This window comes from Cyrtonyx montezumae, unplaced genomic scaffold (assembly GCF_038088225.1).
Source record: "Cyrtonyx montezumae isolate F1298 unplaced genomic scaffold, pur_monq_1.0 scaffold_62, whole genome shotgun sequence".
NCBI lineage: Eukaryota > Metazoa > Chordata > Aves > Galliformes > Odontophoridae > Cyrtonyx > Cyrtonyx montezumae.
Genome location: NW_027072070.1, coordinates 538586 through 608847, shown reverse-complemented (window position 1 = coordinate 608847; position 70262 = coordinate 538586).

Genomic DNA, 70262 nt, shown 5'->3' with positions numbered 1-70262 from the left:
AGAAAGAGACATTGGAAACTCTACAAACGCAGAGACGCAAGTAGAGCTCGCCGTCAGCCCGGCCCTGTAAACGGTGCAAGAGTCAGGTTAGCGTTATTACAGAGAACTTTTAGAGCTGTCTGAGATATGACTTTGAAGGTCAGAGATGGTCACAGTGCACAACTGAGGTGTAGAGCTCTGTCACTATGCCTGTACTGCTGTACGGTTCTTAGGTTACAACTACACATGCACACACACACGCACACTCTACTTCTACACTACGGTGACCCAGATTGAAATCCAGGGCACAAAGTGATGCAGTACAACACAACGGGATAACCATCTTCTAGAAACACAGTAATTTATTCATAAATAACAATGGTGCGCACACGTTGTCCTTACCTCTTAAGGCAGCTGGGCAGCAAAGTGCCATTCCAGGAGTCGCATCTTACCGTTTCTCACCGAGTCTGTGAAGAACAATGGATCCCTCCGTGTGGTTTTTGCGGCGCAGTTCTCCGCTCCCACCTGTGGAACGCAACAAAGAGTGAGTGCGCTGTTCAGAAACACGGGGGCTGCACTGTGAGCGCTGCTAAAGACACCTGGGGCCAAGAGACATGGTGACACAAAGGAGTTCGGTGATCAGAGGCAATTGGGAGTGCGGGAATGTCTCCAATCAGAGACATTGGGAACTCCAATCAGAGTTATTGGAGGGTTGGGCATTACCATCACCGTTGGGTTGGATGGTTTTTCATGGGGTTAATACAGTAATCAATAGGAAATGGAGAGTTAGGGTTAGTGTTACAGCTACAGTATGCATTAATACAATTATCTTTAGAGCTCCCATTAAGCTTGGGGTTCAAATCAGCATTAAAACCAGAGCTGCCACCCAACCGAACCCAGTGAAGCGAAGGCAAGCAAGAACCCAGGGCAGGCAAAAGCAAGGTGAAATCCCAAGAAAAAAAAAAAAACAAAGAAAAGGAAAGGAGAAGAGGCAGGGCATGCAAAGTCAAGAACATCTCAGGAAAAGACAATGGGATAAAGGCAAAGGTGAGGAGAACAGTGCAGGGAATGCCGAGGGGAAAACAGGAGGAAACAGAACAGCACGAGGAGAAGGGCCACAGCAGCACCACTAGAACAGTGCCAGGAGAAGGGCGTGGACAGCATCGCAGGAAAAGCCAAGACAAAACAAAGGGCAAAGGCAGCAAAAACAACACAGAGCCAGAGCAACACAAAGAGAAAACAAGGGAGCAGTGCAAAAAGCAAAAAAGGGAAAGGGACGGAGGGAACGGCGCAAAAACCCAAGAAGGAGAAAGGGAGGGAGGGAACGGCGCAAAAATCCAAGAAAGAGAAAGGGAGGGAGGGAACGGCGCAAAAAAAGAAAGGACTATGGGGGTCAAGAGTACGGTGCCAAGAGAAGGCCCTGAGCTGGACCAAGAGAATGGCACAAAGACAAGGCCCCAGCAAAACTAAGGGCAAACACAAGAAGAACACTGCAGGGAAAGCCATGGCAAGGAAGGAGAATGATGCAGGAAATGCATTGAAAGGGCCAAGAGAACGATGCCAATAGAGAGCCTGGAAATGGGCCAAGAAAACGGCACAAAAAGGCCCAGGCAGAAACAAAAGCAAAGGGTGAGGAAGGGGAACGGCGCAGGGAAAGCAATGAGGGGCAGAGAACGATGCCAATAGAGAGCCTGGAAATGGGCCAAGAAAACGGCACAAAAAGGCCCAGGCAGAAACAAAAGCAAAGGGTGAGGAAGGGGAACGACGCAGGGAAAGCAATGAGGGGCAGAGAACGATGACAAGAGGAGGTCAGGGCAGAACTTAAGGCAAACACAAGGAGAACACTGCAAAGAAAGGCAAATGGCAAGGAGAAGAAACAGGGAAAGGTGGGGGGAAAAGCAAAGGGGAAAGGCAAAGAAAACACCACAGGGAAAGCTAAGAGGTAAAGACAAAGAAAACATCTAGAGCTGCCTGCCTGTTTCCTTCTGGCTACCCTACAGCACTGAAAAAAGCTCTGGGAGCACTGCACGGCACAATGGGCAATCACCAGTGGGCATGCGCAGCCCTTATCTGGTTGGGGGAACAGTTACCAGTCAGCACAGTCCGGTTCTAGAACATTCCAGGAAATGCAGCTTCCCATTCCTCTCCACTTCCACATTCCATTCCCAGGAGTGCTGCAGCTCCCCATGGCCACCTGCAGGACACAGAACAACAATGAAGGCACTGTTCCACACATACAGGACAACGTCTCTTACACAAACACGCACAGCAGTGCTCCTTGCCCAGAACAACGTGGTTGCACCCTGTGCACAATGCTGCTCACCAGGAGCAGTGCTGCAGCTGTAACAGAGCACAAAAAGTTTCAGTGCTCAGTTTTATTGCTTCTGTCCCCTCTGATGACTGCCGATCGCACAGCCCTCAGATGCTTTGGTTTGGGATATGGGGACTGGGGAAGCGATGCCACCCACCCCCCATCGTGAGCCGAGATCGGGTACCGAACTGCCTGGGGAACCGGAGCATCCCAAAGTCTATGGGTCCCGATGAGACGCATCCTGGAGTCCTGAGGAATGAGCTGATGGAGTTGCAGAGCTGCTCTCAATGGTGTTTGAAGTCAAAGCAATCAGGTGAAGTCCCTGGTGAGAAGAATAAAGGCAGCATTACACCTCTTTAGAAAATGTAGACAAAGGATGACCCCAGGAACCACCGACCCCTCGATCTCACCTCTGTGCTGGGAAAGAGGGTGCAGCGGATCCTCATAGAAGCGCTGCTGAGACGCATGGAAGGTCAGGATGCGATATGGGAGAACCTACAAGTCTGCCTGCTGACAGCTCCCAGGAAACTCACCGAGTGCTCCTGTTGGTGCGATCCCTGGGCTCTACTGCACCTAAGCTGGAACAGCTCTGTCGCAGCGTGCGGGGCTCTGAGGAATTACCTTCTGTTGGCCACCTAGTCCCACAGCTGCACAGCTCCCTTTAAAATAGGGCCTGGGAGATGGGAGGGAGAGGGGTGGGGGCAGCAGGAATACAGAGGCCCAGTAGAGTCAGGAAGTGCAGGGTCTTGATGCTGACTGCTGTAGGCTGAGGTCCGGCTGCTGGACTCTGGCTGCAGTGCTCCAGGCAATCGGTGTTATTGGAGGACCTAGATGTTGTTAAATAGGGTTAACAGAGATAAGTAGGAAAAAGACAACTAGCATTAAGTTTAGGGTTACACTGCACATGATTACAATTACCTTTAGAGCTCCCATTAAGATTACAGTTCAGGTGATGACTAAAATCAAAGCTGCCTCCAACACAACCCAGGAAGGCAAAGGTAAGCAGAACACCCAGGCAAGGAAAAGCCAAAGTGAAATCCCAGAGAGAGATGAAGCAAAAGAAAGGCAAGGAGAATGGTGCAGGGAAAGGCAAGGGGAAGAACAAAGGAGAACAGCACATGGAACGCCCTGGGGATGGAAAGGGAACGGCGCAAGGACTGCACTACGGGGCCAAGAGAGCAGTGCAAAGAAAAGGGCCAGAGCTGGGCCAAGGGAAGGAGAAGAACCAGGGAAAGACACAGCAAAGATGAGGGCAAGGAGAATGGCACAAGGAATGCACTAAAGCCCAGGGCATGGAAGGGGAACAGAGCAAGGAATGCACTACAGGGACAACAGAGCGACGCCAAATGAAGGCCCAGAGCTGGGACAAGAGAACGGCGCTAAAAAGCCCAGGGAAAGGGCAAAAGACAATGAGGAGAAACAGAGAAAGCCCAGGGAACGCACTATGGGGCAAAGAGAGCGACGCCAAAAGGCCCAGAGCTGGGATGAGAGAATGGCACTAAAATGCCCAGGGAAAAGGCAAAGGACAAGGAGAAGTAGGGAAAGCACAGGGCATGGAAGGGGAACAGTGCAAGGAATGCACTACAGGAACAACAGAGCGACGCCAAAAGGCCTAGAGCTGGGACGAGAGAATGGCACTAAAATGCACAGGGAAAGGGCAAAAGACAAGGAGGAGAAGCAGGGAAAGCACAGGGAATGGAAGGGGAACAGTGCAAGGAATGCACTCAGGGGCCAGGAGTGCGATGCCAGGAGAAAGACCAAGCAAAAGTAAGGAGACAGCACAAAGGGAAGAAGAACAAGGCAAAGAAAGACGAGGGAAAGGGCAAGGACAACACCCAGGAGGAAAATGAAAAGGACAGGCAGCTTTTGGGTACCCTAAAACACAGGGAAAAAGCTCTGGGAGGACTACATTGTGCCATGCTAGGTGATAGAAAAGCAGCAGTGAGTGTGTGCTGTCCTTACCTTTGTGGGTGACCAGTTACCAGTCAGCAAAGTCCGGTTCTGAGCCATTCCGGGAGATGCAGCTTTGTTTTACTCACTGCTTTCATGGAACACCCCACGTTCCTCAGTGCAGCTGCTGTATCCCCAGGAGTGCTGCAGTTCTCCATGGCCACCTGTTGGACACAAAACAGCAGTGAAGGCACTGCCCCGCACGTATAGAGCAGCACCTCTTACACAAATGCACTCCTCTGAGAAAGGAACACTTGTAACCCCATTTCATCTCTTACCACGGCCAGCAGAAAACCTGCCTGCATATGAGTGATGCACAAATGAGGGGCTCGTGGTGTTCCATTTCCTGCTCTGCAGATCTCACAATACTTACACCATCAATTAGAGGAGTCTCGGCAAGCCTTAAACACCACTGAGCTGTAAAAAGAGATCAGAACAAAGAAACACATAATGTAATTCATTATGTGATAACGAGTCACAAAATGCCTTTAAACAATACTCCACCTAAGCTGATGTAGAGCACCATTTACCACAGTTATAAAACAGGCTGGGATGATGCAGGAGCAAAGTTCAGGACCCCAAGGTGGAGATGATGAGATGAAAACTGTAAAAAAAGAAACAAAGGCTTAACCAGAAAAAAAAAAGAGCTTTAAAAAGAAGCACAAAAAAGATTGTGAGAATACTGAACCCCTTTATAGAAAAGGGCATAAGCCCCAGACATTCTCAGAGCTGCAGTGCTCTATCAGCTGAGCAGCGTTATCCTGGGGCGGATTGAAGCGTTCCAGAAATGAGGCAGTAGTGAAAGAACAGAATAAACAGCAGCTCCTCCATCACCAGTTCAGAGAAAAAGAAGTAACCCCAGCACCTCCCTTACAGAAAAAAGGAAGGGCATAGAGAGAACACAGAGAACAAACATAGCTCCCTTAAACCAGAATCAAATCCCCAAAACGACAAAAAGCATAACCCAAAAGCAAAACAGAAATCACTGACCTTACTCCAAAGAGCAGCATTCACCCACAGGATCCATAGAGAGCAGCTCCAGGCTGAGATGCTGCCCCTGCGGCTGCCGGCCCTTAAATGAGGGCAGGGGGGGGTGGAGCCAGGGATCTCCTCCTATCCCCTCCCACGGCTCAACTGCTCCCACCTGTGCTCCCAGGGCTGGCCACGCCCCCCTCACCAGGTGTTCCATCACAGCTAGGGCTGTGACTGACAGTTCCCATACAGGTGTAAGTAATGGCTGACAGTTCCCATACAGGTGTGAATAAACTAAAATAAACCAGGTCTGCCTGTCCAGCAGGGGGGGATGAACAACGGATGAGCTCCCCCATTACTGCCACAGTGTCCCCACATCCCCCACTGCTCCACGATGTCTCTACAACATCCGCAGTGTCTCCCCAACATCCACAGTGTCCCCGCATCCCCCTGGATCCCCACAGGGTACCTCTCCATGTCCCCATGCCCCGGTGTTGCCACACCATCAGCTTACCCACAATGTCCCCTCAATATCTCCCCACTGTCCTCAATGTCAGTGTGTCCCCAGTGTCACCCCCAGTGTCCCCAGTGTCCCCACATCCCCCAGAGGCACATCCCCGGTGTCCATCAATTGTGTGGAGGTGATGGTGACAGTTCTGGTGACAGCAGGGACAGAGGTGGGGACACTGCTGTGCCATGTGGGCCACCCCATGCTGTGTGCCAAAGCCACGGTGAGGTCATGGTGGTACATGAGGGCACAGAGGGGACACGGAGACATGGGGGGACATGGGGCGCACGTGGCAACATAGGAAACAGGGGACACAGCGCTGGACTGTCCTGAAGATGCTGGTGGAGGTGACACCGAAGGTGACACAGAACCACTCATGGGGCACTGCACTGCAGTTGGGGGTCAAAGTAAGCAGGTGGGACCAGAGGGACATGGGGGAACGGGGGGGATACAGCAGGGATGGGGGCTGAGGAGGGATGGAGGGACAGGGGTACAGCATAGGGATTGGAGGACAGGGGGACAGTGTGGGGTGACAGCAGCAGTGATGTTGGGGTAATGTTGGGGGAGTGACACCAGGGAGTGACAGTGGGGGTGAAATTGGGGTGACACCCAGGAGTGACGCTGAGATGATATTTGGGTGATGAGGAGTGACACTGGGGGGCGATGTTGGGGTGATGCTGTTGGGTGACGCTGTAGTGATGATGCTGGGGTGATGCTGTTGGGATGATGTTGGGGTGACGCTGTTGGGATGATGTTGGGGTGACACTGTAGTGGTAATGCAGTGGTGATGCTGTAGTGATGATGCTGGAGTGGCGCTGTTGGAGTGATGTTGGGGTGACACTGTATTGGTGATGTTTGGGTGACACTGTAGTGGTGATGTTGGGGTGATGCTGTTGGGGTGACGCTGTTGGGGTGATGTGGAAGTGACGCTGTAGTGGTGATGTGGGGGTGACGCTGGGGGTGCAGTGGAAATGCTGTGAGAACTTGGAGCAGAGATGGCGCATGTGGTGGGGGGCGGGGCCAAACCGGGGGAGCTCAGGTGTTTGCAATGCTGCTGATGACAGGAAGGGGAGGGGCTGGGACCACCCCTTCCTCTCCCTCATTTAAAAGCAGGAAGCGGAGATGAACGGTTCTTCCTGGACCTCTGTACATACCGGAGATCGTCCAAGGTAGGGTAGTTTTTGCTGATGGTGTTGTTTGATGCGGGGGAGATGCTGTTACTGGTGTTGGTGATGGGGGGGAGATGCTGTTGCTGGTGGTGCTGGTTGGGGAGAAGATGCTGTTGCTGGCATTGTTGAAGGGGGGGAGATGCTATTGCTGGTGTTCTTGACTGGAGGGGAGATGCTGTTGCTGGTGTTGTTGATCAGAGGGAGACGCTGTTCCTGGTGTTGGTTGGGGGGGAGATGCTGTTCCTGGTGTTGGTTGCAAGAAAGAGATGCTGTTCCTGGTGTTGGTTGTGGGGGGAGGAGACGCTGTTCCTGGTGTTGGTTGTGGGGGGAGGAGACGCTGTTCCTGGTGTTGGTTGTGGGGGGAGGAGACGCTGTTCCTGGTGTTGGTTGGGGGGGGAGGAGACGCTGTTCCTGGTGTTGGTTGTGGGGGGAGGAGACGCTGTTCCTGGTGTTGGTTGTGGGGGGAGGAGACGCTGTTCCTGGTGTTGATCAGGGGGGGAGACGCTGTTCCTGGTGTTGATCAGGGGGGGAGATGCTGTTGCTGGTGTTGTTGGGGGGGAGACGCTGTTCCTGGTGTTGATCAGGGGGGGAGACGCTGTTCCTGGTGTTGGTTGAGGAGGGGAGACGCTGTTCCTGGTGTTGGTTGCGAGGAGGAGACGCTGTTCCTGGTGTTGGTTGAGAGGGGAGGAGACGCTGTTCCTGGTGTTGGTTGAGAGGGGAGGAGACGCTGTTCCTGGTGTTGGTTGAGAGGGGAGGAGACGCTGTTCCTGGTGTTGGTTGAGAGGGGAGGAGACGCTGTTCCTGGTGTTGGTTGAGGGGGGAGGAGACGCTGTTCCTGGTGTTGGCTGAGGGGGGAGGAGACGCTGTTCCTGGTGTTGGCTGAGGGGGGAGGAGACGCTGTTCCTGGTGTTGGCTGAGGGGGGAGGAGACGCTGTTCCTGGTGTTGGCTGAAGGGGGAGGAGACGCTGTTCCTGGTGTTGGCTGAAGGGGGAGGAGACGCTGTTCCTGGTGTTGGCTGAGGGGGGAGGAGACGCTGTTCCTGGTGTTGGCTGAGGGGGGAGGAGACGCTGTTCCTGGTGTTGGCTGAGGGGGGAGGAGACGCTGTTCCTGGTGTTGGCTGAGGGGGGAGGAGACGCTGTTCCTGGTGTTGGCTGAGGGGGGAGGAGACGCTGTTCCTGGTGTTGGCTGAGGGGGGAGGAGACGCTGTTCCTGGTGTTGGCTGAGGGGGGAGGAGACGCTGTTCCTGGTGTTGGCTGAGGGGGGAGGAGACGCTGTTCCTGGTGTTGGCTGAGGGGGGAGGAGACGCTGTTCCTGGTGTTGGCTGAGGGGGGAGGAGACGCTGTTCCTGGTGTTGGCTGAGGGGGGAGGAGACGCTGTTCCTGGTGTTGGCTGAGGGGGGAGGAGACGCTGTTCCTGGTGTTGGCTGAGGGGGGAGGAGACGCTGTTCCTGGTGTTGGCTGAGGGGGGAGGAGACGCTGTTCCTGGTGTTGGCTGAGGGGGGAGGAGACGCTGTTCCTGGTGTTGGCTGAGGGGGGAGGAGACGCTGTTCCTGGTGTTGGCTGAGGGGGGAGGAGACGCTGTTCCTGGTGTTGGTTGAGGGGGGAGGAGACGCTGTTCCTGGTGTTGGTTGTGGGGGGAGGAGACGCTGTTCTTGGTGTTGGTTGCGGGGGGAGATGCTGTTCCTGGTGTTATTTTTGTGGTGGTGGCACTGATGGGTGACACTGAGGGATGGTACTGAGGTGATATTGGGGGAGTATTTGGAGAGCGAAGTGTTGCAGTGATGTTGAGGAACCACTGATGTTTAACAGCAAGGTGTGATATGGGGGTGACGCTGCTGCGGACATGCCAGAGTGACACAGTGGCATTGGTGTGATGTTGGGAAGTGACACTGGGTGGGGACTTAAAAGAGGGATGCTGGGAACATTTTTGGGGGCACTGTTTTTGGACAATGTGGGGTGTGGATGATGGGGTAATGCTGGGAGTGATGCCGGGCAGGGATGTTGGGGAGTGATGTTGGAGAACCACTGAGAGAGAAATCAGAGAGTAACACTGGGGCGACATTTTGGGGTGACACTGTTGGGGGGGGCTGCGTTGGGGACGCAAACCAAGACTTGTTGTGCGAGCAGGAGTTCCACTTGGGCTCCGTGTCCTGCGCTGGCCACGCAGATGCGGTGCAGCAATGGAACAAACCCTGCAGACCCTGGGGAGAAGCACAGCTGGACAGAGGCAGCAGTGGGGGAGAGGCACAGTGCCCTTTGGTGCAAGGGACGCCCTGCTGGCACTGCCTGTCCCACCCACCGCTGCCGTGTTCTGCTCTCTCCTTGCCGGCGCTTTGCCGTCTCTCTAGGATCTTAAAGTAATGCTGCACTGTGGGACTGCGATGGGTCACATCAAGAGAGATGCTAGGGGAGATGTGGAGTGATACTGTTGGGAGGGTGACATAGAGCAGTGACATCAGGGGGTTATGTTGGGGTATCAGTGGGGGCTGAAGTCAAGGAGTGACACTGGGATGATGCTGGAAGATGACGTAGTATGAGAGACATTGTTTGCGATGACAGGTGATGTTGAGGTATCACTGGGGGTGAGATCAGGGAGTCAAACTGAGAAAAGGCATGGAGGTGGGGGTCGGAGACCAAGAGGTTGGGGGGAAATGCTGATGGTGTTGGATGGGGGGGAGATGCTGTTGCTGGCAGTGTTGGTTGGGAGAGGAGACAGTGTTGCTGGTGTTGTTTGAGGGGGGAGGAGACGCTGTTCCTGGTATTGGTGATGAGGGGGAGATGCTGTTGCTGGCGGTGTTGGTTGGGAGGGGAGGTGCTGTTGCTGGTGTTGTTGATTTGGGGGAAGATGCTGTTGCTGGTGTTGTCAATGGGGGGAAGATGCTGTTGCTAGTGTTGATCGGGGGGAGACGCTGCTCCTGGTGTTGGTTGAGGAGGGGAGACACTGTTCCTGGTGTTGGTTGGGGGGGAGATGCTGTTCCTGGTGTTGGTTGTGAGGAGGAGATGCTGTTCCTGGTGTTGGTTGAGGGGGGAGGAGACGCTGTTCCTGGTGTTGGTTTGGGGGGGAGGAGACGCTGTTCCTGGTGTTGGTTTGGGGGGGAGGAGACGCTGTTCCTGGTGTTGGTTGGGGGGGGAGGAGATGCTGTTCCTGGTGTTGGCTGAGGAGGGAAGATGCTGTTCCTCGTGTTGGTTGGGGGGGAGATGCTGTTCCTGGTATTGGTGATGAGGGGAAGATGCTGTTGCTGGCGGTGTTGGTTGGGAGGGGAGGTGCTGTTGCTGGTATTGTTGATTGAGGGGGAGATGCTGTTGCTGGCGTTGTTGTTGGGGGGGAAATGCTGCTGCTGGTGTTGTTGATTGGGGGAGATACTATTGCTGGTGTTGTTGACTGGGGGGGAAATGCTGTTGCTGGTGTTGTTGGGGGGGAGATGCTGTTGCTGGTGTTGATCAGGGGGAGATGCTGTTCCAGATGTTGATTGGGGAGGGGAAATGCTGTTCCTGGTGTAGGTTGGGGGGGAGACGCTGTTCCTGGTGTTGGTTGAGGAGGGAGGAGACGCTGTTCCTAGTGGTGGTAGGGGGGGAGATGCTGTTCCTGGTGTTGGTTGAGGAGGGGAGACACTGTTCCTGGTGTTGGTTGGGCGATAAGACGCTGTTCCTGGTGTTGGTTGGGGGGGAGATGCTGTTCCTGGTGTTGGTTGCGAGGAGGAGACGCTGTTCCTGGTGTTGGTTGTGGGGGGAGGAGACGCTGTTCCTGGTATTGGTGATGAGGAGGAGATGCTGTTGCTGGCGGTGTTGGTTGGGAGGGGAGGTGCTGCTGCTGGTGTTGTTGATTGGGGGGGAGATGTTATTGCTTTTGTGGTTGATTAGGGGGAATATGGTGTTGTTGGCGTTAATTGGAGGGGAGATGCTGTTGCTGGTGTTGTCAATGGGGGAAAGATGCTGTTGCTGGTGTTGTTGTTGGGAGGGGAGATGCTGTTTCTGGTGTTGGTCGGGGTGAGACGCTGTTCCTGGTGTTGGTTGTGGGGGGAGGAGACGCTGTTCCTGGTGTTGGTTGAGGGGGGAGGAGACGCTGTTCCTGGTGTTGGTTGTGGGGGGAGGAGACGCTGTTCCTGGTGTTGGTTGTGGGGGGAAGAGACGCTGTTCCTGGTGTTGGTTGTGGGGGGAAGAGACGCTGTTCCTGGTGTTGGTTGTGGGGGGAGGAGACGCTGTTCCTCGTGTTGGCTGTGGGGGGAAGATGCTGTTCCTGGTGTTGGTTGGGGAGGAGATGCTATTCCCTGTATTGGTGATGAGGGGAAGATGCTGTTGCTGGCGGTGTTGGTTGAGGGGGAGATGCTGTTGCTGGCATTGTTGTTGGGGGGGAGATGCTGTTGCTGGTGTTGTTGGGGGGGAGATGCTGTTGCTGGTGTTGATCAGGGGGAGACGCTGTTCCTGATGTTGGTTGTGGGGGGAGGGGAAATGCTGTTCCTGGTGTAGGTTGGGAGGGAGACGCTGTTCCTGGTGTTGGTTGAGGAGGGAGGAGACGCTGTTCCTGGTGTTGGGTGTGGGGGGAGGAGACGCTGTTCCTGGTGTTGGTTGGGGGACGAGACGCTGTTCCTGGTGTTGGTTGTGGTGGGAAGATGCTGTTCCTGGTGTTGGTTGGGGGGGAGGGAGGAGACGCTGTTCCTGGTGTTGGTTGAGGAGGGAGGAGACGCTGTTCCTGGTGTTTGTTTGGAGGGGAGGAGACGCAGTTCCTGGTATTGGTTGCGGGGGGAGATGCTGTTCCTGCTGGTATTTTTGTGGGGGTGGCACTGATTGGTGACACTGTGGGATGGTACTGAGGTGGTATTGGGGGAGTCATTGGAGAGCGAAATGTTGCAGTGATGTTGAGGTACCACTGATGTTTAACAGCAAGGTGTGATATGGGGGTGACGCTGCTTCGGACATGCCAGAGTGACACAGTGGCATTGGTGTGATGTTGGGAAGTGACACTGGGTGGGGACTTAAAAGAGGGATGCATGGAACATTTTTGGGGGCACTGTTTTGGGACGATGTGGGGTGTGGATGATGGGGTAATGCTGGGAGTGATGCCGGGCAGGGATGTTGGGGAGTGATGTTGGAGAACCACTGAGAGAGAAATCAGAGAGTAACACTGGGGCGACATTTTGGGGTGACACTGTTGGGGGGGGCTGCGTTGGGGACGCAAACCAAGACTTGTTGTGCGAGCAGGAGTTCCACTTGGGCTCCGTGTCCTGCGCTGGCCACGCAGATGCGGTGCAGCAATGGAACAAACCCTGCAGACCCTGGGGAGAAGCACAGCTGGAGAGAGACAGCGGTGGGGGAGAGGCACAGTGCCCTTTGGTGCAGGGGACGCCCTGCTGGCACTGCCTGTCCCACCCACCGCTGCCGTGTTCTGCTCTCTCCTTGCCGGCGCTTTGCCGTCTCTCTAGGATCTTAAAGTAATGCTGCACTGTGGGACTGCGATGGGTCACATCAAGAGAGATGCTAGGGTAGATGTGGAGTGATACTGTTGGGAGGGTGACATAGAGCAGTGACATCAGGGGGTTATGTTGGGGTATCAGTGGGGGCTGAAGTCAAGGAGTGACACTGGGATGATGCTGGAAGATGACTTAGTAGGGGAGACATTGTTTGCGATGACAGGTGATGTTGAGGTATCACTGGGGGTGAGATCAGGGAGTCAAACTGAGAGAAGGCATGGAGGTGGGGGTCGGAGACCAAGAGGTTGGGGGGGAGATGCAGACGGTGTTGGATGGGGGGGAGATGCTGTTGCTGGCAGTGTTGGTTGGGAGAGGAGATGGTGTTGCTGGTGTTGTTGTTGGGGGGGAGATGCTGTTGCTGGTTTTGATCGGGGGGAGACTCTGTTCCTGGTGTTGGTTGGGGGACAAGACGCTGTTCCTGGTGTTGGTTGTGGGGGGAGGAGATGCTGTTCCTGGTGTTGGCTGTGGGGGAAGATGCTGTTCCTGGTGTTGGTTGGGGGGGGAGGTGCTGTTGCTGGTGTTGTTGATTGGGGGGGAGATGTTATTGCTTTTGTTGTTGATTAGGGGGAATATGGTGTTGTTGGCGTTAATTGGAGGGGAGATGCTGTTTCTGGTGTTGTCAATGGGGGGAAGATGCTGTTGCTGGTGTTGTTGTTGGGAGGGGAGATGCTGTTCCTGGTGTTGGTCGGGGTGAGACGCTGTTCCTGGTGTTGGTTGTGAGGAGGAGATGCTGTTCCTGGTGTTGGTTGAGGGGGGAGGAGACACTGTTCCTGGTGTTTGTTGTGGGGGGAGGAGACGCTGTTCCTGGTGTTGGTTGTGGGGGGAGCAGACGCTGTTCCTGGTGTTGGTTGTGGGGGGAGGAGACGCTGTTCCTCGTGTTGGCTGTGGGGGGAAGATGCTGTTCCTGGTGTTGGTTCGGGAGGAGATGCTATTCCCTGTATTGGTGATGAGGGGAAGATACTGTTGCTGGCGGTGTTGGTTAAAGGGGAGATGCTGTTGCTGGCATTGTTGTTGGGGGGGAGATGCTGTTGCTGGTGTTGTTGGCGGGGAGATGCTGTTGCTGGTGTTGTTGGGGGGGAGATGCTGTTGCTGGTGTTGTTGGGGGGGAGATGCTGTTGCTGGCGTTGATCAGGGGGAGACGCTGTTGCTGGCGTTGATCAGGGGGAGACGCTGTTCCTGATGTTGGTTGGGGAGCGGAAATGCTGTTCCTGGTGAAGGTTGGGAGGGAGACGCTGTTCCTGGTGTTCGTTGTGGGGGGAGGAGACGCTGTTCCTGGTATTGGTTGCGGGGGGAGATGCTGTTCCTGCTGGTATTTTTGTGGGGGTGGCACTGATGGGTGACACTGTGGGATGGTACTGAGGTGGTATTGGGGGAGTCATTGGAGAGCGAAGTGTTGCAGTGATGTTGAGGTACCACTGATGTTTAACAGCAAGGTGTGATATGGGGGTGACGCTGCTGCGGACATGCCAGAGTGACACAGTGGCATTGGTGTGATGTTGGGAAGTGACACTGGGTGGGGACTTAAAAGAGGGATGCTGGGAACATTTTTGGGGGCACTGTTTTTGGACGATGTGGGGTGTGGATGATGGGGTAATGCTGGGAGTGATGCCGGGCAGGGATGTTGGGGAGTGATGTTGGAGAACCACTGAGAGAGAAATCAGAGAGTAACACTGGGGCGACATTTTGGGGTGACACTGTTGGGGGGGGCTGCGTTGGGGACGCAAACCAAGACTTGTTGTGCGAGCAGGAGTTCCACTTGGGCTCCGTGTCCTGCACTGGCCACGCAGATGCGGTGCAGCAATGGAACAAACCCTGCAGACCCTGGGGAGAAGCACAGCTGGAGAGAGGCAGCGGTGGGGGAGAGGCACAGTGCCCTTTGGTGCAGGGGACGCCCTGCTGGTACTGCCTGTCCCACCCACCGCTGCCGTGTTCTGCTCTCTCCTTGCCGACGCTTTGCCGTCTCTCTAGGATCTTAAAGTAATGCTGCACTATGGGACTGCGATGGGTCACATCAAGAGAGATGCTAGGGGAGATGTGGAGTGATACTGTTGGGAGGGTGACATAGAGCAGTGACATCAGGGGGTTATGTTGGGGTATCAGTGGGGGCTGAAGTCAAGGAGTGACACTGGGATGATGCTGGAAGATGACTTAGTAGGGGAGACATTGTTTGCGATGACAGGTGATGTTGAGGTATCACTGGGGGTGAGATCAGGAAGTCAAACTGAGAGAAGGCATGGAGGTGGGGATCGGAGACCAAGAGGTTGGGGGGGAGATGCTGTTGCTGGCAGTGTTTGTTGGGAGAGGAGATGGTGTTGCTGATGTTGTTGTTGGGGGGGAGATGCTGTTGCTGGTTTTGATCGGGGGGAGACGCTGTTCCTGGTGTTGGTTGGAGGACGAGACGCTGTTCCTGGTGTTTGTTGAGGAGGGAGGAGACGCTGTTCCTGGTGTTGGTTGGGGGGGAAGGAGACGCTGTTCCTGGTGTTGGTTGGAAGGGAAGGAGACGCTGTTCCTGGTGTTGGTTGTGGTGGGAAGATGCTGTTCCTGGTTTTGGTTGGGGGGGAGATGCTGTTGCTGGTGTTGTTCAGGGGGCGATGCTCTTGCTGGAAATGTTGTTGGGGGGGAGATGCTGTTCCTGGCATTGTTGATTGGGGGGGAGATGCTGTTGCTGGCGGTGTTAGTTGGGAGGGGGGAGGTGCTGTTGCTTGTGTTGTTGATGGGGGGAAGATGGTGTTTCTGGCGTTGTTGTTGGGGGGGAGATGCTGTTCCTGGTGTTGGTTGAGGAGGGGAGATGCTGTTCCTGGTGTTGGTTGAGGAGGGGAGATGCTGTTGCTGGTGTTGGCTGGGGGATTAGACGCTGTTCCTGGTGGTGGCTGTGGGGGGAAGATGCTGTTCCTGGTGTTGATGATGGGGGGGGCGATGCTGTTGCTGGTGTTGGTTGCGGGGGGAGATGCTGTTGCTGGTGTTGTTGGTTGGGAGGGGAGATGCTGTTGCTGGTGTTGTTGATTGGGGGGGAGATGCTGTTGCTGGTGTTGTTGGTTGGGAGGGGAGATACTGTTGCTGGTGTTGTTGACTGGGGGGGAGATGCTGTTGCTGGCGTTGTTGTTGGGGGAGAAATGCTGTTGCTGGTGTTGTTGCTTAAGGGGAAGATGGTGTTGTTGGCGTTAATTGGGTGTAGATGCTGTTGCTGGTGTTGTTGGTTGGGAGGGGAGGTGCTGCTGCTGGTGTTGTTGATTGGGGGGGAGATGTTATTGCTTTTGTGGTTGATTAGGGGGAATATGGTGTTGTTGGCGTTAATTGGAGGGGAGATGCTGTTGCTGGTGTTGTCAATGGGGGAAAGATGCTGTTGCTGGTGTTGTTGTTGGGAGGGGAGATGCTGTTTCTGGTGTTGGTCGGGGTGAGACGCTGTTCCTGGTGTTGGTTGTGGGGGGAGGAGACGCTGTTCCTGGTGTTGGTTGAGGGGGGAGGAGACGCTGTTCCTGGTGTTGGTTGTGGGGGGAGGAGACGCTGTTCCTGGTGTTGGTTGTGGGGGGAAGAGACGCTGTTCCTGGTGTTGGTTGTGGGGGGAAGAGACGCTGTTCCTGGTGTTGGTTGTGGGGGGAGGAGACGCTGTTCCTCGTGTTGGCTGTGGGGGGAAGATGCTGTTCCTGGTGTTGGTTGGGGAGGAGATGCTATTCCCTGTATTGGTGATGAGGGGAAGATGCTGTTGCTGGCGGTGTTGGTTGAGGGGGAGATGCTGTTGCTGGCATTGTTGTTGGGGGGGAGATGCTGTTGCTGGTGTTGTTGGGGGGGAGATGCTGTTGCTGGTGTTGATCAGGGGGAGACGCTGTTCCTGATGTTGGTTGTGGGGGGAGGGGAAATGCTGTTCCTGGTGTAGGTTGGGAGGGAGACGCTGTTCCTGGTGTTGGTTGAGGAGGGAGGAGACGCTGTTCCTGGTGTTGGGTGTGGGGGGAGGAGACGCTGTTCCTGGTGTTGGTTGGGGGACGAGACGCTGTTCCTGGTGTTGGTTGTGGTGGGAAGATGCTGTTCCTGGTGTTGGTTGGGGGGGAGGGAGGAGACGCTGTTCCTGGTGTTGGTTGAGGAGGGAGGAGACGCTGTTCCTGGTGTTTGTTTGGAGGGGAGGAGACGCAGTTCCTGGTATTGGTTGCGGGGGGAGATGCTGTTCCTGCTGGTATTTTTGTGGGGGTGGCACTGATGGGTGACACTGTGGGATGGTACTGAGATGGTATTGGGGGAGTCATTGGAGAGCGAAATGTTGCAGTGATGTTGAGGTACCACTGATGTTTAACAGCAAGGTGTGATATGGGGGTGACGCTGCTTCGGACATGCCAGAGTGACACAGTGGCATTGGTGTGATGTTGGGAAGTGACACTGGGTGGGGACTTAAAAGAGGGATGCTGGGAACATTTTTGGGGGCACTGTTTTGGGACGATGTGGGGTGTGGATGATGGGGTAATGCTGGGAGTGATGCCGGGCAGGGATGTTGGGGAGTGATGTTGGAGAACCACTGAGAGAGAAATCAGAGAGTAACACTGGGGCGACATTTTGGGGTGACACTGTTGGGGGGGGCTGCGTTGGGGACGCAAACCAAGACTTGTTGTGCGAGCAGGAGTTCCACTTGGGCTCCGTGTCCTGCGCTGGCCACGCAGATGCGGTGCAGCAATGGAACAAACCCTGCAGACCCTGGGGAGAAGCACAGCTGGAGAGAGACAGCGGTGGGGGAGAGGCACAGTGCCCTTTGGTGCAGGGGACGCCCTGCTGGCACTGCCTGTCCCACCCACCGCTGCCGTGTTCTGCTCTCTCCTTGCCGACGCTTTGCCGTCTCTCTAGGATCTTAAAGTAATGCTGCACTGTGGGACTGCGATGGGTCACATCAAGAGAGATGCTAGGGTAGATGTGGAGTGATACTGTTGGGAGGGTGACATAGAGCAGTGACATCAGGGGGTTATGTTGGGGTATCAGTGGGGGCTGAAGTCAAGGAGTGACACTGGGATGATGCTGGAAGATGACTTAGTAGGGGAGACATTGTTTGCGATGACAGGTGATGTTGAGGTATCACTGGGGGTGAGATCAGGGAGTCAAACTGAGAGAAGGCATGGAGGTGGGGGTCGGAGACCAAGAGGTTGGGGGGGAGATGCAGACGGTGTTGGATGGGGGGGAGATGCTGTTGCTGGCAGTGTTGGTTGGGAGAGGAGATGGTGTTGCTGGTGTTGTTGTTGGGGGGGAGATGCTGTTGCTGGTTTTGATCGGGGGGAGACTCTGTTCCTGGTGTTGGTTGGGGGACAAGACGCTGTTCCTGGTGTTGGTTGTGGGGGGAGGAGATGCTGTTCCTGGTGTTGGCTGTGGGGGAAGATGCTGTTCCTGGTGTTGGTTGGGGGGGAGATGCTGATCCTGGTATTGGTGAGGAGGGGAAGATGCTGTTGCTGGCGGTGTTGGTTGGGAGGGGAGGTGCTGTTGCTGGCATTGTTGATTGAGGGGGAGATGCTGTTGCTGGCGTTGTTGTTGGGGGGGAAATGCTGTTGCTGGTGTTGTTGATTGGGGGGAGATACTGTTGCTGGTGTTGTTGACTGGGGGGGAAATGCTGTTGCTGGTGTTGATCAGGGGGAGACGCTGTTCCAGATGTTGTTTGAGGAGGGGAAATGCTGTTCCTGGTGTTGGTTGGGGGGGAGACGCTGTTCCTGGTGTTGGTTGAGGAGGGAGGAGATGCTGTTCCTGGTGGTGGTGGGGGGGGGAGACACTGTTCCTGGTGCTGGATGAAAGGAAGAGATGCTGTTCCTGGTGTTGGTTGCGAAGAGGAGACACTGTTCCTGGTGTTGTTTGTGGGGGGAGGAGATGCTATTCCTGGTGTTGGTTGGGGGGGAGGAGATGCTATTCCTGGTGTTGTTTGGGGGGGAAGATGCTGTTCCTGGTGTTGGTTGAGGGGGAGACGCTGTTCCTGGTATTGGTGATGAGGAGGAGATGCTGTTGCTGGCGGTGTTGGTTGGGAGGGGAGGTGCTGTTGCTGGTGTTGTTGATTGGGGGGGAGATGTTATTGCTTTTGTTGTTGATTAGGGGGAATATGGTGTTGTTGGCGTTAATTGGAGGGGAGATGCTGTTTCTGGTGTTGTCAATGGGGGGAAGATGCTGTTGCTGGTGTTGTTGTTGGGAGGGGAGATGCTGTTCCTGGTGTTGGTCGGGGTGAGACGCTGTTCCTGGTGTTGGTTGTGAGGAGGAGATGCTGTTCCTGGTGTTGGTTGAGGGGGGAGGAGACACTGTTCCTGGTGTTTGTTGTGGGGGGAGGAGACGCTGTTCCTGGTGTTGGTTGTGGGGGGAGCAGACGCTGTTCCTGGTGTTGGTTGTGGGGGGAGGAGACGCTGTTCCTCGTGTTGGCTGTGGGGGGAAGATGCTGTTCCTGGTGTTGGTTCGGGAGGAGATGCTATTCCCTGTATTGGTGATGAGGGGAAGATACTGTTGCTGGCGGTGTTGGTTAAAGGGGAGATGCTGTTGCTGGCATTGTTGTTGGGGGGGAGATGCTGTTGCTGGTGTTGTTGGCGGGGAGATGCTGTTGCTGGTGTTGTTGGGGGGGAGATGCTGTTGCTGGTGTTGTTGGGGGGGAGATGCTGTTGCTGGCGTTGATCAGGGGGAGACGCTGTTGCTGGCGTTGATCAGGGGGAGACGCTGTTCCTGATGTTGGTTGGGGAGCGGAAATGCTGTTCCTGGTGAAGGTTGGGAGGGAGACGCTGTTCCTGGTGTTCGTTGTGGGGGGAGGAGACGCTGTTCCTGGTATTGGTTGCGGGGGGAGATGCTGTTCCTGCTGGTATTTTTGTGGGGGTGGCACTGATGGGTGACACTGTGGGATGGTACTGAGGTGGTATTGGGGGAGTCATTGGAGAGCGAAATGTTGCAGTGATGTTGAGGTACCACTGATGTTTAACAGCAAGGTGTGATATGGGGGTGACGCTGCTGCGGACATGCCAGAGTGACACAGTGGCATTGGTGTGATGTTGGGAAGTGACACTGGGTGGGGACTTAAAAGAGGGATGCTGGGAACATTTTTGGGGGCACTGTTTTTGGACGATGTGGGGTGTGGATGATGGGGTAATGCTGGGAGTGATGCCGGGCAGGGATGTTGGGGAGTGATGTTGGAGAACCACTGAGAGAGAAATCAGAGAGTAACACTGGGGCGACATTTTGGGGTGACACTGTTGGGGGGGGCTGCGTTGGGGACGCAAACCAAGACTTGTTGTGCGAGCAGGAGTTCCACTTGGGCTCCGTGTCCTGCGCTGGCCACGCAGATGCGGTGCAGCAATGGAACAAACCCTGCAGACCCTGGGGAGAAGCACAGCTGGAGAGAGGCAGCGGTGGGGGAGAGGCACAGTGCCCTTTGGTGCAGGGGACGCCCTGCTGGTACTGCCTGTCCCACCCACCGCTGCCGTGTTCTGCTCTCTCCTTGCCGACGCTTTGCCGTCTCTCTAGGATCTTAAAGTAATGCTGCACTATGGGACTGCGATGGGTCACATCAAGAGAGATGCTAGGGGAGATGTGGAGTGATACTGTTGGGAGGGTGACATAGAGCAGTGACATCAGGGGGTTATGTTGGGGTATCAGTGGGGGCTGAAGTCAAGGAGTGACACTGGGATGATGCTGGAAGATGACTTAGTAGGGGAGACATTGTTTGCGATGACAGGTGATGTTGAGGTATCACTGGGGGTGAGATCAGGAAGTCAAACTGAGAGAAGGCATGGAGGTGGGGATCGGAGACCAAGAGGTTGGGGGGGAGATGCTGTTGCTGGCAGTGTTTGTTGGGAGAGGAGATGGTGTTGCTGATGTTGTTGTTGGGGGGGAGATGCTGTTGCTGGTTTTGATCGGGGGGAGATGCTGTTCCTGGTGTTGGTTGGAGGACGAGACGCTGTTCCTGGTGTTTGTTGAGGAGGGAGGAGACGCTGTTCCTGGTGTTGGTTGGGGGGGAAGGAGACGCTGTTCCTGGTGTTGGTTGGAAGGGAAGGAGACGCTGTTCCTGGTGTTGGTTGTGGTGGGAAGATGCTGTTCCTGGTTTTGGTTGGGGGGGAGATGCTGTTGCTGGTGTTGTTCAGGGGGCGATGCTCTTGCTGGAAATGTTGTTGGGGGGGAGATGCTGTTCCTGGCATTGTTGATTGGGGGGGAGATGCTGTTGCTGGCGGTGTTAGTTGGGAGGGGGGAGGTGCTGTTGCTTGTGTTGTTGATGGGGGGAAGATGGTGTTTCTGGCGTTGTTGTTGGGGGGGAGATGCTGTTCCTGGTGTTGGTTGAGGAGGGGAGATGCTGTTCCTGGTGTTGGCTGGGGGATTAGACGCTGTTCCTGGTGGTGGCTGTGGGGGGAAGATGCTGTTCCTGGTGTTGATGATGGGGGGGGCGATGCTGTTGCTGGTGTTGGTTGCGGGGGGAGATGCTGTTGCTGGTGTTGTTGGTTGGGAGGGGAGATGCTGTTGCTGGTGTTGTTGATTGGGGGGGAGATGCTGTTGCTGGTGTTGTTGGTTGGGAGGGGAGATACTGTTGCTGGTGTTGTTGACTGGGGGGGAGATGCTGTTGCTGGCGTTGTTGTTGGGGGAGAAATGCTGTTGCTGGTGTTGTTGCTTAAGGGGAAGATGGTGTTGTTGGCGTTAATTGGGTGTAGATGCTGTTGCTGGTGTTGTTGATTGGGGGGGAGAGGCTGTTGCTGGTGTTGTTGATTGGGGGGGAGATGCTGTTGCTGGTGTTGATCAAGGGGAGACGCTGTTCCTGATGTTGGTTGGGGAGGGGAAATGCTGTTCCTGGTGTAGGTTGGGGGGGAGACGCTGTTCCTGGTGTTGGTTGAGGTGGGAGGAGACGCTGTTCCTGGTGGTGGTAGGTGGGGGAGGCGCTGTTCCTGGTGTTGGTTGAGGAGGGAGGAGATGCTGTTCCTGGTGTTGGTTGAGGAGGGAGGAGACGCTGTTCCTGGTGTTGGTTGAGGGGGGAGGAGACGCTGTTCCTGGTGTTGGTTGTGGGGGGAGGAGATGCTGTTCCTGTTGTTGGTTGTGGGGTAAGATGCTGTTCCTGGTGTTGGTTGTGGGGGGAGGAGACGCTGTTCCTGGTGTTGGCTGAGGGGGGAGGAGACGCTGTTCCTGGTATTGGTTGTGGGGGGAGGAGACGCTGTTCCTGGTGTTGGCTGAGGGGGGAGGAGACGCTGTTCCTGGTGTTGGTTGTGGGGGGAGGAGACGCTGTTCCTGGTGTTGGCTGAGGGGTGAGGAGACGCTGTTCCTGGTGTTTGTTTGGAGGGGAGTAGATGCTGTTCCTGGTGGTATTTTTGTGGGGGTGGCACTGATGGGTGACACTGAGGGATGGTACTGAGGTGGTATTGGGGGAGTCATTGGAGAGCGAAGTGTTGCAGTGATGTTGAGGTACCACTGATGTTTAACAGCCAGTTGTGATATGGGGGTGACGCTGCTGCGGACATGCCAGAGTGACACAGTGGCATTGGTGTGATGTTGGGAAGTGACACTGGGTGGGGACTTAAAAGAGGGATGCTGGGAACATTTTTGGGGGCACTGTTTTTGGACGATGTGGGGTGTGGATGATGGGGTAATGCTGGGATTGATGCCGGGCAGGGATGTTGGGGAGTGATGTTGGAGAACCACTGAGAGAGAAATCAGAGAGTAACACTGGGGCGACATTTTGGGGTGACACTGTTGGGGGGGGCAGCGTTGGGGACGCAAACCAAGACTTGTTGTGCGAGCAGGAGTTCCACTTGGGCTCCGTGTCCTGCGCTGGCCGGTTAGGGTTAGGGTTAGGGTTAGGGTTAGGGTTAGGGTTAGGGTTAGGGTTAGGGTTAGGGTTAGGGTCAGGTTTAGGGTCAGGGTTAGGGTTAGGGTCAGGGTCAGGGTTAGGCTTAGGGTCAGGGTCAGGGTTAGGGTTAGGGTTAGGCTCAGGGTCAGGGTCAGGGTTAGGGTTAGGGTTAGGGTTAGGGTCAGGGTTAGGGTCAGGGTCAGGGTCAGGGTTAGTGTCAGGGTCAGGGTCAGGGTTAGTGTCAGTGTCAGGGTCAGGGTTAGTGTCAGGGTCAGGGTCAGGGTTAGTGTTAGTGTTTGTTTTAGGGTTAGTGTTATGTTCAGGGTTAATGTTAGGGTTAGGTTTAGGGTTAGATTTAATTTTAGGGTTAGTGTTCATGTTAGGGTAAGGTTAGTTTTAGGGTTAGAGTTAATGTTAGGGTTTGGGTAAGGTTATGGTTAGGGTTCGGGTTAGGGTTAGAGTGAAGTTTGGAGTTAGGTTTGGAGTTGGGTTTGGGATTAGGGTTGTTCGGATTAGGGTTAGGGTTAGAGTTAGGGTTAGTGTAAGTTTAGGGTTAGGGTTATGACGGGTTTGGGTTAGGCTTAGGCTTAGGGTTATGTTTCGGTTTACGGTTAGGGTTAGGATAGGAGTTGGGGTTGGGATTAAGGTTGGGTTTAGGGTTAGGGTTTGGGTTAGGGTTAGGGTTAGGGTTAGGTTTTAGATGTTATTGTTTGGGTTGGGGTTGTTGTTGGTGTTAGGGATAGGGTTAGGGTTAGGGTTAGGTTTTAGATGTTATTGTTTGGGTTGGGGTGGTTGGTGTTAGGGATAGGGTTAGGGTTAGGGTTAGGGTTAGGGTTAGGGTTAGGGTTAGGGTTAGGGTTAGGGTTAGGGTTAGGTTTTAGATGTTATGGTTTGGTTTGGGGTTGTTGTTGGTGTTAGGGATAGGGTTAGGGTTAGGGTTAGGTTTTAGATGTTATTGTTTGGGTTGGGGTTGTTGGTGTTAGGGATAGGGTTAGAGTTAGGGTTCGTGTTAGGTTTAGGGTTAGGTTTAGGGTTAGGTTTAGGCTTAGGGTTAGAGTAGGGTTAGGGTTAGGGTTAGGGTTAGGTTTTAGATGTTATTGTTCTGGTTGGGGTTGTTGTTGGTGTTAGGGATAGGGTTAGGGTTAGGGTTAGGTTTTAGATGTTATTGTTTGGGTTGGGGTTGTTGGTGTTAGGGATAGGGTTAGGGTTAGGGTTAGTGTTAGGGTATGGGTTAGGGTTAGGGTTAGGTTAGGGTAGGGTTAGGGTTAGGGGTAGGTTTAGGGTTAGGTTTAGCGTTAGGTTTCGGCTTAGGGTTAGAGTAGGGTTAGGGTTAGGGTTAGGGTTAGGGATAGGTTTAGGGTTAGGTTAAGTGTTGTTTGGATTAGGGTTTGGTTTAGGTTTAGCATTAGTGTTTGGGTCTGCATTAGGGTCAGGGTAGAGTTAGTGTTAAATTCAGGGTTAATGTTAGGGTTAGGTTTAGGGTTAGGTTAGGGTTAGGTTTTAGATGTTATTGTTTGGGTTGGGGTTGTTGTTGGTGTTAGGTATAGGGTTAGGCTTAGGGTTAGGTTTAGGGTTAGGTTTAGGCTTAGTGTTAGAGTAGGGTTAGGGTTAGGGTTAGGGTTAGGGTTAGGGTTAGGGTTAGGGTTAGGGTTAGGGTTAGGGTTAGGGTTAGGTTTAGGGTTAGGTTGAGGTTTAGGGCTAGGGTTAGGGTTAGGGTTATGGTAGGGTTAGGGTTAGGGTAAGGTTTAGGGATCGGATTAGGGTTAGATTTAGGGTTAGGGTTAGGGTTAGGATTAGGGTTAGGGTTATGGTTTGGGTTAGGGTTAGGGTTAGGGTTAGGGTAAGTGTAAGGCTTAGGGTTTAGGGTTAAGTTGCAGACCACTGTTGGGGTTTGCGTTAGTGTTAAGGTTAAGGTATAGGTTTAGGGTCAGTGTTGGTTTAGGTTTAGGGTTTGATTTAGGGTTAGGGTTAGTGTTGTTTGGATTAGGGTTTGGTTTATGATTAGCATTGTTGTTTGGGTCTGGGTTAGGGTCAGGGTAGAGTTAGTGTTAAATTCTGGGTTAATGTTAGGGTTAGGGTAGGAATAGGGGTAGTTTTAGGGTTTGGTGTAGTGTTAGGGTAGGAATAGGGGTAGGTTTAGGGTTAGGGTATAGGTTAGGGTTAAGTTTAGGGTGTGGGTTTGGTTTATGTTTAGGGGTTAGGTGTTGTTGGTGTTGGGTTTCGGGATGGGTTTGCAGTTTGAGTTGGGTTAGGTGTAGGGTGGTGTTTGGGTTAGTCTTACTTTTTGAGTTAGGGTCAGGGTATGGGTTAGTCTTAGGGTTAGGTTTACAGTTATGGTTTAGAGTTAGGGTTAGGGTTAGGGTAAGTGTAAGGCTTAGGGTTTAGGGTTAGGGTGCAGACCACTGTTGGGGTTAGCGTTAGTGTTAATGTATAGGGTTAGGGTCAGTGTTGGGTTAGGGTTAGGGTTTGATTTAGGGTTAGGGTTAGTGTTGTTTGGATTAGGGTTTGGTTTAGGATTAGCATTAATGTTTGGGTCTGGGTTATGGTCAGGTTTAGGGTTTTGGTTAGTGTTAGTTTTAGGGTTAGTGTTAGGTTCAGGGTAAATTTTACGGTTAGGTTTAGGATTAGGTGTAGGTGTAGGCTGATTCGCGTCTTTCTTCAGCGGCTCAAGCAGCAGAAACCGCGGTTGAAGCGTTTCAAGCGGAATCTGCGGATAAGAGCGATTCGAGTGTGACTTTCGTTGCCGACTCGGCTCAGTTTCGTACGGGCTCATCTGAGATGCTCCGGTGATGAAGTTTGTGCGAAAATATTCGATCCGGTTCGACAGACGCCAGAATCTGCGAGAGGAGCCAGCTTACTCAAACTTCGCATCTACATTGCTAAGATCGGAAGAGCATACAGTTTCGGGAAAGGAATCAGTAACGTCCGTGTGATTGAAAAATAAACGGGGAGATACGATGAATCGGGGGTAAGAAGTATGAAAAAGTAGACTTAAAGGAATGTCTGATGCAGTCATACATTGCAGACGTGAACTATGCCTGGGCAGGGCGAAGCCAGAGGAAAACTCTGGTGGAGATCCGTAACGGTCCTGACGTGCAAATCGGTCGTCCGACCCGGGTATAGGGGCGAAAGACTAATCGTACCATCTAGTAGCTTGTTTCCTCCGAAGTTTCCCTCAGGGTAGCTGGCGTTCTCGGTGCGAGGGCATTTTTACCCGGTAAAGAGAATGATTAGAGCGAGGTCTTGGGGCCGAAACGATCTCAACCTATTCTCAAACTTTCAATGGGTAAGACGCCCGTCTCGCTGGCGTGGAGCCGGGCCGTGGAATGCGAGTGCACAGTGGGCCACTTTTGGTAAGCAGAACTGGAGCTGAAGGATATATTTTAAAATGAAATATTTTTTTTATATATATATATATATTTATATTTTTATTTTTATATATAAAGCGCCTATCACCTGATTGATAAGCATTCTTTGGAACCATTCTGATGACAGGGGAAAGAACAGGAGTCAGCCTGTCAGTTCCTCAGCATTTCTATTTCCAACCATTTGAAAAAAATAAAAAACAATAAAAATAAAAAGCCACCAGACTATGCTACAAACCCGGCACACTGACCTTCAATACTGCTACTTCGTCAGGGCTGGAGGGAGACTTATTGTGAATGGCAACAGTTTGCACTGTGACACAACTACGCCCAGGCATAGTTCACCTTTCATAGCAGAAAGGGAACAGAATCTTTCCCCCAGATTTGGAATTTCAAGATTTGAAAGGTTTTATAACCAGTATAAAAATTTCTAGAAAGTTCTAGGATTATGGTTAGGGTCAGGGTTATAGATTAGGGTTAGCGTGAAGGTTAGTATTAAGTTTAGGGTTAGGGTTACCTTGAGGGTTTAGGGTTAGGGTTGGGTTTAGGGGTATGGTTAGGGTTCGGTTTAGGGTTAGGGTTAGTGCTTGTGGTTGCTTTTGGGGTAGGGTTAGGGGTACGTCAATATTTAGGGATAGGATTAGTGTTAGCGCTTGTGACTGGTTTTGGGGTAGGGGTAGGCTAAGGTTTAGGGATAGGATTATGGTTAGGGTTTGTAGTTGGGTTTGGTGTAGGCATAGTGCCAGTGTTAGGTGTTATGGTTTAGGGTATGTGATTAAGGTTAGGGTTATTGTTGGGGTAAGGGTTAGGGTTAGGGTTTGTGCTTGTGGTTGCTTTTGGGGAAGGGTTAGGGTTAGGGTTAAGGTTAGGGTTAGGGGTTACGGGTTAGGGTTAGTCCTTGTGGTTGGTTTTGGGGTAGGGTTAGGGTTAGCGTTAGGGTTAGGGTTAGGGGTTAAAGGTATGGGTTTGAGTTGGGGTTACGGTTGGGATTGGTGTTAGTGTTAAGGATAGGGTTAGGTTTAGTGTTAGGGTTAGGATTTGGTTTAGAGTTTGGTTTTGGGTCAGGATTAGGGTTAGGGTTAGGCTTAGGGTTAGCGTAAGGCTTCAGGTTTAGGGTCATAGATTAGGGTTAGGATTAGGTTTAGTGTTAGGGTTAATATTAGGTTTGGGGTTAGGTTTTAGGGTTGGGGTTGTGTTTGTAGTTGCCTTCGGGGTTGGTGTTGGAGTTTGGGTTAGGGTTAGGGCTTGTGGTTGTGTTTTGTTGTGAGTAGGGGTAGTGGTAGGAGTAGGGTTAGTTTCGGTTTAGTGTTTGGATGTGGGTTCGAGTTAGGGTTAAAGTTACATTTTAGGGTTAGATTTAGGGTTATGGTTAGGGTTAGATGTAGGGGTTAGGGGATAGGTTTGGGGTTGGGATTAGGTTTGGGTTTGGTGTTGGGTTAGTGATAGGTTTATGGTAAGGTTTAGGGTTAGACTGTAGGGTTACGGTTAGGTTTATGGTAAGCCTTTGGGGTTAGTGTTGAGTTTGGGGTTAGGGTTAGGTTTTGTTTTATGGTTATGGTTATGGTTATAGTAAGGGCTAGGTTTTGGTTTAGAGTTAGGGTTTGGGTTAGGGTTTTGGGGTTACCGTTGGAGATGGAGTTGGTGTTAGGATGAGGGTTAGGGTTAGGTTTGGGGTTCGGGTTAGTTAGTGGTAGGGTTAGGGTTGGGGTTATTTTTAGGTTTAGTTTTAGGGTTAGGCTTAGGGTTTGAGTTTGGTTCTAGGGTTAGGGGTTAGTTTGGGCTTTTGCTAAGGGTTAGTGTTTCGGTTAGGATAAGGGGAAGGTTATGGGTTAAGGTTAGGGATAGGGTTTAGGCAGTTTTTTGTGGTTGGGGTTGGTGTTGGTGTTGGGGTTGTTTATAAAGGATATGGTTATTGTATAGATAAGGGTTAGTGTGAGGGTTAAGTTTTGGGTTCGGTTTGGGTTTGGGATAGGGTTAGTGTTAGGTTTAGGGTTAAGGTTAGGGTTTGTGTTAGCGTTAAGGTTAGGTTTTGAGTTAGTGTTGGGTATATAGTTTTAGATTTAAAGTAATTGTTAGGGTTAGGGCTTGAGTTAGGGTTAGGGTTAGTGTCGGGTATATAACTCCCAAGGACAGTTCTTCACAAAGAAATAGTATATTGGTCTATTTTGAGTTGTTCTATATCGATAGTATTCAAATAATACAAAAGAGAAGATGGCTCACCTTCAGGATTGTTACAGTTGTGAAGAACAAAACACACCAATCGTTACCAACAGTAAAAGATTTATTGAGCAAGCAATAAACGACCGAAACATCACTGGGTGGCCGGGAGTCTCTGCTCCACCAGAGGTGTGCAACGGGGGCCTCCCGATCCCACTTTTTATTGTTTCTTATCTCTGCATTCGTGTTTATCTTTCCCTTGCTGGGTTGCGCTGGCTCTTATGTGGGGTCGTTCTCTGCCACCTGGTAATTGAGATGAAAAGGGCCGTAGGCCTCTTCAGCTTCGATCATGCGCACTTAAGAGGAGATTTTACCTTATTTTTCTTTTTTCGGTTTCTTAGAAGGTCACTGCTGTCTGTTGTTCATTGCTGTCACGGTGTTGTCCGTGACAGTGACCCAAGGGAAACCGAGAAGGGAGAGGGGAGAGAAAAAGAAACTGCGTCAGTGGCCGCGCGGCCGCACGAGCAGAGCCGCGCTCCGGGAGGGGGAGGGGGAAACAGCGGGAAGAGATGGGTCTACAAGAAAACAACGGCACGATCTGAGAAGGAACGGTAACTTTACTAAATCTAATAAAATTGAACAATTGAGAGAGAGATAAAAATTTCCAACCCAAAAGCTGTGAGCTTACGTTAAGGAGGACCTGCAGGGGAAGCACACGTGCTGAACCTCCACGGCAGCCCAGAGCAACGCGCCCAGACAGAGCGCCGCCTGCATCCGGTGCGGAGCTCCGCCCCTCCCCTCTGCTGCTCCCACAGCATTAACTCCTTCACTGCTGCATGATGCTCTGATGTGGAATACCAGCATCAAAACCACAAAACCACAACAATTGCCCAGTTGTTAGAACTAAGCGCTGTGGCTCCAGTTTGTACAAATTCCAAAGTTCTTAGACAAAACATTTATACATCTATTTTGAGACGTCTACAAACTACATAGTTTTCAGAAAGAAAAAGACTGAAAAACACTGACACATCTGTCTCGAGTCGGTTTGATTAACAAATACAGCACTCATTTTTATCACAGTCCCCCCTTTTCTTTTCTCTCATTTTGTTCATCAGACCATATCACTGCATTTTGAGGTAAAATATGTTCTTTTCCTTTCAATTGTTCCAGCAGTTTTACATTGCTGCAATAATTCAGTATTTTTGGTGTACTCATTTTCCAGAATGAATATCTTCAAGTTCTTTCTTAGCCCCCCATTTCTCTTCCTTTTTTTTTTTAATATATATATATATATATATATATATATTTTTTTTTTCCATAGCCAATCTAAATTAAGTGAGAACGTTCTGAATCCAGTAAGCACTTACAATCTGAATACAGTGAGCACTTTCAGTATGGCTTCGTGAGGCCTTCCAGATTAGGAGACAAAGGTCAAGGTGATTTCACCTCGGAGGTCATTCTCATAGCCCCACCGCAGTACGCTTCTGCCTCCCTCACCTACTCTTTTGCTTAGAGCAGCGGGGTGTATGATCTTCTCGGCAGCAGTCATATTCTTCAGGGGATCCTCCTTTTTCCTTGCCTTATAAGTCTCCCCATTCTCTATCTATAATTCCTTTTTAAATTTTAGCCTCTTGATTGCTCACAGAACTATCTCCCAATTATCTTAAAAGGTATTCATAGGAAGAGTGAGTTCATAAATATTCATCATATAGAATGCACAATACATATACAATATACATATAAAGCATGCGATGACATGACTGAGTTATCTTATCTGTTAAAGGAAAAACAACAGTTTTACATTTTTCTTAGATCATCCAAAGTCTAAATTTTTTTAGATCATCCAAAGTCTTGGACACCTTCCACTGGGGTTCTGTGGCATGGATTGATCCTTTCACTCGGATCGCATGGGTCCATCCATGCTCAGCTGTTTCTGTTGTTAATAAAACAAGAAAAGGTTCCTCCCATCGAGGAGTTAGAGACGACTCTTTCCATGTTTTAATTAAAACCTTATTTCCTGGACTGATTTGGTGTATTGCCATATCTAGTGGGGGTCGCTGTACCAAAAGATTTTTCTTGCCCTTGTATAGTAAAGCTTTTAGTCTCTCTCTCTTTTTTTTTTTTTTTTTTCAGGGACTATCAGCTTGTATTTCCTTTAGGATCAATAAGGCCGCTAAATTATTTCTCCTTATTTGAGCCAACATGCACTACTGCGATTTTCTCTGGTTCTTTTATTTTCTTTAGGTTTAGAGTAAGTGTTAGGGTTAAAGTTTTGGTCTTACAGTAAGTGTTAGGGAAGGATTTAGGTTATTTCATAGGGTTAGGTGAAGATTGGCTATAGTAATAAGGTTATGTTTAGATTTTGGAATAGTCTGAGGTTAAGGTTTTGGCTTAGGTTTAAGGTTTGGTTTAGGGTTGCGGTTCGGATTAGGGTACGGTTAGTGTTAAGGTTTATTTTAGGGCTAGGGTAGTGTTAGGATTAGGTTTAGGTTTAGAGTCACGGTTGGGGTTGGGTTTTATGTTAGGTTTAGAGCTTGAGTTAGGCTTAGGGCTTGAGCTAGGCTTAGAATTAGGGTGAAGATTAAGTTTTGGGTTCGGTTTGATTTTGGGATAGGGTTAGGTTTAGGGTTTGGTTTACTGTTAGGGTTAGGGTAGTGTTAAGGTTAGGGTTACGTTTAGGGTCAAGGTTAGGGTTAGTATTTAGCGTTAAGGTTAGTTTAGGGTTAGGGATAAGGTTAGGTTTAGGGTTAGGGTAAGGTTTAGTGTTAGGTTTCTAGATTAAGATTTATAGCAATTGTTAGGTTTAGGTTAGGGATTGAGTTATGGTTAGGGTTAGCGTGGGGTAAATAACTCCCAAGGATGGTACTTCACAAAGAAATAGTATCGCTGATGGTATATTTTGAGTTGTTCTATATAGATAGTATACAGATAATACAAAAGAGAAGACGGCTCACCATCAGGATGATAAGGCTCGCAGGGGACTCCAGGTGGGAGGGATCTCTGAGAAGAGATGTTTTGGGATAGGGTAGGGTTAGGGTTAGGTTAGGGGTTAGGATTAGTGTTAGGATTATTGTTAGGGTTAGTGTTTACAGATTCCAGATGTTTTACAGATTTAAAGTAAGTTTTATGTTATTGTATAGCGTTGGGTGTACAATTGGATTTAGTGTTAAGGTTAGGGTAAGTGTTAGTGTTAGGGTTGAAGAATTAGTCTTACAGTAAGAGTTAGGGAAGGATTTAGGTATTTTAGTGGCTTCGGAGAAGATTGGCTTTAGTAATATTTTTATGTTTAGAATTTGGATTTGTGTTGGGGTAAGATTTTGGCTTAGGGTTAGGGTTAGGGTTAAGGTATAGGGTTAGGGCCAGTGTTGGGTTAGGGTTAGGGCTTGATTTAGGGTTAGGGTTAGTGTTGTTTGGATTAGGGTTTGGTTTAGGGTTAGCATTGTTGTTTGGGTCTGGGTTAGGGTCAGGGTCAGGGTTAGTGTTAGTGTTTGTTTTAGGGTTAGTGTTATATTCAGGGTTAATGTTAGGGTTAGGTTTAGGGTTAGATTTAATTTTAGGGTTAGTGTTCATGTTAGGGTAAGGTTAGTTTTAGGGTTAGAGTTAATGTTAGGGTTAGGGTAAGGTTATGGTTAGGGTTCGGGTTAGGGTTAGAGTGAAGTTTGGAGTTAGGTTTGGGGTTGGGTTTGGGATTAGGGTTGTTCGGATAAGGGTTAGGGTTAGAGTTAGGGTTAGTATAAGGTTAGGGTTAGGGTTATGGCTTGGGTTAGGGTTAAGCTTATGCTTAGGGTTAAGTTTCGGTTTACGGTTAGGGTTAGGATAAGAGTTGGGGTTGGGATTTGGGTTGGGTTTAGGGTTAGGGTTAGGATTAGGGTTAGGGTTTGGGTTAGGGTTAGGGTTAGGGTTAGGGTTAGGGTTAGGTTTTAGATGTTATGGTTTGGGTTGGGGTTGGGTTAGGGTTAGGGTTAGGGTTAGGGTTAGGGTTAGGGTTAGGTTTTAGATGTTATTGTTCTGGTTGGGGTTGTTGTTGGTGTTAGGGATAGGGTTAGGGTTAGGGTTAGGGTTAGGTTTTAGATGTTATTGTTTGGGTTGGGGTTTTTGGTGTTAGGGATAGGGTTAGGGTTAGGGTTAGTGTTAGGGTATGGGTTAGGGTTAGGGTTAGGTTAGGGTAGGGGTAGGGTTAGGGATAGGTTTAGGGTTAGGTTTAGCGTTAGGTTTCGGCTTAGGGTTAGAGTAGGGTTAGGGTTAGGGTTAGGGTTAGGGATAGGTTTAGGGTTAGGTTAAGTGTTGTTTGGATTAGGGTTTGGTTTAGGTTTAGCATTAGTGTTTGGGTCTGCATTAGGGTCAGGGTAGAGTTAGTGTTAAACTCAGGGTTAATGTTAGGGTTAGGTTTAGGGTTAGGTTAGGGTTAGGTTTTAGATGTTATTGTTTGGGTTGGGGTTGTTGTTGGTGTTAGGGATAGGGTTAGGCTTAGGGTTAGGTTTAGGGTTAGGTTTAGGCTTAGTGTTTGAGTAGGGTTAGGGTTAGGGTTAGGGTTAGGTTTAGGGTTAGGGTTAGGGTGAGGTTTAGGGCTAGGGTTAGGGTTAGGGTTAGGGTAAGGTTTAGGGATTGGGTTAGGTTTAGAGTTAGGGTTAGGGTTAGGGTTAGGATTAGGGTTAGGGTTATGGTTAGGGTTAGGGTTAGGGTTAGGGTAAGTGTAAGGCTTAGGGTTTAGGGTTAAGTTGCAGACCACTGTTGGGGTTAGCGTTAGTGTTAATGTATAGGGTTAGGGTCAGTGTTGGGTTAGGGTTAGGGTTTGATTTAGGGTTAGGGTTAGTGTTGTTTGGATTAGGGTTTGGTTTAGGATTAGCATTGTTGTTTGGGTCTGGGTTAGGGTCAGGGTAGAGTTAGTGTTAAATTCAGGGTTAATGTTAGGGTTAGTTTTAGGGTTAGGTATAGGGTTTGGGTAGGAATAGGGGTAGGTTTAGGATAAGAATTAGGGATGGGGTTGTCGTTAGGTTTTGATTTAAGGTATAGGGTTAGTGTTAGTGTTGTTTGGATTAGGGTTTGGTTTAGGTTTAGCATTAATGTTTGGGTCTGGGTTATGGTCAGGTTTAGGGTTTTGGTTAGTGTTAGTTTTAGGGTTAGTGTTAGGTTCAGGGTAAATTTTACGGTTAGGTTTAGGATTAGGTGTAGGTTTAGGGTTAGGGTTAGCATTAGTTTTGGGCTTCGATTTAGGTTTAGTTATAGGGTAGTTGTTTGGTATAGGGTTATATCTAGGTTTAAAGTATAGAGGTAGTGTTAAATTTCTTGTGTACTGTATGGTAAGTTTGAGCGTTAGTGTGTAAGAAGGGTTAAGACCTGGTTTTTTTTTGTGATTGTTTAAGGTTCCAAAATAGGAATAGGAATAGTGTTTTGGACACGTTTAGTGCTTGTATTTGGCATAGGGAAAGACTGAGTTTAGTTGACTTTTAGTCCTAGAGTAATGGATAGGGGTATGATCTGCTATAGTGCTCTGTTTAGAGTTTTGGTTTGTTGTAGTGTTTGGGTTAGGGTGTTAGTGTTATGGTTAAAGCTAAGGTTACTTTTATGGTAAGGGTTAGGGTTTGGGATGGATTTTATGTTAGGGTTAGGATTTGATTTAATGTTTGCGTAAGGGACAGGGTTTGTTTGCGTTTTATGAATAGATTTAGGATTGGGATTAGTTGGAATGTTATTGTTATTGTTAAAAACAATTTTGGGTGTGGGCAGATACTGAGCTTCAAATAGGCATATTATAGAACATGACATTTTGTTCCACTTGAGATAAAGCTCCGCATAAGCGTTGTTCATTAAACACACAAGCAATCTGTGACTGTACTCATTTCTCTTGTTTTAAAAATGTCACACGATCAGTCAAAGAAAAATGCTATCTGGAATGTAAAAGATCCTGACAACGAATTTCAAACATATTTCAACTTTAGTCAACATTACAAAGTAGTACTGACAAATTTTAAAACGTTCAAACTTAAATAAAAATGAAAAATACTATTCCGCAAACTTAGAGATGTTTTTTGAGTGGTATACAATCTTATCTAATTTCTTCAGCTAAGCATGTCAGAACCGGCTACAGTGCACAGCAGCCGGCTGATTCGCGTCTTTCTTCTGCGTCTCAAGCAGCAGAAACCGCGGTTGAAGCGTTTCAAGAGGAACCCGCGGTTAAGAGCGATTCGAGTGTGACGTTCGTTGCCGACTCGGCTCAGTTTCGTACGGGCTCATCTGAGGTGCTCCGGTGATGAAGTTCGTGGGAAAATATTCTTTTCGGTTCGACAGACACCAGAATCTGCGAGAAAAGCCAGCTTCACTCAAACTTCGCATCTACATTGCTAAGATCAGAAGAGCATACAATTTTGGGAAAGGAATCAGTAACGTCCGTATGTGCGAAAAGGAAACGGAGATTGACGAAGTTTCACGAAGGAAAAGACATCAAAATTTTCTGAAATGCAGTATGAAAACGTAGAGGGAAAGGGTCGTCTGATGCAAACATATATTGCCGACGGTAGCAGAGCGGAAAAGGAGTAGAATCTTTCCCCCACACTAACATCGGCGTCTCCCCATCTCTATCGAGTACGCCAGGAACGGATTCAGTCATAAGGATAATCACTGTTATGTTGGAGTCAGACCGCAGCAGGCTGCGGCTTAAAGCCGCTCATCACACAAGGCAGCAGGCTGATTCGCGTCTTTCCTCAGCGGCTCAAGCAGCAGAAACTGCGATTGAAGCGTTTCAAGCGGAATCCGTGGTTAAGAGCGATTCGAGTGTGACGTTCGTTGCCGACTCGGCTCAGTTTCGTACGGGCTCATCTGAGATGCTCCGGTGATGAAGTTTGTGCGAAAATATTCGATCCGGTTCGACAGACGCCAGAATCTGCGAGAGGAGCCAGCTTACTCAAACTTCGCATCTACATTGCTAAGATCGGAAGAGCATACAGTTTCGGGAAAGGAATCAGTAACGTCCGTGTGATTGAAAAATAAACGGGGAGATACGATGAATCGGGGGTAAGAAGTATGAAAAAGTAGACTTAAAGGAATGTCTGATGCAGTCATACATTGCAGACGTGAACTATGCCTGGGCAGGGCGAAGCCAGAGGAAAACTCTGGTGGAGATCCGTAACGGTCCTGACGTGCAAATCGGTCGTCCGACCCGGGTATAGGGGCGAAAGACTAATCGTACCATCTAGTAGCTTGTTTCCTCCGAAGTTTCCCTCAGGGTAGCTGGCGTTCTCGGTGCGAGGGCATTTTTACCCGGTAAAGAGAATGATTAGAGCGAGGTCTTGGGGCCGAAACGATCTCAACCTATTCTCAAACTTTCAATGGGTAAGACGCCCGTCTCGCTGGCGTGGAGCCGGGCCGTGGAATGCGAGTGCACAGTGGGCCACTTTTGGTAAGCAGAACTGGAGCTGAAGGATATATTTTAAAATGAAATATTTTTTTTATATATATATATATATTTATATTTTTATTTTTATATATAAAGCGCCTATCACCTGATTGATAAGCATTCTTTGGAACCATTCTGATGACAGGGGAAAGAACAGGAGTCAGCCTGTCAGTTCCTCAGCATTTCTATTTCCAACCATTTGAAAAAAATAAAAAACAATAAAAATAAAAAGCCACCAGACTATGCTACAAACCCGGCACACTGACCTTCAATACTGCTACTTCGTCAGGGCTGGAGGGAGACTTATTGTGAATGGCAACAGTTTGCACTGTGACACAACTACGCCCAGGCATAGTTCACCTTTCATAGCAGAAAGGGAACAGAATCTTTCCCCCAGATTTGGAATTTCAAGATTTGAAAGGTTTTATAACCAGTATAAAAATTTCTAGAAAGTTCTAGGATTATGGTTAGGGTCAGGGTTATAGATTAGGGTTAGCGTGAAGGTTAGTATTAAGTTTAGGGTTAGGGTTACCTTGAGGGTTTAGGGTTAGGGTTGGGTTTAGGGGTATGGTTAGGGTTCGGTTTAGGGTTAGGGTTAGTGCTTGTGGTTGCTTTTGGGGTAGGGTTAGGGGTACGTCAATATTTAGGGATAGGATTAGTGTTAGCGCTTGTGACTGGTTTTGGGGTAGGGGTAGGCTAAGGTTTAGGGATAGGATTATGGTTAGGGTTTGTAGTTGGGTTTGGTGTAGGCATAGTGCCAGTGTTAGGTGTTATGGTTTAGGGTATGTGATTAAGGTTAGGGTTATTGTTGGGGTAAGGGTTAGGGTTAGGGTTTGTGCTTGTGGTTGCTTTTGGGGAAGGGTTAGGGTTAGGGTTAAGGTTAGGGTTAGGGGTTACGGGTTAGGGTTAGTCCTTGTGGTTGGTTTTGGGGTAGGGTTAGGGTTAGCGTTAGGGTTAGGGTTAGGGGTTAAAGGTATGGGTTTGAGTTGGGGTTACGGTTGGGATTGGTGTTAGTGTTAAGGATAGGGTTAGGTTTAGTGTTAGGGTTAGGATTTGGTTTAGAGTTTGGTTTTGGGTCAGGATTAGGGTTAGGGTTAGGCTTAGGGTTAGCGTAAGGCTTCAGGTTTAGGGTCATAGATTAGGGTTAGGATTAGGTTTAGTGTTAGGGTTAATATTAGGTTTGGGGTTAGGTTTTAGGGTTGGGGTTGTGTTTGTAGTTGCCTTCGGGGTTGGTGTTGGAGTTTGGGTTAGGGTTAGGGCTTGTGGTTTTTTGTTGTGAGTAGGGGTAGTGGTAGGAGTAGGGTTAGTTTCGGTTTAGTGTTTGGATGTGGGTTCGAGTTAGGGTTAAAGTTACATTTTAGGGTTAGATTTAGGGTTAGGGTTAGGGTTAGATGTAGGGGTTAGGGGATAGGTTTGGGGTTGGGATTAGGTTTGGGTTTGGTGTTGGGTTAGTGATAGGTTTATGGTAAGGTTTAGGGTTAGACTGTAGGGTTACGGTTAGGTTTATGGTAAGCCTTTGGGGTTAGTGTTGAGTTTGGGGTTAGGGTTAGGTTTTGTTTTATGGTTATGGTTATGGTTATAGTAAGGGCTAGGTTTTGGTTTAGAGTTAGGGTTTGGGTTAGGGTTTTGGGGTTACCGTTGGAGATGGAGTTGGTGTTAGGATGAGGGTTAGGGTTAGGTTTGGGGTTCGGGTTAGTTAGTGGTAGGGTTAGGGTTGGGGTTAATTTTAGGTTTAGTTTTAGGGTTAGGCTTAGGGTTTGAGTTTGGTTCTAGGGTTAGGGGTTAGTTTGGGCTTTTGCTAAGGGTTAGTGTTTCGGTTAGGATAAGGGGAAGGTTATGGGTTAAGGTTAGGGATAGGGTTTAGGCAGTTTTTTGTGGTTGGGGTTGGTGTTGGTGTTGGGGTTGTTTATAAAGGATATGGTTATTGTATAGATAAGGGTTAGTGTGAGGGTTAAGTTTTGGGTTCTGTTTGGGTTTGGGATAGGGTTAGTGTTAGGTTTAGGGTTAAGGTTAGGGTTTGTGTTAGCGTTAAGGTTAGGTTTCGAGTTAGTGTTGGGTATATAGTTTTAGATTTAAAGTAATTGTTAGGGTTAGGGCTTGAGTTAGGGTTAGGGTTAGTGTCGGGTATATAACTCCCAAGGACAGTTCTTCACAAAGAAATAGTATATTGGTCTATTTTGAGTTGTTCTATATCGATAGTATTCAAATAATACAAAAGAGAAGATGGCTCACCTTCAGGATTGTTACAGTTGTGAAGAACAAAATACACCAATCGTTACCAACAGTAAAAGATTTATTGAGCAAGCAATAAACGACCGAAACATCACTGGGTGGCCGGGAGTCTCTGCTCCACCAGAGGTGTGCAACGGGGGCCTCCCGATCCCACTTTTTATTGTTTCTTATCTCTGCATTCGTGTTTATCTTTCCCTTGCTGGGTTGCGCTGGCTCTTATGTGGGGTCGTTCTCTGCCACCTGGTAATTGAGATGAAAAGGGCCGTAGGCCTCTTCAGCTTCGATCATGCGCACTTAAGAGGAGATTTTACCTTATTTTTCTTTTTTCGGTTTCTTAGAAGGTCACTGCTGTCTGTTGTTCATTGCTGTCACGGTGTTGTCCGTGACAGTGACCCAAGGGAAACCGAGAAGGGAGAGGGGAGAGAAAAAGAAACTGCGTCAGTGGCCGCGCGGCCGCACGAGCAGAGCCGCGCTCCGGGAGGGGGAGGGGGAAACAGCGGGAAGAGATGGGTCTACAAGAAAACAACGGCACGATCTGAGAAGGAACGGTAACTTTACTAAATCTAATAAAATTGAACAATTGAGAGAGAGATAAAAATTTCCAACCCAAAAGCTGTGAGCTTACGTTAAGGAGGACCTGCAGGGGAAGCACACGTGCTGAACCTCCACGGCAGCCCAGAGCAACGCGCCCAGACAGAGCGCCGCCTGCATCCGGTGCGGAGCTCCGCCCCTCCCCTCTGCTGCTCCCACAGCATTAACTCCTTCACTGCTGCATGATGCTCTGATGTGGAATACCAGCATCAAAACCACAAAACCACAACAATTGCCCAGTTGTTAGAACTAAGCGCTGTGGCTCCAGTTTGTACAAATTCCAAAGTTCTTAGACAAAACATTTATACATCTATTTTGAGACGTCTACAAACTACATAGTTTTCAGAAAGAAAAAGACTGAAAAACACTGACACATCTGTCTCGAGTCGGTTTGATTAACAAATACAGCACTCATTTTTATCACAGTCCCCCCTTTTCTTTTCTCTCATTTTGTTCATCAGACCATATCACTGCATTTTGAGGTAAAATATGTTCTTTTCCTTTCAATTGTTCCAGCAGTTTTACATTGCTGCAATTATTCAGTATTTTTGGTGTACTCATTTTCCAGAATGAATATCTTCAAGTTCTTTCTTAGCCCCCCATTTCTCTTCCTTTTTTTTTTAAATATATATATATATATATATTTTTTTTTTTTTCCATAGCCAATCTAAATTAAGTGAGAACGTTCTGAATCCAGTAAGCACTTACAATCTGAATACAGTGAGCACTTTCAGTATGGCTTCGTGAGGCCTTCCAGATTAGGAGACAAAGGTCAAGGTGATTTCACCTCGGAGGTCATTCTCATAGCCCCACCGCAGTACGCTTCTGCCTCCCTCGCCTACTCTTTTGCTTAGAGCAGCGCGGTGTATGATCTTCTCGGCAGCAGTCATATTCTTCAGGGGATCCTCCTTTTTCCTTGCCTTATAAGTCTCCCCATTCTCTATCTATAATTCCTTTTTAAATTTTAGCCTCTTGATTGCTCACAGAACTATCTCCCAATTATCTTAAAAGGTATTCATAGGAAGAGTGAGTTCATAAATATTCATCATATAGAATGCACAATACATATACAATATACATATAAAGCATGCGATGACATGACTGAGTTATCTTATCTGTTAAAGGAAAAACAACAGTTTTACATTTTTCTTAGATCATCCAAAGTCTAAATTTTTTTAGATCATCCAAAGTCTTGGACACCTTCCACTGGGGTTCTGTGGCATGGATTGATCCTTTCACTCGGATCGCATGGGTCCATCCATGCTCAGCTGTTTCTGTTGTTAATAAAACAAGAAAAGGTTCCTCCCATCGAGGAGTTAGAGACGACTCTTTCCATGTTTTAATTAAAACCTTATTTCCTGGACTGATTTGGTGTATTGCCATATCTAGTGGGGGTCGCTGTACCAAAAGATTTTTCTTTCCCTTGTATAGTAAAGCTTTTAGTCTCTCTCTCTTTTTTTTTTTTTTTTCAGGGACTATCAGCTTGTATTTCCTTTAGGATCAATAAGGCCGCTAAATTATTTCTCCTTATTTGAGCCAACATGCACTACTGCGATTTTCTCTGGTTCTTTTATTTTCTTTAGGTTTAGAGTAAGTGTTAGGGTTAAAGTTTTGGTCTTACAGTAAGTGTTAGGGAAGGATTTAGGTTATTTCATAGGGTTAGGTGAAGATTGGCTATAGTAATAAGGTTATGTTTAGATTTTGGAATAGTCTGAGGTTAAGGTTTTGGCTTAGGTTTAAGGTTTGGTTTAGGGTTGCGGTTCGGATTAGGGTACGGTTAGTGTTAAGGTTTATTTTAGGGCTAGGGTAGTGTTAGGATTAGGTTTAGGTTTAGAGTCACGGTTGGGGTTGGGTTTTATGTTAGGTTTAGAGCTTGAGTTAGGCTTAGGGCTTGAGCTAGGCTTAGAATTAGGGTGAAGATTAAGTTTTGGGTTCGGTTTGATTTTGGGATAGGGTTAGGTTTAGGGTTTGGTTTACTGTTAGGGTTAGGGTAGTGTTAAGGTTAGGGTTACGTTTAGGGTCAAGGTTAGGGTTAGTATTTAGCGTTAAGGTTAGTTTAGGGTTAGGGATAAGGTTAGGTTTAGGGTTAGGGTAAGGTTTAGTGTTAGGTTTCTAGATTAAGATTTATAGCAATTGTTAGGTTTAGGTTAGGGATTGAGTTATGGTTAGGGTTAGCGTGGGGTAAATAACTCCCAAGGATGGTACTTCACAAAGAAATAGTATCGCTGATGGTATATTTTGAGTTGTTCTATATAGATAGTATACAGATAATACAAAAGAGAAGACGGCTCACCATCAGGATGATAAGGCTCGCAGGGGACTCCAGGTGGGAGGGATCTCTGAGATGTTTTGGGATAGGGTAGGGTTAGGGTTAGGTTAGGGGTTAGGATTAGTGTTAGGATTATTGTTAGGGTTAGTGTTTACAGATTCCAGATGTTTTACAGATTTAAAGTAAGTTTTATGTTATTGTATAGCGTTGGGTGTACAATTGGATTTAGTGTTAAGGTTAGGGTAAGTGTTAGTGTTAGGGTTGAAGAATTAGTCTTACAGTAAGAGTTAGGGAAGGATTTAGGTATTTTAGTGGCTTCGGAGAAGATTGGCTTTAGTAATATTTTTATGTTTAGAATTTGGATTTGTGTTGGGGTAAGATTTTGGCTTAGGGTTAGGGTTAGGGTTAAGGTATAGGGTTAGGGTCAGTGTTGGGTTAGGGTTAGGGCTTGATTTAGGGTTAGGGTTAGTGTTGTTTTGATTAGGGTTTGGTTTAGGATTAGCATTCATGTTTGGGTCTGGGTTATGGTCAGGTTTAGGGTTTTGGTTAGTGTTAGTTTTAGGGTTAGTGTTAGGTTCAGGGTAAATTTTACGGTTAGGTTTAGGATTAGGTGTAGGTGTAGGCTGATTCGCGTCTTTCTTCAGCGGCTCAAGCAGCAGAAACCGCGGTTGAAGCGTTTCAAGCGGAATCTGCGGATAAGAGCGATTCGAGTGTGACTTTCGTTGCCGACTCGGCTGTTTCGTACGGGCTCATCTGAGGTGCTCCGGTGATGAAGTTTGTGCGAAAATATTCGATCCGTTTCGACAGACTTCCGAATCTGAGAGAGGAGCTAGCTTCACTCAAACTTCGCATCTACATTGCTAAAATCAGAAGAGCATACAATTTCGGGGAAGAAATCTGTAATTTCCGTTGATTGAAAAATAAACGGGGAGAGACGATGATTCAGTGGTGAAAGAAAAAGACATCAAGAAACTTCAGAAAAAAAGTACCAATACGTGGATGTAAAGGATCGTTTGATGCAGACATACATTGCCGACGGTAGCAGAACAGAAAGGGAACAGAATCTTTCCCCCACACTAACATCGGGGTCCTCACCAACTCTATCGACAACGCCACGATCGGATTCCTTCATAAGGGTAATCACTGTTATGCTGTAATCAGACCGCAGCAGGCTTCGTTTTAAAGACGCTCTTCAGTGCACGGCAGCAGGCTGAGTCGCGTCTTTCTTCAGCGGCTCAAGCAGCAGAAACCGCGGTTGAAGCGTTTCAAGAGGAACCCGCGGTTAAGAGCGTTTCGAGTGTGACATTCGTTGCCGATTCGGCTCAGTTTCGTACGGGCTCATCTGAGGTGCTCCGGTGATGAAGTTCGTGGGAAAATATTCTTTCCGGTTCGACAGACACCAGAATCTGCGAGAAAAGCCAGCTTCACTCAAATTTCGCATCTACATTGCTAAGATCAGAAGAGCATACAATTTTGGGAAAGGAATCAGTAACGTCCGTATGTGCGAAAAGGAAACGGAGATTGACGAAGTTTCACGAAGGAAAAGACATCAAAATTTTCTGAAATGCAGTATGAAAACGTAGAGGGAAAGGGTCGTCTGATGCAAACATATATTGCCGACGGTAGCAGAGCGGAAAAGGAGTAGAATCTTTCCCCCACACTAACATCGGCGTCTCCCCATCTCTATCGAGTACGCCAGGAACGGATTCAGTCATAAGGATAATCACTGTTATGTTGGAGTCAGACCGCAGCAGGCTGCGGCTTAAAGCCGCTCATCACACAAGGCAGCAGGCTGATTCGCGTCTTTCCTCAGCGGCTCAAGCAGCAGAAACCGCGATTGAAGCGTTTCAAGCGGAATCCGCGGTTAAGAGCGATTCGAGTGTGACGTTCGTTGCCGACTCGGCTCAGTTTCGTACGGGCTCATCTGAGATGCTCCGGTGATGAAGTTTGTGCGAAAATATTCGATGCGGTTCGACAGACGCCAGAATCTGCGAGAGGAGCCAGCTTACTCAAACTTCGCATCTACATTGCTAAGATCGGAAGAGCATACAGTTTCGGGAAAGGAATCAGTAACGTCCTTGTGATTGAAAAATAAACGGGGAGATACGATGAATCGGGGGTAAGAAGTATGAAAAAGTAGACTTAAAGGAATGTCTGATGCAGTCATACATTGCAGACGTGAACTATGCCTGGGCAGGGCGAAGCCAGAGGAAAACTCTGGTGGAGATCCGTAACGGTCCTGACGTGCAAATCGGTCGTCCGACCCGGGTATAGGGGCGAAAGACTAATCGTACCATCTAGTAGCTTGTTTCCTCCGAAGTTTCCCTCAGGGTAGCTGGCGTTCTCGGTGCGAGGGCATTTTTACCCGGTAAAGAGAATGATTAGAGCGAGGTCTTGGGGCCGAAACGATCTCAACCTATTCTCAAACTTTCAATGGGTAAGACGCCCGACTCGCTGGCGTGGAGCCGGGCCGTGGAATGCGAGTGCACAGTGGGCCACTTTTGGTAAGCAGAACTGGAGCTGAAGGATATATTTTAAAATAAAATATTTTTTTTATATATATATATATATTTATATTTTTATTTTTATATATAAAGCGCCTATCACCTGATTGATAAGCATTCTTTGGAACCATTCTGATGACAGGGGAAAGAACAGGAGTCAGCCTGTCAGTTCCTCAGCATTTCTATTTCCAACCATTTGAAAAAAATAAAAAACAATAAAAATAAAAAGCCACCAGACTATGCTACAAACCCGGCACACTGACCTTCAATACTGCTACTTCGTCAGGGCTGGAGGGAGACTTATTGTGAATGGCAACAGTTTGCACTGTGACACAACTACGCCCAGGCATAGTTCACCTTTCATAGCAGAAAGGGAACAGAATCTTTCCCCCAGATTTGGAATTTCAAGATTTGAAAGGTTTTATAACCAGTATAAAAATTTCTAGAAAGTTCTAGGATTATGGTTAGGGTCAGGGTTATAGATTAGGGTTAGCGTGAAGGTTAGTATTAAGTTTAGGGTTAGGGTTACCTTGAGGGTTTAGGGTTAGGGTTGGGTTTAGGGGTATGGTTAGGGTTCGGTTTAGGGTTAGGGTTAGTGCTTGTGGTTGCTTTTGGGGTAGGGTTAGGGGTACGTCAATATTTAGGGATAGGATTAGTGTTAGCGCTTGTGACTGGTTTTGGGGTAGGGGTAGGCTAAGGTTTAGGGATAGGATTATGGTTAGGGTTTGTAGTTGGGTTTGGTGTAGGCATAGTGCCAGTGTTAGGTGTTATGGTTTAGGGTATGTGATTAAGGTTAGGGTTATTGTTGGGGTAAGGGTTAGGGTTAGGGTTTGTGCTTGTGGTTGCTTTTGGGGAAGGGTTAGGGTTAGGGTTAAGGTTAGGGTTAGGGGTTACGGGTTAGGGTTAGTCCTTGTGGTTGGTTTTGGGGTAGGGTTAGGGTTAGCGTTAGGGTTAGGGTTAGGGGTTAAAGGTATGGGTTTGAGTTGGGGTTACGGTTGGGATTGGTGTTAGTGTTAAGGATAGGGTTAGGTTTAGTGTTAGGGTTAGGATTTGGTTTAGAGTTTGGTTTTGGGTCAGGATTAGGGTTAGGGTTAGGCTTAGGGTTAGCGTAAGGCTTCAGGTTTAGGGTCATAGATTAGGGTTAGGATTAGGTTTAGTGTTAGGGTTAATATTAGGTTTGGGGTTAGGTTTTAGGGTTGGGGTTGTGTTTGTAGTTGCCTTCGGGGTTGGTGTTGGAGTTTGGGTTAGGGTTAGGGCTTGTGGTTTTTTGTTGTGAGTAGGGGTAGTGGTAGGAGTAGGGTTAGTTTCGGTTTAGTGTTTGGATGTGGGTTCGAGTTAGGGTTAAAGTTACATTTTAGGGTTAGATTTAGGGTTAGGGTTAGGGTTAGATGTAGGGGTTAGGGGATAGGTTTGGGGTTGGGATTAGGTTTGGGTTTGGTGTTGGGTTAGTGATAGGTTTATGGTAAGGTTTAGGGTTAGACTGTAGGGTTACGGTTAGGTTTATGGTAAGCCTTTGGGGTTAGTGTTGAGTTTGGGGTTAGGGTTAGGTTTTGTTTTATGGTTATGGTTATGGTTATAGTAAGGGCTAGGTTTTGGTTTAGAGTTAGGGTTTGGGTTAGGGTTTTGGGGTTACCGTTGGAGATGGAGTTGGTGTTAGGATGAGGGTTAGGGTTAGGTTTGGGGTTCGGGTTAGTTAGTGGTAGGGTTAGGGTTGGGGTTAATTTTAGGTTTAGTTTTAGGGTTAGGCTTAGGGTTTGAGTTTGGTTCTAGGGTTAGGGGTTAGTTTGGGCTTTTGCTAAGGGTTAGTGTTTCGGTTAGGATAAGGGGAAGGTTATGGGTTAAGGTTAGGGATAGGGTTTAGGCAGTTTTTTGTGGTTGGGGTTGGTGTTGGTGTTGGGGTTGTTTATAAAGGATATGGTTATTGTATAGATAAGGGTTAGTGTGAGGGTTAAGTTTTGGGTTCTGTTTGGGTTTGGGATAGGGTTAGTGTTAGGTTTAGGGTTAAGGTTAGGGTTTGTGTTAGCGTTAAGGTTAGGTTTCGAGTTAGTGTTGGGTATATAGTTTTAGATTTAAAGTAATTGTTAGGGTTAGGGCTTGAGTTAGGGTTAGGGTTAGTGTCGGGTATATAACTCCCAAGGACAGTTCTTCACAAAGAAATAGTATATTGGTCTATTTTGAGTTGTTCTATATCGATAGTATTCAAATAATACAAAAGAGAAGATGGCTCACCTTCAGGATTGTTACAGTTGTGAAGAACAAAACACACCAATCGTTACCAATAGTAAAAGATTTATTGAGCAAGCAATAAACGACCGAAACATCACTGGGTGGCCGGGAGTCTCTGCTCCACCAGAGGTGTGCAACGGGGGCCTCCCGATCCCACTTTTTATTGTTTCTTATCTCTGCATTCGTGTTTATCTTTCCCTTGCTGGGTTGCGCTGGCTCTTATGTGGGGTCGTTCTCTGCCACCTGGTAATTGAGATGAAAAGGGCCGTAGGCCTCTTCAGCTTCGATCATGCGCACTTAAGAGGAGATTTTACCTTATTTTTCTTTTTTCGGTTTCTTAGAAGGTCACTGCTGTCTGTTGTTCATTGCTGTCACGGTGTTGTCCGTGACAGTGACCCAAGGGAAACCGAGAAGGGAGAGGGGAGAGAAAAAGAAACTGCGTCAGTGGCCGCGCGGCCGCACGAGCAGAGCCGCGCTCCGGGAGGGGGAGGGGGAAACAGCGGGAAGAGATGGGTCTACAAGAAAACAACGGCACGATCTGAGAAGGAACGGTAACTTTACTAAATCTAATAAAATTGAACAATTGAGAGAGAGATAAAAATTTCCAACCCAAAAGCTGTGAGCTTACGTTAAGGAGGACCTGCAGGGGAAGCACACGTGCTGAACCTCCACGGCAGCCCAGAGCAACGCGCCCAGACAGAGCGCCGCCTGCATCCGGTGCGGAGCTCCGCCCCTCCCCTCTGCTGCTCCCACAGCATTAACTCCTTCACTGCTGCATGATGCTCTGATGTGGAATACCGGCATCAAAACCACAAAACCACAACAATTGCCCAGTTGTTAGAACTAAGCGCTGTGGCTCCAGTTTGTACAAATTCCAAAGTTCTTAGACAAAACATTTATACATCTATTTTGAGACGTCTACAAACTACATAGTTTTCAGAAAGAAAAAGACTGAAAAACACTGACACATCTGTCTCGAGTCGGTTTGATTAACAAATACAGCACTCATTTTTATCACAGTCCCCCCTTTTCTTTTCTCTCATTTTGTTCATCAGACCATATCACTGCATTTTGAGGTAAAATATGTTCTTTTCCTTTCAATTGTTCCAGCAGTTTTACATTGCTGCAATTATTCAGTATTTTTGGTGTACTCATTTTCCAGAATGAATATCTTCAAGTTCTTTCTTAGCCCCCCATTTCTCTTCCTTTTTTTTTTAAATATATATATATATATATATTTTTTTTTTTTTCCATAGCCAATCTAAATTAAGTGAGAACGTTCTGAATCCAGTAAGCACTTACAATCTGAATACAGTGAGCACTTTCAGTATGGCTTCGTGAGGCCTTCCAGATTAGGAGACAAAGGTCAAGGTGATTTCACCTCGGAGGTCATTCTCATAGCCCCACCGCAGTACGCTTCTGCCTCCCTCGCCTACTCTTTTGCTTAGAGCAGCGCGGTGTATGATCTTCTCGGCAGCAGTCATATTCTTCAGGGGATCCTCCTTTTTCCTTGCCTTATAAGTCTCCCCATTCTCTATCTATAATTCCTTTTTAAATTTTAGCCTCTTGATTGCTCACAGAACTATCTCCCAATTATCTTAAAAGGTATTCATAGGAAGAGTGAGTTCATAAATATTCATCATATAGAATGCACAATACATATACAATATACATATAAAGCATGCGATGACATGACTGAGTTATCTTATCTGTTAAAGGAAAAACAACAGTTTTACATTTTTCTTAGATCATCCAAAGTCTAAATTTTTTTAGATCATCCAAAGTCTTGGACACCTTCCACTGGGGTTCTGTGGCATGGATTGATCCTTTCACTCGGATCGCATGGGTCCATCCATGCTCAGCTGTTTCTGTTGTTAATAAAACAAGAAAAGGTTCCTCCCATCGAGGAGTTAGAGACGACTCTTTCCATGTTTTAATTAAAACCTTATTTCCTGGACTGATTTGGTGTATTGCCATATCTAGTGGGGGTCGCTGTACCAAAAGATTTTTCTTTCCCTTGTATAGTAAAGCTTTTAGTCTCTCTCTCTTTTTTTTTTTTTTTTCAGGGACTATCAGCTTGTATTTCCTTTAGGATCAATAAGGCCGCTAAATTATTTCTCCTTATTTGAGCCAACATGCACTACTGCGATTTTCTCTGGTTCTTTTATTTTCTTTAGGTTTAGAGTAAGTGTTAGGGTTAAAGTTTTGGTCTTACAGTAAGTGTTAGGGAAGGATTTAGGTTATTTCATAGGGTTAGGTGAAGATTGGCTATAGTAATAAGGTTATGTTTAGATTTTGGAATAGTCTGAGGTTAAGGTTTTGGCTTAGGTTTAAGGTTTGGTTTAGGGTTGCGGTTCGGATTAGGGTACGGTTAGTGTTAAGGTTTATTTTAGGGTTAGGGTAGTGTTAGGATTAGGTTTAGGTTTAGAGTCACGGTTGGGGTTGGGTTTTATGTTAGGTTTAGAGCTTGAGTTAGGCTTAGGGCTTGAGCTAGGCTTAGAATTAGGGTGAAGATTAAGTTTTGGGTTCGGTTTGATTTTGGGATAGGGTTAGGTTTAGGGTTTGGTTTACTGTTAGGGTTAGGGTAGTGTTAAGGTTAGGGTTACGTTTAGGGTCAAGGTTAGGGTTAGTATTTAGCGTTAAGGTTAGTTTAGGGTTAGGGATAAGGTTAGGTTTAGGGTTAGGGTAAGGTTTAGTGTTAGGTTTCTAGATTAAGATTTATAGCAATTGTTAGGTTTAGGTTAGGGATTGAGTTATGGTTAGGGTTAGCATGGGGTAAATAACTCCCAAGGATGGTACTTCACAAAGAAATAGTATCGCTGATGGTATATTTTGAGTTGTTCTATATAGATAGTATACAGATAATACAAAAGAGAAGACAGCTCACCATCAGGATGATAAGGCTCGCAGGGGACTCCAGGTGGGAGGGATCTCTGAGAAGAGATGTTTTGGGATAGGGTAGGGTTAGGGTTAGGTTAGGGGTTAGGATTAGTGTTAGGATTATTGTTAGGGTTAGTGTTTACAGATTCCAGATGTTTTACAGATTTAAAGTAAGTTTTATGTTATTGTATAGCGTTGGGTGTACAATTGGATTTAGTGTTAAGGTTAGGGTAAGTGTTAGTGTTAGGGTTGAAGAATTAGTCTTACAGTAAGAGTTAGGGAAGGATTTAGGTATTTTAGTGGCTTCGGAGAAGATTGGCTTTAGTAATATTTTTATGTTTAGAATTTGGATTTGTGTTGGGGTAAGATTTTGGCTTAGGGTTAGGGTTAGGGTTAAGGTATAGGGTTAGGGTCAGTGTTGGGTTAGGGTTAGGGCTTGATTTAGGGTTAGGGTTAGTGTTGTTTGGATTAGGGTTTGGTTTAGGGTTAGCATTGTTGTTTGGGTCTGGGTTAGGGTCAGGGTTAGGGTTAGTGTTAGTGTTTGTTTTAGGGTTAGTGTTATATTCAGGGTTAATGTTAGGGTTAGGTTTAGGGTTAGATTTAATTTTAGGGTTAGTGTTCATGTTAGGGTAAGGTTAGTTTTAGGGTTAGAGTTAATGTTAGGGTTAGGGTAAGGTTATGGTTAGGGTTCGGGTTAGGGTTAGAGTGAAGTTTGGAGTTAGGTTTGGGGTTGGGTTTGGGATTAGGGTTGTTCGGATAAGGGTTAGGGTTAGAGTTAGAATTACTATAAGGTTAGGGTTAGGGTTATGGCTTGGGTTAGGGTTAGGCTTAGGCTTAGGGTTAAGTTTCGGTTTACGGTTAGGGTTAGGATAAGGGTTGGGGTTGGGATTTGGGTTGGGTTTAGGGTTAGGGATAGGGTTAGGGTTAGGGTTAGGGTTAGGATTACGGTTAGGGTTAGGGTTAGGTTTTAGATGTTATTGTTTGGGTTGGGTTAGGGTTAGGGTTAGGGTTAGGGTTAGGGTTAGGGTTAGGGTTAGGGTTAGGGTTAGGGTTAGGTTTTAGATGTTATTGTTCTGGTTGGGGTTGTTGTTGGTGTTAGGGATAGGGTTAGGGTTAGGGTTAGGGTTATGTTTTAGATGTTATTGTTTGGGTTGGGGTTGTTGGTGTTAGGGATAGGGTTAGGGTTAGGGTTAGTGTTAGGGTATGGGTTAGGGTTAGGGTTAGGTTAGGGTAGGGTTAGGGTTAGGGGTAGGTTTAGGGTTAGGTTTAGCGTTAGGTTTCGGCTTAGGGTTAGAGTAGGGTTAGGGTTAGGGTTAGGGTTAGGGATAGGTTTAGGGTTAGGTTAAGTGTTGTTTGGATTAGGGTTTGGTTTAGGTTTAGCATTAGTGTTTGGGTCTGCATTAGGGTCAGGGTAGAGTTAGTGTTAAACTCAGGGTTAATGTTAGGGTTAGGTTTAGGGTTAGGTTAGGGTTAGGTTTTAGATGTTATTGTTTGGGTTGGGGTTGTTGTTGGTGTTAGGGATAGGGTTAGGCTTAGGGTTAGGTTTAGGGTTAGGTTTAGGCTTAGTGTTTGAGTAGGGTTAGGGTTAGGGTTAGGGTTAGGTTTAGGGTTAGGTTTAGGGTTAGGGTTTAGGGCTAGGGTTAGGGTTAGGGTTAGGGTAAGGTTTAGGGATAGGGTTAGGGTTAGAGTTAGGGTTAGGGTTAGGGTTAGGATTAGGGTTAGGGTTAGGGTTAGGGTTAGGGTTAGGGTTAGGGTTAGGGTTAGGGTAAGTGTAAGGCTTAGGGTTTAGGGTTAAGTTGCAGACCACTGTTGGGGTTAGCGTTAGTGTTAATGTATAGGGTTAGGGTCAGTGTTGGGTTAGGGTTAGGGTTTGATTTAGGGTTAGGGTTAGTGTTGTTTGGATTAGGGTTTGGTTTAGGATTAGCATTGTTGTTTGGGTCTGGGTTAGGGTCAGGGTAGAGTTAGTGTTAAATTCAGGGTTAATGTTGGGGTTAGTTTTAGGGTTAGGTATAGGGTTTGGGTAGGAATAGGGGTAGGTTTAGGATAAGAATTAGGGATGGGGTTGTCGTTAGGTTTTGATTTAAGGTATAGGGTTAGTGTTAGTGTTGTTTGGATTAGGGTTTGGTTTAGGTTTAGCATTAATGTTTGGGTCTGGGTTATGGTCAGGTTTAGGGTTTTGGTTAGTGTTAGTTTTAGGGTTAGTGTTAGGTTCAGGGTAAATTTTACGGTTAGGTTTAGGATTAGGTGTAGGTTTAGGGTTAGGGTTAGCGTTAGGGTTAGCATTAGTTTTGGGCTTCGATTTAGGTTTAGTTATAGGGTAGTTGTTTGGTATAGGGTTATATCTAGGTTTAAAGTATAGAGGTAGTGTTAAATTTCTTGTGTACTGTATGATAAGTTTGAGCGTTAGTGTGAAAGAAGGGTTCAGACCTGGATTTGTTTTGTGATTGTTTAAGGTTCCAAAATAGGAATAGGAATAGTGTTTTGGACACGTTTAGTGCTTGTATTTGGCATAGGGAAAGACTGAGTTTAGTTGACTTTTAGTCCTAGAGTTATGGATAGGGGTATGATCTGCTATAGTGCTCTGTTTAGAGTTTTGGTTTGTTGTAGTGTTTGGGTTAGGGTGTTAGTGTTATGGTTAAAGCTAAGGTTACTTTTATGGTAAGGGTTAGGGTTTGGGATGGATTTTATGTTAGGGTTAGGATTTGATTTAATGTTTGCGTAAGGGACAGGGTTTGTTTGCGTTTTATGAATAGATTTAGGATTGGGATTAGTTGGAATGTTATTGTTATTGTTAAAAACAATTTTGGGTGTGGGCAGATACTGAGCTTCAAATAGGCATATTATAGAACATGACATTTTGTTCCACTTGAGATAAAGCTCCGCATAAGCGTTGTTCATTAAACAAACAAGCAATCTGTGACTGTACTCATTTCTCTTGTTTTAAAAATGTCACACGATCAGTCAAAGAAAAATGCTATCTGGAATGTAAAAGATCCTGACCACGAATTTCAAACATATTTCAACTTTAGTCAACATTACAAAGTAGTACTGACAGATTTTAAAACGTTCAAACTTAAATAAAAATGAAAAATACTATTCCGCAAACTTAGAGATGTTTTTTGAGTGGTATACAATCTTATCTAATTTCTTCAGCTAAGCATGTCAGAATCGGCTACAGTGCACGGCAGCCGGCTGATTCGTGTCTTTCTTCAGCGGCTCAAGCAGCAGAAACCGCGGTTGAAGTGTTTCAAGCGGAATCCGCGGTTAAGAGCGATTCGAGTGTGACGTTCGTTGCCGACTCGGCTCAGTTTCGTACGGGCTCATCTGAGGTGCTCCGGTGATGAAGTTTGTGCGAAAATATTCTTTCCGGTTCGACAGACACCAGAATCTGCGAGAGGAGCCAGCTTCACTCAAACTTCGCATCTACATTGCTAAAATCAGAAGAGCATACAATTTCGGGAAAGCAATCAGTAACGTCCGTGTGATTGAAAAATAAACGGGGAAAGACGAGGATTCAGTGGTGAAAGAAAAAGACATCAAGAAATTTCAGAAAAAATGCATGAATACGTGGACGGATAGGATGGTCTGATGCAGACATATATTGCCGACGGTATCAAAGCACAAAGGGAACAGAATCTTTCCCCCACACTAACATCAGGCTCCTTCCCATCTCTATTGACAACGCCAGGGTCGGATTCTGTCATAAGGGTAATCACTGTTATGTTGGAGTCAGACTGCAGCAGGCTGCGTTTTAAAGCCGCTCTTCAGTGCACGGCAGCAGGCTGATTCGCGTCTTTCTTCAGCGGCTCAAGCAGCAGAAACGATGCGATTGATGCATTTCAAGCGGAACCCGCGGTTAAGAGCGTTTCGAGTGTGACATTCGTTGCCGATTCGGCTCAGTTTCGTACGGGCTCATCTGAGGTGCTCCGGTGATGAAGTTCGTGGGAAAATATTCTTTCCGGTTCGACAGACACCAGAATCTGCGAGAAAAGCCAGCTTCACTCAAACTTCGCATCTACATTGCTAAGATCAGAAGAGCATACAATTTTGGAATAGGAATCAGTAACGTCCGTATGTGCGAAATGGAAACGGAGATTGACGAAGTTTAAAGAAGAAAAAGACATTAAAAAGTTTCTGAAATGACTAATGAAAACGTGGACAGAGATGAACGTCTGATGCAGACATACACTGCAGACTGTTGCAGAGCAGAAAGAGATCAAAATCTTTGCGCCACAGTAACACCGTGGTCCTCTCCATCTCTTCGAGCACGCCAGGAACGGAATCTGTCATAAGGGTAATCACTGATATGTTCAAATCAGACCGCAGCAGGCTGCGATTTAAAGCTGCTCTTCAGCACACGGCAGCCGGCTGATGCGCTTCTTTCCTCAGCGGCTCAAGCAGCAGAAACCGCGATTGAAGCGTTTCAAGCAGAATCCACGGTTAAGAGCGGTTCGAGTTTGAAGTTCGATGCCGATTTAGATCTTTTTCCTACGGGCTCATCTGCGATGCTCCGGTGACGAAGTTTATTGGGAAATATTCGATTTGGTTCGGCAGAAATCAGAATCTGCGAGAGGAGCCAGCTTCACTCAGATTTCGCATCTACATTGATAAGATCAGAAGAGCATACAATTTCTGGAAAGGAATCAGTAATGTCCGTGTGACTGAAAAATAAACGGGGAGATACGTTGATTCAGGGGGTAAGAAAAGGATAATAAAAAATTTCAGAAAAAAAGTATGAAAAAGTATGCAGAAATGAATGGCTGACACAGACAAATATTGCAGACGGTAGCAGAGCAGAAAGGGAACAGAATCTTTCCCCCACAACAACATCGGGGTCCTTCCCATCTCTATCGACAACGCCAGGGTCGAATTCTGTCATAAGGGTAATCACTGTTATGTTGGCGTCAGACCGCAGCTGGCTGCTATTAAAAACCGCTGTTCAGTGCACGGCAGCAGGCTGATTCGCGTCTTTCCTCAGCGGCTCAAGCAGCAGAAACCGCGATTGATGCGTTTCAAGCGGAATCTGCGGATAAGAGCGTTTCGAGTGTGACATTCGTTGCCGACTCGGCTCAGTTTCGTACGGGCTCATCTGAGATGCTCCGGTGATGAAGTTTGTGCAAAAATATTCGATCCGTTTCGACAGACTTCCGAATCTGCGAGAGGAGCCAGCTTACTCAAACTTCGCATCTACATTGCTAAAATCAGAAGAGCATACAATTTCGGGGAAGAAATCTGTAATTTCCGTTGATTGAAAAATAAACGGGGAGAGACGATGATTCAGTGGTGAAAGAAAAAGACATCAAGAAACTTCAGAAAAAAAGTACCAATGCGTGGATGTAAAGGATCGTTTGATGCAGACATACATTGCCGACGGTAGCAGAACAGAAAGGGAACAGAATCTTTCCCCCACACTAACATCGGGGTCCTCACCAACTCTATCGACAACGCCACGATCGGATTCCTTCATAAGGGTAATCACTGTTATGCTGTAATCAGACCGCAGCAGGCTTCGTTTTAAAGACGCTCTTCAGTGCACGGCAGCAGGCTGAGTTTTAAAGCCGCTCTTCAGCGGCTCAAGCAGCAGGAACCGCGGTTGAAGCGTTTCAAGAGGAACCCGCGGTTAAGAGCGTTTCGAGTGTGACATTCGTTGCCGATTCGGCTCAGTTTCGTACGGGCTCATCTGAGGTGCTCCGGTGATGAAGTTTGTTGGAAAATATTCGTTCCGGTTCGACAGACACCAGAATCTGCGAGAAAAGCCAGCTTCACTCAAATTTCGCATCTACATTGCTAAGATCAGAAGAGCATACAATTTTGGGAAAGGAATCAGTAACGTCCGTATGTGCGAAAAGGAAACGGAGATTGACGAAGTTTCACGAAGGAAAAGACATCAAAATTTTCTGAAATGCAGTATGAAAACGTAGAGGGAAAGGGTCGTCTGATGCAAACATATATTGCCGACGGTAGCAGAGCGGAAAAGGAGTAGAATCTTTCCCCCACACTAACATCGGCGTCTCCCCATCTCTATCGAGTACACCAGGAACGGATTCAGACATAAGGATAATCACTGTTATGTTGGAGTCAGACCGCAGCAGGCTGCGGCTTAAAGCCGCTCATCACACAAGGCAGCAGGCTGATTCGCGTCTTTCCTCAGCGGCTCAAGCAGCAGAAACCGCGATTGAAGCGTTTCAAGCGGAATCCGCGGTTAAGAGCGATTCGAGTGTGACGTTCGTTGCCGACTCGGCTCAGTTTCGTACGGGCTCATCTGAGATGCTCTGGTGATGAAGTTTGTGCGAAAATATTCGATCCGGTTCGACAGACGCCAGAATCTGCGAGAGGAGCCAGCTTACTCAAACTTCGCATCTACATTGCTAAGATCGGAAGAGCATACAGTTTCGGGAAAGGAATCAGTAACGTCCGTGTGATTGAAAAATAAACGGGGAGATACGATGAATCGGGGGTAAGAAGTATGAAAAAGTAGACTTAAAGGAATGTCTGATGCAGTCATACATTGCAGACGTGAACTATGCCTGGGCAGGGCGAAGCCAGAGGAAAACTCTGGTGGAGATCCGTAACGGTCCTGACGTGCAAATCGGTCGTCCGACCCGGGTATAGGGGCGAAAGACTAATCGTACCATCTAGTAGCTTGTTTCCTCCGAAGTTTCCCTCAGGATAGCTGGCGTTCTCGGTGCGAGGGCATTTTTACCCGGTAAAGAGAATGATTAGAGCGAGGTCTTGGGGCCGAAACGATCTCAACCTATTCTCAAACTTTCAATGGGTAAGACGCCCGTCTCGCTGGCGTGGAGCCGGGCCGTGGAATGCGAGTGCACAGTGGGCCACTTTTGGTAAGCAGAACTGGAGCTGAAGGATATATTTTAAAATAAAATATTTTTTTTATATATATATATATATTTTTATTTTTATTTTTATATATAAAGCGCCTATCACCTGATTGATAAGCATTCTTTGGAACCATTCTGATGACAGGGGAAAGAACAGGAGTCAGCCTGTCAGTTCCTCAGCATTTCTATTTCCAACCATTTGAAAAAAATAAAAAACAATAAAAATAAAAAGCCACCAGACTATGCTACAAACCCGGCACACTGACCTTCAATACTGCTACTTCGTCAGGGCTGGAGGGAGACTTATTGTGAATGGCAACAGTTTGCACTGTGACACAACTACGCCCAGGCATAGTTCACCTTTCATAGCAGAAAGGGAACAGAATCTTTCCCCCAGATTTGGAATTTCAAGATTTGAAAGGTTTTATAACCAGTATAAAAATTTCTAGAAAGTTCTAGGATTATGGTTAGGGTCAGGGTTATAGATTAGGGTTAGCGTGAAGGTTAGTATTAAGTTTAGGGTTAGGGTTACCTTGAGGGTTTAGGGTTAGGGTTGGGTTTAGGGGTATGGTTAGGGTTCAGTTTAGGGTTAGGGTTAGTGCTTGTGGTTGCTTTTGGGGTAGGGTTAGGGGTACGTCAATATTTAGGGATAGGATTAGTGTTAGCGCTTGTGACTGGTTTTGGGGTAGGGGTAGGCTAAGGTTTAGGGATAGGATTATGGTTAGGGTTTGTAGTTGGGTTTGGTGTAGGCATAGTGCCAGTGTTAGGTGTTATGGTATAGGGTATGTGATTAAGGTTAGGGTTATTGTTGGGGTAAGGGTTAGGGTTAGGGTTTGTGCTTGTGGTTGCTTTTGGGGAAGGGTTAGGGTTAGGGTTAAGGTTAGGGTTAGGGGTTACGGGTTAGGGTTAGTCCTTGTGGTTGGTTTTGGGGTAGGGTTAGGGTTAGCGTTAGGGTTAGGGTTAGGGGTTAAAGGTATGGGTTTGAGTTGGGGTTACGGTTGGGATTGGTGTTAGTGTTAAGGATAGGGTTAGGTTTAGTGTTAGGGTTAGGATTTGGTTTAGAGTTTGGTTTTGGGTCAGGATTAGGGTTAGGGTTAGGCTTAGGGTTAGCGTAAGGCTTCAGGTTTAGGGTCATAGATTAGGGTTAGGATTAGGTTTAGTGTTAGGGTTAATATTAGGTTTGGGGTTAGGTTTTAGGGTTGGGGTTGTGTTTGTAGTTGCCTTCGGGGTTGGTGTTGGAGTTTGGGTTAGGGTTAGGGCTTGTGGTTGTGTTTTGTTGTGAGTAGGGGTAGTGGTAGGAGTAGGGTTAGTTTCGGTTTAGTGTTTGGATGTGGGTTCGAGTTAGGGTTAAAGTTACATTTTAGGGTTAGATTTAGGGTTAGGGTTAGGGTTAGATGTAGGGGTTAGGGGATAGGTTTGGGGTTGGGATTAGGTTTGGGTTTGGTGTTGGGTTAGTGATAGGTTTATGGTAAGGTTTAGGGTTAGACTGTAGGGTTACGGTTAGGTTTATGGTAAGCCTTCGGGGTTAGTGTTGAGTTTGGGGTTAGGGTTAGGTTTTGTTTTATGGTTATGGTTATGGTTATAGTAAGGGCTAGGTTTTGGTTTAGAGTTAGGGTTTGGGTTAGGGTTTTGGGGTTACCGTTGGAGATGGAGTTGGTGTTAGGATGAGGGTTAGGGTTAGGTTTGGGGTTCGGGTTAGTTAGTGGTAGGGTTAGGGTTGGGGTTAATTTTAGGTTTAGTTTTAGGGTTAGGCTTAGGGTTTGAGTTTGGTTCTAGGGTTAGGGGTTAGTTTGGGCTTTTGCTAAGGGTTAGTGTTTCGGTTAGGATAAGGGGAAGGTTATGGGTTAAGGTTAGGGATAGGGTTTAGGCAGTTTTTTGTGGTTGGGGTTGGGGTTGGTGTTGGGGTTGTTTATAAAGGATATGGTTATTGTATAGATAAGGGTTAGTGTGAGGGTTAAGTTTTGGGTTCGGTTTGGGTTTGGGATAGGGTTAGTGTTAGGTTTAGGGTTAAGGTTAGGGTTTGTGTTAGCGTTAAGGTTAGGTTTCGAGTTAGTGTTGGGTATATAGTTTTAGATTTAAAGTAATTGTTAGGGTTAGGGCTTGAGTTAGGGTTAGGGTTAGTGTCGGGTATATAACTCCCAAGGACAGTTCTTCACAAAGAAATAGTATATTGGTCTATTTTGAGTTGTTCTATATAGATAGTATTCAAATAATACAAAAGAGAAGATGGCTCACCTTCAGGATTGTTACAGTTGTGAAGAACAAAACACACCAATCGTTACCAACAGTAAAAGATTTATTGAGCAAGCAATAAACGACCGAAACATCACTGGGTGGCCGGGAGTCTCTGCTCCACCAGAGGTGTGCAACGGGGGCCTCCCGATCCCACTTTTTATTGTTTCTTATCTCTGCATTCGTGTTTATCTTTCCCTTGCTGGGTTGCGCTGGCTCTTATGTGGGGTCGTTCTCTGCCACCTGGTAATTGAGATGAAAAGGGCCGTAGGCCTCTTCAGCTTCGATCATGCGCACTTAAGAGGAGATTTTACCTTATTTTTCTTTTTTCGGTTTCTTAGAAGGTCACTGCTGTCTGTTGTTCATTGCTGTCACGGTGTTGTCCGTGACAGTGACCCAAGGGAAACCGAGAAGGGAGAGGGGAGAGAAAAAGAAACTGCGTCAGTGGCCGCGCGGCCGCACGAGCAGAGCCGCGCTCCGGGAGGGGGAGGGGGAAACAGCGGGAAGAGATGGGTCTACAAGAAAACAACGGCACGATCTGAGAAGGAACGGTAACTTTACTAAATCTAATAAAATTGAACAATTGAGAGAGAGATAAAAATTTCCAACCCAAAAGCTGTGAGCTTACGTTAAGGAGGACCTGCAGGGGAAGCACACGTGCTGAACCTCCACGGCAGCCCAGAGCAACGCGCCCAGACAGAGCGCCGCCTGCATCCGGTGCGGAGCTCCGCCCCTCCCCTCTGCTGCTCCCACAGCATTAACTCCTTAACTGCTGCATGATGCTCTGATGTGGAATACCGGCATCAAAACCACAAAACCACAACAATTGCCCAGTTGTTAGAACTAAGCGCTGTGGCTCCAGTTTGTACAAATTCCAAAGTTCTTAGACAAAACATTTATACATCTATTTTGAGACGTCTACAAACTACATAGTTTTCAGAAAGAAAAAGACTGAAAAACACTGACACATCTGTCTCGAGTCGGTTTGATTAACAAATACAGCACTCATTTTTATCACAGTCCCCCCTTTTCTTTTCTCTCATTTTGTTCATCAGACCATATCACTGCATTTTGAGGTAAAATATGTTCTTTTCCTTTCAATTGTTCCAGCAGTTTTACATTGCTGCAATTATTCAGTATTTTTGGTGTACTCATTTTCCAGAATGAATATCTTCAAGTTCTTTCTTAGCCCCCCATTTCTCTTCCTTTTTTTTTTAAATATATATATATATATATTTTTTTTTTTTTTTCATAGCCAATCTAAATTAAGTGAGAACGTTCTGAATCCAGTAAGCACTTACAATCTGAATACAGTGAGCACTTTCAGTATGGCTTCGTGAGGCCTTCCAGATTAGGAGACAAAGGTCAAGGTGATTTCACCTCGGAGGTCATTCTCATAGCCCCACCGCAGTACGCTTCTGCCTCCCTCGCCTACTCTTTTGCTTAGAGCAGCGGGGTGTATGATCTTCTCGGCAGCAGTCATATTCTTCAGGGGATCCTCCTTTTTCCTTGCCTTATAAGTCTCCCCGTTCTCTATCTATAATTCCTTTTTAAATTTTAGCCTCTTGATTGCTCACAGAACTATCTCCCAATTATCTTAAAAGGTATTCATAGGAAGAGTGAGTTCATAAATATTCATCATATAGAATGCACAATACATATACAATATACATATAAAGCATGCGATGACATGACTGAGTTATCTTATCTGTTAAAGGAAAAACAACAGTTTTACATTTTTCTTAGATCATCCAAAGTCTAAATTTTTTTAGATCATCCAAAGTCTTGGACACCTTCCACTGGGGTTCTGTGGCATGGATTGATCCTTTCACTCGGATCGCATGGGTCCATCCATGCTCAGCTGTTTCTGTTGTTAATAAAACAAGAAAAGGTTCCTCCCATCGAGGAGTTAGAGACGACTCTTTCCATGTTTTAATTAAAACCTTATTTCCTGGACTGATTTGGTGTATTGCCATATCTAGTGGGGGTCGCTGTACCAAAAGATTTTTCTTGCCCTTGTATAGTAAAGCTTTTAGTCTCTCTCTCTTTTTTTTTTTTTTTCAGGGACTATCAGCTTGTATTTCCTTTAGGATCAATAAGGCCGCTAAATTATTTCTCCTTATTTGAGCCAACATGCACTACTGCGATTTTCTCTGGTTCTTTTATTTTCTTTAGGTTTAGAGTAAGTGTTAGGGTTAAAGTTTTGGTCTTACAGTAAGTGTTAGGGAAGGATTTAGGTTATTTCATAGGGTTAGGTGAAGATTGGCTATAGTAATAAGGTTATGTTTAGATTTTGGAATAGTCTGAGGTTAAGGTTTTGGCTTAGGTTTAAGGTTTGGTTTAGGGTTGCGGTTCGGATTAGGGTACGGTTAGTGTTAAGGTTTATTTTAGGGTTAGGGTAGTGTTAGGATTAGGTTTAGGTTTAGAGTCACGGTTGGGGTTGGGTTTTATGTTAGGTTTAGAGCTTGAGTTAGGCTTAGGGCTTGAGCTAGGCTTAGAATTAGGGTGAAGATTAAGTTTTGGGTTCGGTTTGATTTTGGGATAGGGTTAGGTTTAGGGTTTGGTTTACTGTTAGGGTTAGGGTAGTGTTAAGGTTAGGGTTACGTTTAGGGTCAAGGTTAGGGTTAGTATTTAGCGTTAAGGTTAGTTTAGGGTTAGGGATAAGGTTAGGTTTAGGGTTAGGGTAAGGTTTAGTGTTAGGTTTCTAGATTAAGATTTATAGCAATTGTTAGGTTTAGGTTAGGGATTGAGTTATGGTTAGGGTTAGCATGGGGTAAATAACTCCCAAGGATGGTACTTCACAAAGAAATAGTATCGCTGATGGTATATTTTGAGTTGTTCTATATAGATAGTATACAGATAATACAAAAGAGAAGACGGCTCACCATCAGGATGATAAGGCTCGCAGGGGACTCCAGGTGGGAGGGATCTCTGAGAAGAGATGTTTTGGGATAGGGTAGGGTTAGGGTTAGGTTAGGGGTTAGGATTAGTGTTAGGATTATTGTTAGGGTTAGTGTTTACAGATTCCAGATGTTTTACAGATTTAAAGTAAGTTTTATGTTATTGTATAGCGTTGGGTGTACAATTGGATTTAGTGTTAAGGTTAGGGTAAGTGTTAGTGTTAGGGTTGAAGAATTAGTCTTACAGTAAGAGTTAGGGAAGGATTTAGGTATTTTAGTGGCTTCGGAGAAGATTGGCTTTAGTAATATTTTTATGTTTAGAATTTGGATTTGTGTTGGGGTAAGATTTTGGCTTAGGGTTAGGGTTAGGGTTAAGGTATAGGGTTAGGGTCAGTGTTGGGTTAGGGTTAGGGCTTGATTTAGGGTTAGAGTTAGTGTTGTTTGGATTAGGGTTTGGTTTAGGGTTAGCATTGTTGTTTGGGTCTGGGTTAGGGTCAGGGTTAGGGTTAGTGTTAGTGTTTGTTTTAGGGTTAGTGTTATATTCAGGGTTAATGTTAGGGTTAGGTTTAGGGTTAGATTTAATTTTAGGGTTAGTGTTCATGTTAGGGTAAGGTTAGTTTTAGGGTTAGAGTTAATGTTAGGGGTAGGGTAAGGTTATGGTTAGGGTTCGGGTTAGGGTTAGAGTGAAGTTTGGAGTTAGGTTTGGGGTTGGGTTTGGGATTAGGGTTGTTCGGATAAGGGTTAGGGTTAGAGTTAGGGTTACTATAAGGTTAGGGTTAGGGTTATGGCTTGGGTTAGGGTTAGGCTTAGGCTTAGGGTTAAGTTTCGGTTTACGGTTAGGGTTAGGATAAGGGTTGGGGTTGGGATTTGGGTTGGGTTTAGGGTTAGGGTTAGGGTTAGGGTTTGGGTTAGGGTTAGGGTTAGGGTTAGGTTTTAGATGTTATTGTTTGGGTTGGGGTTGTTGTTGGTGTTAGGGATAGGGTTAGGGTTAGTGTTAGGGTTAGGGTTAGGGTTAATGTTAGGGTTAGGGTTAGTGTTAGGGTATGGGTTAGGGTTAGGTTTAGGGTAGGGTTAGGGTTAGGGTAGGGTTAGGGTTAGGGTTAGGGTTAGGTTTAGGGTTAGGTTTAGGGTTAGGGTTAGGGTTAGGGTTAGGGTTAGGGTTAGGGTTAGGGTTAGGGTTAGGGATAGGGTTAGGGTTAGGTTTAGTGTTGTTTGGATTAGGGTTTGGTTTAGGTTTAGCATTAGTGTTTGGGTCTGGGTTTGGGTCAGGGTAGAGTTAGTGTTAAATTCTGGGTTAATGTTAGGGTTAGGTTTAGGGTTAGGTGTAGGTTTAGGGTTTGGTGTAGGGTTAGGGTAGGAATAGGGGTAGGTTTAGGGTTAGGGTATAGGTGAGGGTTAAGTTTAGGGTGTGGGTTTGGTTTATGTTTAGGGGTTAGGTGTTGTTGGTGTTGGGTTTGGGGATGGGTTTGCCGTTGGAGTTGGGTTAGGTGTAGGGTAGTGTTTGGGTTTGGGTTACTTTTTGAATTAGGGTCAGGGTATGTGTTAGTCTTAGGGTTAAGTTTACAGTTATGGTTTAGAGTTAGGGTTAGGGTTAGGGTAAGTGTAAGGCTTAGGGTTTAGGGTTAGGGTGCAGACCACTGTTGGGGTTATCGTTAGTGTCAGTGTTGGGTTAGGGTTAGGGTTTGATTTAGGGTTAGGGTTAGTGTTGTTTGGATTAGGGTTTGGTTTAGGGTTAGCATTGTTGTTTGGGTCTGGGTTAGGGTCAGGGTTAGGGTTAGTGTTAGTGTTTGTTTTAGGGTTAGTGTTATGTTCAGGGTTAATGTTAGGGTTAGGTTTAGGGTTAGATTTAATTTTAGGGTTAGTGTTCATGTTAGGGTAAGGTTAGTTTTAGGGTTAGAGTTAATGTTAGGGTTAGGGTAAGGTTATGGTTAGGGTTCGGGTTAGGGTTAGAGTGAAGTTTGGAGTTAGGTTTGGGGTTGGGTTTGGGATTAGGGTTGTTCGGATTAGGGTTAGGGTTAGAGTTAGGGTTAGTATAAGGTTAGGGTTAGGGTTATGGCTTGGGTTAGGTTTAGGCTTAGGCTTAGGGTTATGTTTCGGTTTACGGTTAGGGTTAGGATAAGGGTTGGGGTTGGGATTTGGTTTGGGTTTAGGGTTAGGGTTAGGGTTAGGGTTAGGGTTAGGGTTAGGGTTAGGGTTAGGGTTAGGGTTAGGTTTTAGATGTTATGGTTTGGGTTGGGGTTGTTGTTGGTGTTAGGGATAGGGTTAGGGTTAGGGTTATGGTTAGGTTTAGGGTTAGGGTTCGGGTGAGGTTTAGGGCTAGGGTTAGGGTTAGGGTTAGGGTAGGGTTAGGGTTAGGGATAGGGTTAGGGTTAGGGTTAGGATTACGGTTAGGGTTAGGGTTAGGTTTTAGATGTTATTGTTTGGGTTAGGGTTAGGGTTAGGGTTAGGGTTAGGGTTAGGGTTAGGGTTAGGGTTAGGGTTAGGGTTAGGGTTCGGGTGAGGTTTAGGGCTAGGGTTAGGGTTAGGGTTAGGGTAGGGTTAGGGTTAGGGTTAGGTTTTAGATGTTATGGTTTGGGTTGGGGTTGTTGTTGGTGTTAGGGATAGGGTTAGGGTTAGGGTTAGGGTTAGGTTTTAGATGTTATTGTTTGGGTTGGGGTTGTTGGTGTTAGGGATAGGGTTAGGGTTAGGGTTAGTGTTAGGGTATGGGTTAGGGTTAGTGTTAGTGTTAGGGTAGGGTTAGGGTTAGGGTTAGGTTTAGGGTTAGGTTTAGGGTTAGGTTTCGGCTTAGGGTTAGAGTAGGGTTAGGGTTAGGGTTAGGGTTAGGGATAGGTTTAGGGTTAGGTTAAGTGTTGTTTGGATTAGGGTTTGGTTTAGGTTTAGCATTAGTGTTTGGGTCTGCATTAGGGTTAGCGTAGAGTTAGTGTTAAATTCAGGGTTAATGTTAGGGTTAGGTTTAGGGTTAGGTTAGGGTTAGGTTTTAGATGTTATTGTTTGGGTTGGGGTTGTTGTTGGTGTTAGGTATAGGGTTAGGCTTAGGGTTAGGTTTAGGGTTAGGTTTAGGCTTAGTGTTAGAGTAGGGTTAGGGTTAGGGTTAGGGTTAGGGTTAGGGTTAGGGTTAGGGTTAGGGTTAGGGTTAGGTTTAGGGTTAGGGTTAGGGTTAGGGTTAGGGTTAGGGTTAGGGTTAGGGTTAGGGTTAGGGTTAGGGTTAGGGTTAGGGTGACGTTAAGGGCTAGGGTTAGGGTTAGGGTTAGGGTAGGGTTAGGGTTAGGGTAAGGTTTAGGGATCGGGTTAGTGTTGGGGTTAGGATTAGGGTTAGGGTTACGGTTAGGGTTAGGGTTAGGGTTAGGGTAAGTGTAAGGCTTAGGGGTAAGTTGCAGACCACTGTTGGGGTTTGCGTTAGTGTTAAGGTTAAGGTATAGGTTTAGGGTCAGTGTTGGGTTCGGGTTAGGGTTTGATTTAGGGTTAGGGTTAGTGTTGTTTGGATTAGGGTTTGGTTTAGGATTAGCATTGTTGTTTGGGTCTGGGTTAGGGTCAGGGTAGAGTTAGTGTTAAATTCTGGGTTAATGTTAGGGTTAGGGTAGGAATAGGGGTAGGTTTAGGGTTTGGTGTAGTGTTAGGGTAGGTTTAGGGTTAGGGTATAGGTGAGGGTTAAGTTTAGGGTGTGGGTTTGGTTTATGTTTAGGGGTTAGGTGTTGTTGGTGTTGGGTTTGGGGATGGGTTTGCAGTTTGAGTTGGGTTAGGAGTAGGGTGGTGTTTGGGTTAGTCTTACTTCTTGAGTTAGGATCAGGGTATGGGTTAGTCTTAGGGTTAGGTTTACAGTTATGGTTTAGAGTTAGGGTTAGGGTTAGGGTAAGTGTAAGGCTTAGGGTTTAGGGTTAGGGTGCAGACCACTTTTGGGGTTAGCGTTAGTGTTAATGTATAGGGTTAGGGTCAGTGTTGGGTTAGGGTTAGGGTTTGATTTAGGGTTAGGGTTAGTGTTGTTTGGATTAGGGTTTGGTTTAGGATTAGCATTAATGTTTGGGTCTGGGTTATGGTCAGGTTTAGGGTTTTGGTTAGTGTTAGTTTTAGGGTTAGTGTTAGGTTCAGGGTAAATTTTACGGTTAGGTTTAGGATTAGGTGTAGGTTTAGGGTTAGGGTTAGGGTTAGGGTTAGGGTTAGGTTTTAGATGTTATTGTTCTGGTTGGGGTTGTTGTTGGTGTTAGGGATAGGGTTAGGGTTAGGGTTAGGGTTAGGTTTTAGATGTTATTGTTTGGGTTGGGGTTGTTGGTGTTAGGGATAGGGTTAGGGTTAGGGTTAGTGTTAGGGTATGGGTTAGGGTTAGGGTTAGGTTAGGGTAGGGTTAGGGTTAGGGGTAGGTTTAGGGTTAGGTTTAGCGTTAGGTTTCGGCTTAGGGTTAGAGTAGGGTTAGGGTTAGGGTTAGGGTTAGGGATAGGTTTAGGGTTAGGTTAAGTGTTGTTTGGATTAGGGTTTGGTTTAGGTTTAGCATTAGTGTTTGGGTCTGCATTAGGGTCAGGGTAGAGTTAGTGTTAAACTCAGGGTTAATGTTAGGGTTAGGTTTAGGGTTAGGTTAGGGTTAGGTTTTAGATGTTATTGTTTGGGTTGGGGTTGTTGTTGGTGTTAGGGATAGGGTTAGGCTTAGGGTTAGGTTTAGGGTTAGGTTTAGGCTTAGTGTTTGAGTAGGGTTAGGGTTAGGGTTAGGGTTAGGTTTAGGGTTAGGTTTAGGGTGAGGTTTAGGGCTAGGGTTAGGGTTAGGGTTAGGGTAAGGTTTAGGGATCGGGTTAGGGTTAGGATTAGGGTTAGGGTTATGGTTAGGGTTAGGGTTAGGGTTAGGGTTAGGGTAAGTGTAAGGCTTAGGGTTTAGGGTTAAGTTGCAGACCACTGTTGGGGTTAGCGTTAGTGTTAATGTATAGGGTTAGGGTCAGTGTTGGGTTAGGGTTAGGGTTTGATTTAGGGTTAGGGTTAGTGTTGTTTGGATTAGGGTTTGGTTTAGGATTAGCATTGTTGTTTGGGTCTGGGTTAGGGTCAGGGTAGAGTTAGTGTTAAATTCAGGGTTAATGTTAGGGTTAGTTTTAGGGTTAGGTATAGGGTTTGGGTAGGAATAGGGGTAGGTTTAGGATAAGAATTAGGGATGGGGTTGTCATTAGGTTTTGATTTAAGGTATAGGGTTAGTGTTAGTGTTGTTTGGATTAGGGTTTGGTTTAGGTTTAGCATTAATGTTTGGGTCTGGGTTATGGTCAGGTTTAGGGTTTTGGTTAGTGTTAGTTTTAGGGTTAGTGTTAGGTTCAGGGTAAATTTTACGGTTAGGTTTAGGATTAGGTGTAGGTTTAGGGTTAGGGTTAGGGTTAGGGTTAGCATTAGTTTTGGGCTTCGATTTAGGTTTAGTTATAGGGTAGTTGTTTGGTATAGGGTTATATCTAGGTTTAAAGTATAGAGGTAATGTTAAATTTCTTGTGTACTGTATGATAAGTTTGAGCGTTAGTGTGAAAGAAGGGTTCAGACCTGGATTTGTTTTGTGATTGTTTAAGGTTCCAAAATAGGAATAGGAATAGTGTTTTGGACACGTTTAGTGCTTGTATTTGGCATAGGGAAAGACTGAGTTTAGTTGACTTTTAGTCCTAGAGTAATGGATAGGGGTATGATCTGCTATAGTGCTCTGTTTAGAGTTTTGGTTTGTTGTAGTGTTTGGGTTAGGGTGTTAGTGTTATGGTTAAAGCTAAGGTTACTTTTATGGTAAGGGTTAGGGTTTGGGATGGATTTTATGTTAGGGTTAGGATTTGATTTAATGTTTGCGTAAGGGACAGGGTTTGTTTGCGTTTTATGAATAGATTTAGGATTGGGATTAGTTGGAATGTTATTGTTATTGTTAAAAACAATTTTGGGTGTGGGCAGATACTGAGCTTCAAATAGGCATATTATAGAACATGACATTTTGTTCCACTTGAGATAAAGCTCCGCATAAGCGTTGTTCATTAAACACACAAGCAATCTGTGACTGTACTCATTTCTCTTGTTTTAAAAATGTCACACGATCAGTCAAAGAAAAATGCTATCTGGAATGTAAAAGATCCTGACCACGAATTTCAAACATATTTCAACTTTAGTCAACATTACAAAGTAGTACTGACAGATTTTAAAACGTTCAAACTTAAATAAAAATGAAAAATACTATTCCGCAAACTTAGAGATGTTTTTTGAGTGGTATACAATCTTATCTAATTTCTTCAGCTAAGCATGTCAGAATCGGCTACAGTGCACGGCAGCCGGCTGATTCGCGTCTTTCTTCAGCGGCTCAAGCAGCAGAAACCGCGGTTGAAGCGTTTCAAGCGGAATCCGCGGTTAAGAGCGATTCGAGTGTGACGTTCGTTGCCGACTCGGCTCAGTTTCGTACGGGCTCATCTGAGGTGCTCCGGTGATGAAGTTTGTGCGAAAATATTCTTTCCGGTTCGACAGACACCAGAATCTGCGAGAGGAGCCAGCTTCACTCAAACTTCGCATCTACATTGCTAAAATCAGAAGAGCATACAATTTCGGGAAAGCAATCAGTAACGTCCGTGTGATTGAAAAATAAACGGGGAAAGACGAGGATTCAGTGGTGAAAGAAAAAGACATCAAGAAATTTCAGAAAAAATGCATGAATACGTGGACGGATAGGATGGTCTGATGCAGACATATATTGCCGACGGTATCAAAGCACAAAGGGAACAGAATCTTTCCCCCACACTAACATCGGGCTCCTTCCCATCTCTATTGACAACGCCAGGGTCGGATTCTGTCATAAGGGTAATCACTGTTATGTTGGAGTCAGACTGCAGCAGGCTGCGTTTTAAAGCCGCTCTTCAGTGCACGGCAGCAGGCTGAGTCGCGTCTTTCTTCAGCGGCTCAAGCAGCAGAAACGATGCGATTGATGCATTTCAAGCGGAACCCGCGGTTAAGAGCGTTTCGAGTGTGACATTCGTTGCCGATTCGGCTCAGTTTCGTACGGGCTCATCTGAGGTGCTCCGGTGATGAAGTTCGTGGGAAAATATTCTTTCCGGTTCGACAGACACCAGAATCTGCGAGAAAAGCCAGCTTCACTCAAACTTCGCATCTACATTGCTAAGATCAGAAGAGCATACAATTTTGGAATAGGAATCAGTAACGTCCGTATGTGCGAAATGGAAACGGAGATTGACGAAGTTTAAAGAAGAAAAAGACATTAAAAAGTTTCTGAAATGACGTATGAAAACGTGGACGGAGATGAACGTCTGATGCAGACATACACTGCAGACTGTTGCAGAGCAGAAAGAGATCAAAATCTTTGCGCCACAGTAACACCGTGGTCCTCTCCATCTCTTCGAGCACGCCAGGAACGGAATCTGTCATAAGGGTAATCACTGATATGTTCAAATCAGACCGCAGCAGGCTGCGATTTAAAGCTGCTCTTCAGCACACGGCAGCCGGCTGATGCGCTTCTTTCCTCAGCGGCTCAAGCAGCAGAAACCGCGATTGAAGCGTTTCAAGCAGAATCCACGGTTAAGAGCGGTTCGAGTTTGAAGTTCGATGCCGATTTAGATCTTTTTCCTACGGGCTCATCTGCGATGCTCCGGTGACGAAGTTTATTGGGAAATATTCGATTTGGTTCGGCAGAAATCAGAATCTGCGAGAGGAGCCAGCTTCACTCAGATTTCGCATCTACATTGATAAGATCAGAAGAGCATACAATTTCTGGAAAGGAATCAGTAATGTCCGTGTGACTGAAAAATAAACGGGGAGATACGTTGATTCAGGGGGTAAGAAAAGGATAATAAAAAATTTCAGAAAAAAAGTATGAAAAAGTATGCAGAAATGAATGGCTGACACAGACAAATATTGCAGACGGTAGCAGAGCAGAAAGGGAAAAGAATCTTTCCCCCACAACAACATCGGGGTCCTTCCCATCTCTATCGACAACGCCAGGGTCGGATTCTGTCATAAGGGTAATCACTGTTATGTTGGCGTCAGACCGCAGCTGGCTGCTATTAAAAACCGCTGTTCAGTGCACGGCAGCAGGCTGATTCGCGTCTTTCCTCAGCGGCTCAAGCAGCAGAAACCGCGATTGATGCGTTTCAAGCGGAATCTGCGGATAAGAGCGTTTCGAGTGTGACATTCGTTGCCGACTCGGCTCAGTTTCGTACGGGCTCATCTGAGATGCTCCGGTGATGAAGTTTGTGCGAAAATATTCGATCCGTTTCGACAGACTTCCGAATCTGCGAGAGGAGCCAGCTTACTCAAACTTCGCATCTACATTGCTAAAATCAGAAGAGCATACAATTTCGGGGAAGAAATCTGTAATTTCCGTTGATTGAAAAATAAACGGGGAGAGACGATGATTCAGTGGTGAAAGAAAAAGACATCAAGAAACTTCAGAAAAAAAGTACCAATGCATGGATGTAAAGGATCGTTTGATGCAGACATACATTGCCGACGGTAGCAGAACAGAAAGGGAACAGAATCTTTCCCCCACACTAACATCGGGGTCCTCACCAACTCTATCGACAACGCCACGATCGGATTCCTTCATAAGGGTAATCACTGTTATGCTGTAATCAGACCGCAGCAGGCTTCGTTTTAAAGACGCTCTTCAGTGCACGGCAGCAGGCTGAGTCGCGTCTTTCTTCAGCGGCTCAAGCAGCAGGAACCGCGGTTGAAGCGTTTCAAGAGGAACCCGCGGTTAAGAGCGTTTCGAGTGTGACATTCGTTGCCGATTCGGCTCAGTTTCGTACGGGCTCATCTGAGGTGCTCCGGTGATGAAGTTCGTGGGAAAATATTCGTTCCGGTTCGACAGACACCAGAATCTGCGAGAAAAGCCAGCTTCACTCAAATTTCGCATCTACATTGCTAAGATCAGAAGAGCATACAATTTTGGGAAAGGAATCAGTAACGTCCGTATGTGCGAAAAGGAAACGGAGATTGACGAAGTTTCACGAAGGAAAAGACATCAAAATTTTCTGAAATGCAGTATGAAAACGTAGAGGGAAAGGGTCGTCTGATGCAAACATATATTGCCGACGGTAGCAGAGCGGAAAAGGAGTAGAATCTTTCCCCCACACTAACATCGGCGTCTCCCCATCTCTATCGAGTACGCCAGGAACGGATTCAGTCATAAGGATAATCACTGTTATGTTGGAGTCAGACCGCAGCAGGCTGCGGCTTAAAGCCGCTCATCACACAAGGCAGCAGGCTGATTCGCGTCTTTCCTCAGCGGCTCAAGCAGCAGAAACCGCGATTGAAGCGTTTCAAGCGGAATCCGCGGTTAAGAGCGATTCGAGTGTGACGTTCGTTGCCGACTCGGCTCAGTTTCGTACGGGCTCATCTGAGATGCTCCGGTGATGAAGTTTGTGCGAAAATATTCGATGCGGTTCGACAGACGCCAGAATCTGCGAGAGGAGCCAGCTTACTCAAACTTCGCATCTACATTGCTAAGATCGGAAGAGCATACAGTTTCGGGAAAGGAATCAGTAACGTCCTTGTGATTGAAAAATAAACGGGGAGATACGATGAATCGGGGGTAAGAAGTATGAAAAAGTAGACTTAAAGGAATGTCTGATGCAGTCATACATTGCAGACGTGAACTATGCCTGGGCAGGGCGAAGCCAGAGGAAAACTCTGGTGGAGATCCGTAACGGTCCTGACGTGCAAATCGGTCGTCCGACCCGGGTATAGGGGCGAAAGACTAATCGTACCATCTAGTAGCTTGTTTCCTCCGAAGTTTCCCTCAGGGTAGCTGGCGTTCTCGGTGCGAGGGCATTTTTACCCGGTAAAGAGAATGATTAGAGCGAGGTCTTGGGGCCGAAACGATCTCAACCTATTCTCAAACTTTCAATGGGTAAGACGCCCGTCTCGCTGGCGTGGAGCCGGGCCGTGGAATGCGAGTGCACAGTGGGCCACTTTTGGTAAGCAGAACTGGAGCTGAAGGATATATTTTAAAATAAAATATTTTTTTTATATATATATATTTTTTTTTATTTTTATTTTTATATATAAAGCGCCTATCACCTGATTGATAAGCATTCTTTGGAACCATTCTGATGACAGGGGAAAGAACAGGAGTCAGCCTGTCAGTTCCTCAGCATTTCTATTTCCAACCATTTGAAAAAAATAAAAAACAATAAAAATAAAAAGCCACCAGACTATGCTACAAACCCGGCACACTGACCTTCAATACTGCTACTTCGTCAGGGCTGGAGGGAGACTTATTGTGAATGGCAACAGTTTGCACTGTGACACAACTACGCCCAGGCATAGTTCACCTTTCATAGCAGAAAGGGAACAGAATCTTTCCCCCAGATTTGGAATTTCAAGATTTGAAAGGTTTTATAACCAGTATAAAAATTTCTAGAAAGTTCTAGGATTATGGTTAGGGTCAGGGTTATAGATTAGGGTTAGCGTGAAGGTTAGTATTAAGTTTAGGGTTAGGGTTACCTTGAGGGTTTAGGGTTAGGGTTGGGTTTAGGGGTATGGTTAGGGTTCGGTTTAGGGTTAGGGTTAGTGCTTGTGGTTGCTTTTGGGGTAGGGTTAGGGGTACGTCAATATTTAGGGATAGGAT